Source organism: Pygocentrus nattereri, chromosome 19, assembly GCF_015220715.1.
Source record: "Pygocentrus nattereri isolate fPygNat1 chromosome 19, fPygNat1.pri, whole genome shotgun sequence".
Taxonomy (NCBI): domain Eukaryota; kingdom Metazoa; phylum Chordata; class Actinopteri; order Characiformes; family Serrasalmidae; genus Pygocentrus; species Pygocentrus nattereri.
The window spans coordinates 31,906,047-31,966,994 of NC_051229.1; the positions used below are offsets into that span (position 1 = coordinate 31,906,047).

The following is a 60,948-nucleotide window of genomic DNA, read 5'->3' on the forward strand; positions in this document are numbered from 1 at the left end:
TCCTCATTCTATAAAGCATATGAAGAATTTAATAAAAATGCAATAAGTTCCAGTTAGAGAAAATTTCCTTAAGACAAGGTATTTGTATGTCTAATTTGCATTATGATTCATTGCCATAATGCAAACTGAAGTAGCCTAGTAGGAACATCAACATCTTATACAGTCAACAACTGAATGTCAAATAAAATAAAGTACAGTTCAGTAACATTTTAACAATATTTACTGTCAGTTTTTAGAGAACTGTTTTTAGAGAACGCCATGTGAAATAACTTCCCTCTGACGCACTTTCTTCTCTGACTGCTGTGTCTCGCCTCGTCCCCTGTGAGTGCGTCACTCATTCGAGTAGCAGTGCTTGTCATAACACACAGATCTGATTGGCTGAGTAGCATCAGGTGTGATGTTTACAATGAATGTGATTGGTCTGTGAGTCTCCCGGGCTGCTAAAGCCACCGTAAATGCTAGAAAAATTATGATGATTAAAATAGGACCACCCTGTCGAAATTAAATAATTCTCCATAGGTTATCAGTTATAGGCCCAGGTCCACATAGGACAGTGTCTGGGTCCAGACTCAGAAAGTGGTCCGCCTATTAGTCACCTCTGCTCTGAAGGTACTGTTTGAAAGGTCATATGGCCTTCTTATGACAATGATGATTTATCCACATACTTACACAGAGTATAATGCCCTTAGTTATAAACACCACATAGGGCTAGGATTATAGCCACAAGCAGGCCTTAGCTAGTGAAATTAGGGTAAGGACTAAACATGAATAACCAGGTCTCATGAATGGCTAATTTTCAGTAAATGACCATTCTAATCAGTTTAAGACTCAAACACTCGCTTTTAAAGCCACTTCAGATTTGACTACCATAAACAAATAAGGGCTGCAACGGTAACTTTTTCATTTTTGACAAAACATATAGATTCTTACTGTTGATGTTGTTTTACTATTCTTCTTCTTCTTCTTATTAATAATAATTTTAATAATAATAATAATAATAATAATAATAATGCATGTATTCTATTTACTTTTTAAGGTCTATAAGGTCATGAACAATCATCACTGATAATTTTTTTCATATTAAGTTGCATTAAAATGTTAAATCAGGAATCCTCCTCAATCTGGCAACCCTGGACAGGTTAACTACAGTTTAAATAAATGACAAATTTTTTTTGCGTCAACGTTTTTTCGTCAAATATTGGGTGCGACAGGACTTATTTTAATTTGGCGTTCAGGTAGAATGTCTATCAAAAAAATGATTTCCTTCCTACAAAACTGTGCAGGATGCTGTCTGTTTTGGAAAACTGAAAGGAGATTGCAGAGTTTTACCATCTCATTCAAAAGCTATCACTTCAGGCTACTGTTTTCAGACAAAGCTGGGATTTCTGCAACTCAGTTTGAGCTGATTTATGAGATGCAGCACAAAACAAATGGGCAGTCAGATCTCCTTCACTCTTCACTCACGAGCAAACTGTGACATGAAGCAGGCTACTTTCCATTCTATAAAAGTAATGCAGAGAGCTTTATCCCTTTTTCTAAGCCTACTACATCCGTGATGTTAGTCATGATAACACACAACCTTGAGTGTTCTATTGCTTTTATATAACAGTTAAATAAATAAAGTAAAAAGAGACAACGCAGCATTTAATATGATTTAATGTTCGCAGCTCCTTCTGCCAAAGTACAGTTTCTGAACAAGCAGCTTGTTGCTACGTCCAGCTCCTTACACTAAATTCCCAAACTGTCATCACCACTGAGCAGCTTTTCAGTTGGAAGCTGTGACAGAAGAACAGCTAAACAACCTGGAATCAGCCAGAAATGAACCCAGTACCATTCGCCAGACATGTAGTCTGATCTTCAGAGTCTGACTGAGCCATAAAACTGCCACAATATCAGGTTTAGCTCAGTTTTGTCAGTTTTTGCCAGATCAATTTTAATGTTGTTTTGTACCAGTCAGTCTGTAAAGCATCTTACAGCCCATTTTGTTGGGTGAATGGTATTAGGTTAATGGCTGATTCCAAGTTGTTCAGCTGTTCTTCTGTCACAGCTGCCGACTGAAAAGCTGCTCAGTGGTGACGACAGTTTGGGAATTTAGCGTCGTCTCGTCTTCAGAGTCGGACCAAATCAGCTGTCGGTCAAACGTGACCTTAAAAGTGTCCGTTTTCTGTTTGTGGCAAAGTCAGAAGTTAAATCACTGAAACGGCTTGAGCGTCTCCTACAGCTGTCAGAGTCGTTGCTTAGCACAGAGTGATACAGTATTTGTGAAAAACAATCAGAACGCTTCTCAACCAATCAGCTTGCGTGGCTGAAACTAACAGACATTCTTAAATGATGTAAAGCACTGCTGAGTCACAAGGTCTGCCATTAGTTCACAAAGCCAAGATGCTAGAGTACAGCGATGAACCGCAGCTCTCTGATGTCTTGACATCCATGGCCACACAGGAGTATTGAGAAGAAAGGGTGGCAGGCTTTTATCCTAGCCTGTTAATGCTAATCTGTGTGTATGTTAGATCAATCAAAGTCAGAGGGCAAACAGCACTGAAGCGCAGTAAGGTGCTCTGCTTTCTGTGCAAATAGCACTTCGAGGCAATTTGGTGACAGGATTCAAGTTAAGGTAAAAGACAACTGGAAGCCTTGGACCACTCAGAGTGGTGGTATACATGCAGAAAACACCTACGAGAGTGCTAATTAGCTAGTCCTAACAAAGCTGCCTGAAAAAAAAAAAAACTTTCTTTTCACAAAGTCAGGGTGGTCAACTCTGATGACATGAACTAAAAGTATTGCACCATACTTTGCTTTAGCCTGAGCTCAATTTAACCAAGTATTTCCGCTGGCACCAGCGCTGGCTGATGACCAAGAGGGTCTATGCACTCTGCCTGTTTGCAGAATGTCTTCCTTATTTACTGCCAATTCCAATGAATCCACTGGCTCTGTAAACTGCCTTTGCACCAGCGCCACTTTTATCAGCCCAGGTCCACATTGCACACGGTGCATTTATGAACTTTAGCCATTTGTGAAACAGGGCGATCACTAGAGTTTACTGGAGCTCAGCTCTTCATACTAGTCAGCTAGATGCTATTTGTGGTAGAGACCATCAATGTCCCTGCTTTTCTTTCATTGACACCAAGTCTTTAGTGTTTACGGCGTTTGGTATTTATGTAGCTCGCGAGTCCAGTGACATTACAATGACAACTAAAATGAAAAGTACTTCTTTATGGAGACTGCTTGAGAAAATGACCCGATACACGTAGTCAAGGAGAATGCTACATCTGTATAACCTGTAAATGCAGAGAAATATGATCAAACGATTTGAGATGAACTGTAATCATTTCTTTAAAGAGGACACAAAGGATCATGATTCCCATCTGGCTTTCATTCCACTTAATCACCAAACAAAAATGATTACTACCAAGTGGGGGGTTTTTGTACATATTTGCCTTCCTCCATAACATCTGTGTTTAGAAGACATCTGAAGCCCATTGCTTTAAGATATTTACTTTCTCACAGAAACACTTCCGTGTAAAGTTCCAACATGTTTTTTTCTCACTTTATACAGAGGTGCCTGAATCTAAAGTAACATATTCACCACATTCAGCCTAGGTCCACCTTGCACATGGTGCAACACTGAACTTTAGCATTTGTGAAACTAGATGAGCACAAGAATTTATAGCCCTGGATTGGATGTGCATGGTTCCAGAAAAGTAAACGGAGTAGGAATATGCATGCTTTTTCAAACTGCACGTTAGCCACGTTGTTAACTTACCGAAGTCTAGAATTATTGATCTTTTGTTATACGTTGCATAATTATTTGAATGTAATTACACAATTAATTAATAAGTTAGTTACTTCATAAATTACATTTGCACTCAGGTAAATCTGCGGCATTTTTCATCCCATATAACAAGTCCCAAGTCTCCATCAAATTCAAATCAAACACTAATATGACATGGAATACAGATGAAAATACCAACATATGTGAGCATCACTCTGCTTGTTTCTATGAGCTCAAAGTGAGAAAAAATTCATATAAAAGTACAAAAATTTGGCAGTAACTGCAAATTTTAGGGGGTATAAACAAATTTGCATTTATATAAGAGGCTCAAAATGACTACAGCACTCTGTATGCATATGATGAACGCTTTCTTTTTTGGCAAAACAAGGTTTTGCTCAAAGTAATGATACGCCATTTTATATTGATAGACACAAGGATCCTTGGACAGTTGTAAGGTGAAGCCATTCTGTGATTTCTGATCCAACTGCACTGCCATTTTTGTCACTATATTAATGGTGAGTTGCCATAGTGATCTTGTCATAGCGTGTAGCATCCTCCTTTAATAATAATATAATAATAAATGAAGCACTACTCAAAAAGCACTTTAATCAAAATATAAATGCTTTTTAAGATCCATTTATGCTTGTTGTTCAGTTCCGTTTAACATTCACACTGATGCATTTAACATCAAGCCAAAAGATGTAAACGAAAGTGTTACGAGGCCACAACTAATTGGGAGATTTTATGATGTAGAGTGACTGTGTTAATGCCCACCAAACTTTCTCAATCATGCTGTTCTCTGTTCTATCTGGGTTTATTGGTTTTATGTATGTCTTGGTTTAGCATTCACACTGACGCATTTAACATCAAGCCAAAAGATGTAAAGGAAAGTATTACGAGGCCACAACTAATTGGGAGATTTTATGATGTAGAGTGACTGTGTTAATGCCCACCAAACTTTCTCAATCATGCTGTTCTCTGTTCTATCTGGGCTTATTGGTTTTATGTGTGTCTTACTATAACTGGCTCATGATATTACAGCAATACACAGGACTCCCTCTGCCACCGCACAACGCAACAGTCTCTGGTGGCTTACTACATTTACAAAACAGAGAAACCCTGGCACCTCAAAAGATATTTTAATTTACGTGTGCAGTCAAATGTGTATATCGAGTATTTTATAATGACTTAAAATGTGCCTCAGCCTTGTTTCAAAACCCAGTCTATCCATTCCATAAGTACGATACAGAGCTCAGGAAGACATGATGAACCTCCTACCAAAGAAGTTCTGCTTACAGGAGACAATTCATTTTGAACCACGCTGGGGTTTGTTTTAAAGCGGATTAAGACTGACTTGCTCAGGGGGTCTCGACTTATTCGGTGCGCACCGTAGCTCAGAAGGCAGCATATCACTTGTCACTTGTTCTAACCAACTTCTCTATCAGAGCAATCAAACCAAGGTTTGTTTTAATCAAACCAAACCTGCCCAGTCTGAACATACTTTTGTACTCACACGAAACAGCCAAACAAGCGCAAGTTTAAGGTGAGCATCCATTTTTTCTCCAACCTGAAACAGCTGAAGTCACGCAAACCCTTTAGTTGGGAAGGAGATTCTGAGCTTCCAGTCCTCACGAATGCAGCAATACGCTAGCACCTACAAAGGCCACCAGGATTTGCTGGCGGCCTTATGTCCGCTTGTATAAATATGACACTCTAAGTGGTATAGTGCTAATTGAAATGAACACGATGCCTTGAAAACTCCTTTGTCCCCGTGCTAATCACACAGCAGATGCATTGATGAGATCTGGGGTCAGCGCACAAACGGCCCGAGTCATGTAGGCCTTGCTTTTCCGATGCCAGCCTGTGTCTTATCTGGGCCCTTTCTCTTGTCCTGAATGCACTTTCTGTGCCCCCAGGCAGGTATTACTTTCCCTCTGGCCATGTGCAAGTTCCACATACTGCGCGCCATAAAGGAGTTCATGTCTCAGCAGAGAGAGACGGGAGGGAAAGAGAAGAGAAGGGTTCGCCGTGATAACACAGGAGCCGCGCAGTCTGTAGGCTGTCGCTCTAATTTTTCCCTACAAACAAAAGGGCGAGTGTTAGATTTCCCAGCCACTCTCACTCCCATTGTCAAAGTGAGAAAGCCAACCAGACCGGCAGACATGATACGTTGTTCTCAGCCTTGAAAACAACAGACCACCTTGTGTGGAGTCCTACCACAGGTCAGCGCGGCATGGCCAGCTTCTGAACCAGTTTTCCTTCTTTACAACTTTTTTTTTTGTTGTTTTGTTTTTTTCATCACCTGAAAACAGTGTGAAGATTTGCGCAGCCCTTTTGGAAGGCCGGCCTGAGATTAAGCTCTTGACAGCCTTTAGATAACTCTCTCATCTCAGGCATTCTCAGCAGGCTGAGTCACTACCGTGGCCAAGAGGAGTGCAGAACTGCTCAGTCTCAAATGGTAAAAAGATGCATATTGGGTTTTTGATCGATACAGCTGGAGATCAACAGGAGGATTTATGGTGACATTACAAAACTTGTTTGTAACGTGGTCCAATTTCTCTACAGGCTATTTTATTGACCTTTTTTCAAAGACACGGTAAAATCTTCAAACTCTTAGGAACCCCTATTCCAACTGTTTTGCAGCAGTTGCTCAACATTTCATATTAGCTACTGAACAAGCAGGTGTTAAGATCAATAACTGAATAATCCGCCCGCAGTTTGAGGCAGTGGTTCTCAAACCTTTTGAGCCTGTTTACACCCAGTCATTTCAAGTATCAGGATTATATCCAGATAGGGATTACATACATAAATGTGCAGGTGCACCCAAGACTCATTCGGAACCAATTTAAATCTGATCACTGAAACCAATTTAAGATGTGGTCGTGGTCTGAGATGCAACTTAGCCAGATGTTATACAAGTGTAAACGCATCCACCCATCTCAGCCACGCTTGACTACCCAAACCCTTCCCAATATTGCGATGGTGCTTCCTACTGCTGTGGGGAAATGTCTACAGGACTTTCACCACTAAGCAGAGGCATTGCTGCTCCTTCGGTTCAGCTCTTGACAATACATGAGGTTTTAATGCACATGGTCCATGACATAATACAGGACCTTATTCTAAACTGCCATCTTCTTGCAAACATATTTGTAAAGCTGGTGTAAGAAAATGAATAACACCATGTGAAATTGTGATTTTTGAGGCATCAGCTGTCGAACAGAACATAAAAAGAGAGGAAGACAAAGGCAATGAATTATTGTATATGAGCTGATTTGCATATTATTCACCATCTAGCAATTGGGTTTCGATCTGACTAACCAGAGATGCATTTGATTACCAAGTGTACATGCATGTAGTCAAAATCTTACCCGGTTCCAGTCCAGATACACATCACATGAAGCAACCTGATGTAAACAGGGTTTTTTTAGTCTAAGGCGACCTTTGTTGATAGCAAATTCATTCTTTTACTGAATGGACCAGGACCTTGTCCCACCAGAAGTGTGTCCATTTTACAAGAGCCCGCATTGTTCTACATTACAGATAACTGTCAGTTAATTGGATGTGGGATGACATTTTAATAATGTCTAACATTGTCAAACAAGTCACATTTTCTTTAGATAAGGCCAAACAGAATTAATAAAATGACAAAAATACAAATGACCAAGCTAGAGATACAACCCCTGAAATTTGTCTGAGGCCCCTTTAGTGCCCCCATGCAGCCCCCAGTTTGAGAACCACTGGTTTAAAAGGGTTTTACATGGACTAAAATAAAAAAATAGGGCATTACTTCATTGCTTGATCCATAGTACAGTGACTACTTTTAAGTATGATAGTAATTTGATCCTCTAGTTTAATATATTACTGTTACTAATCTTGTATTACCAAGAAACACTCTCTGCATTATTTGACACAAGCAACAGATGAAGCATCACTCAATGAAAAACAAAGATTTGTCACACTTTCTATGAATGTCACATTTGTAAGCATCTATAAACACATTCATGACGTTATAATGCATTCATAAGGCATCATAACCATGGCTATAAATAATTAGAAAAATGCATTACATGTTATAGCCATGCTTATGATGCAAGCGCTGTTCATAACAAAGTATAAGAGCTCATAAGTTGTATTTGTCTGATCTAAGTAAAGTGAGGCATACTGTACTAAAGCCTCCTCCAGTGTTAAGAGTGAGGCTTCAGGTTGAAGTATTTACTGAAGGATTTACTGAAACACTAAAACATCCACAATAAAGCTCATTACAGGCTTCAAATATCAGAGTTTAAACTAATGCTGCCAGCAGTGTTTTTGTACTTGGTTTGCTGTGATGTAACGTAACAGTTAATGTGAGATGCTGGATAAGTAAAGCACATTGTAGCCATAATCCTAGGCAGGACAGCCTGTTTGGAGCATCTGAATATTCAGGACTGAAGCCTTGAAGAGCCCTAACAGCAACAACGGCAAGTTTTATAATACTGGAAATCTCAGGGTGTAAATAAACTTTGTATTTGTCTTTACACTCTCCAAGCTGGGACTGACTTCTTTGGCACAGACAGTAAAACATGTTATTAACACTACTTCTAATGCATTATATGAACAATTCATAATGTATAATAAAGATGGCTAAAAATCTAATGCAGTGTAAGTCATTTCTATAAAGATTTATAACCATGTTTATAATGCCTTATGAATGCATTATAACATGTTATAAATGTGTTTGTAGATGCTTACAAACATGACATTCATAGAAAGTGTAACCAACTTTTTTTTTTCTTTAAAGCAGTGGTATTTTTCCTCACAGTTCATTAATGTGAACTTACTGAAAGGGGAACTATTGATTTTCTTTCGTCTGTGACCATTCACAGTGTCTCTCTGTAAATATGAATGGGAGGACCCTGGCCAGCTGTGGGCCGTGCCAAGCATTTGCCCTTGAGGCAAAGGGATGTTTGCGTTGATGTTTTTTGCCCCACAAGGTCTACCAACATGATTTGCTGTCTCAGAAAGGCTTGGCTCTCAGCGTGGCTTTACATAATCCTTCATCAGTAAATAGAGACATATTTTTTTTCAGTACTACAGAGTCTGATGCTGATCTCTCTAATGTCTCTAAAGTGAGATTTTCTGGTTTGATTACTCGTAAAAACCTTGTCTGATTATATTTCTTGTAAAGGGTAAAGAGACTTTCAGCTCTTTAAAAAAGTACAAGAAGTGCTTTGGGTCAGGCTGCTTGATTTTTTTTGTCAAGCTGGCTCACAAACTATGCTATTGGATTAAAGCCAAGCCGAGCGGCAGGATTAACTGGCCAATGGGCAAAAAATTGACCATGACCACTATCTATACCCAATGAAGTTATCATTACACAATGCCTTTCTTCTCTTTTAATGCCTCTGAAAAGCAGCAGGGAGTTAAGTTGCCTGGCTATCATTGCTGTCAAATATTAAACATTAATTGTTGTCAGCTATAAATTCTAGAAAGCATGTGAAACTTTAAAATATATACTGTTGACCTAATGACCTAACACGTGAATTATGCAAAAGCATGTCTAAGCGACCATTTGAAAGCCAGCCTGTTAGGAGCCAGTATGAAAGCTTTTGATATCTTTTTCAATGCATCCACAAAACATCCTTACCGTGCTTTAGGTGTCAGCATAGGCTGTTCCAAAGATTTAATAATAATTAGATATAGATATATATAAATAAAATAGAATAAATCTCTTTCATAAGATGTTTCCCTAAAGTTTACAGTGTTTATAAAGTTTTAATGCTGCTTTTCTATGACCTTGTTTACTTTGTTAGTCCTTGTCCCCAGTCATAATAAGCACAATTCATATTACTTCATTTAAAAGAGAAAATGGTTGTTTTTTCTTTTTTGATCTGATTCTTGGCTATGTCACATCAACTACATCAGCAATAAAACAAATACGACAGATGGCTCGAAAAATTCAGTCCTTTTCAACTCCTTGAGACCACCGGAGGTTCCAAAACACACTTCGTCATGTTCTTCATAAGTTTCATATTTCATAAGCTTCATTCAGAAGCCAGGTGTCATATGAGGCTGTAACTGTCTTCTTTCCAGGCAAATAGATGGTGATGTCATTTTAAACCCTTATAATAAAAGAAGCTGAACGCGCAATTTTTCTTCTACTGAAAGTCGACCTGTTTTTCCCCAAATCTGGGCTATAAACTATAAACAGACAGCGTCTCTTCAGCGATCTGCTCTGTAAAAATCACTTTTATTAAATAATACAAAGAGCATCTAAGATTTTTGGCTTTCAGCAGTAAATTGTAAGCATATAGCGATATGTTTGATCATAAAACACATGTACTGTAAATTTTTTTATATATATTAAAAAAAAAAAAAAATATATATATATATATATATATATATATATATATCAATAAATTAATTACATAAATGAAAATGTACATTTATTTCATGCAGTTACTGAATAATTTGCCTTACGATTTGGCCATGTGAATTCAGATGGACAAACCAAAACACACCCTGGTCAATAAGAGGTTAGCTGCTACAGACACAAGAAGAAAGTCAGCACCAACTGACAAGACACAAGAGTCTCTGACGTCACATATTTGCTGGACGGCATTTATTTTGTTTGGAATAATTACAGAATCGCCATCTTAACAATTTGCTTTCTTGAATATGCCAGCAATTCCCTTCAAATCTCTCTCATAGTTCTCCAGTTGGTGAAGTGCAGTTTGCACACTCATAAATATGCATAACTTTTATGTGTCTTATTAATCATCCTTTACCTATTAGCAGTGGCGCTCTTCTTAAGGAGAACCGAACCCCAGGCTGTCACTAAGTGGGGCAATGGTGCTATTCACCTTAGTTTTGGAAGTAGCATTCATTTTGCTATAACTGAGCATGCTAAACATTATCTTGTTCCAAAAATGCCTCATGAGATGTTACAGTGATGTCACCTACACAACAGAATTTGTAGTATGTTTTGGAGAAACACTTGTAGAAACTGTTTTTCTGTCTTGTATTGTCTATTAATCATTTGAGACACTGGCACAGGATAAAATATTACTGAATACTGGAGTGACACAGCATGTGGCACAACCTGTAAAGTCCTTCATTTCACTGTTAACCTACATAACCAACACAAACTGAAGGGGCAGTCTGAATCCTGTAGAGCAGGGGTCTTTAATTAAAATTCAATAAGGGCTAGTCAAAGAAAATGTCCTCAAGGTCTGGAACATCATGTCTAACTTGCATCATGATTCAGTGCCATATACTGTAAACTGAAGTAGCCTAGTAGGAATATTAACATCTAATACAGTCAACAACTGGATACCAAATCAAATAAAGTACAATTCAGTCATATTTCAACATTTATTGTCAGTTGTCTTTTAGAGCATGGCGTGTAAAATAATCTGGCTCACTTTCTTCTCTGACTGCTGTTTCTCACCTCATCCCCTGTGTGCATCACTCACTCAAGTCTCAGTGCTCAAGTAGTATGATGTAATGCATGCTGGGTACTGTAGTGCGAAAACAATGATGAATGTAAATGCAGTGATGCCAGATTTTTGTCTAAACGATGAGGCGTAGAGACGCAGTACTGCATTACAGAATATGACATAATATGACAAAAATACTATACCTAATTTTATGCCACAATACCCCTTTACTGTATTTTATGCATCCTGGCACAGGTCCTGTGGAACGAATGGGTGTGATGCGGCCACACTCAGAGGGAGGAGAGGCCAAAAAGAGATAATGCCTCGCTTTGGGAGAGTCTCTTTTCGAGGGGGCCTGTGGAGGACTTGGCAGGTTTTATTTGCTGAGTGATGATAGCTGTAATTACCACTCCACCCCTGGGTCAGCCACTTCTTATCCTTACACAGCAAGCACGAGTGCTGAAGAGATACCTGAAAAAAAAGTGCAGAGATCTACAATCAAAGGCTTATTTAGGCTAAAAAATAATGATTTATCTACCCAAATTATCAAAGAAGTATAAGTTCTATTTCTATCAATTATTTATTTGCTAAGTTCCATGGGTCTGACTTTAAAAATGTATTTCCTCAAACAGTGAGAAACAAAATGCAAAAGGCAGTCATATAGCCTTGAATATACACTTATATAATCACTGTTTATTTATTTAAAACAAAGAAACAAACATTGCACGGAACTGTATGTACTTATGTACCGAGCTGCAGTCCCAGAGTCACAGTCCTCAAAATCTTTTACCCCCTTTGTGGATAGTAGGGTGCCAGCTTTTAAAAAACAAGGGTACTTCAAAATTATGACATGTCAGTTTTCTATTTCATGTTTAACCTCCTGTTATTCTCTTGGGTATATTTCGGTTTTTCCATCTGAATCCACATGAGCAAATTTTAAGAAAAATTATTCAGTAACTGCATGAAATAAATTCAAATTAACGGAAAATGTTTTATGATCACACGTATCGCTATATACTTACAATTTACAGCTGAAAGCCAAAAATCTCCGAATCTCTTTGTGTTATTTTATAAAAGTAATGTTTACAGAGCAGATCACTGAAGAGACACGTCTGTTTATAGTTTATAGCCCAGATTTGGGGAAAAACGGGTCGACTTCAGCTTCTTTCATTATAAGGGTTTAAAATGACACCATCTATTTGACTGGAAAGAAGAGTTACAGCCTCATACAACGCCCACCTTCTGAATGTAGCTCATGAAATATGAACGTTATGAAGAATATGATGAAGTGCGTTTTGGAACCATTGGTGGTTCCTAAGAGTTTAAGAGGTTAAATAGTTGAATAAACACATTCCACTGATTTATATTTTAGAAAAGCTCACTGATTAAACAAAAAGGCATACAAAGGTTCAAAGAAACTAAGCATGATGGTGGCTCAGCTCAGATGGACGGCTAAGAACCACACATACCACAGAAGACCATGCCATTTCGGCCTTTGCTCTAACACCAGTCAGTCGACTTTGCACTCTCTGATGTGCTCTAATCCTCTTATGGCAAAGCTTGGAGCATGGATTATTGATTGGCAATACTGACTATACATCAGTGTTTCCACTTTACATATTTTGCAGCAGCGACTTAAATCATCTTCTGAATCAGACGGGGTTCCAGACCAGTATGTGAAATGTTTCAAACATATCAAACTTGTTTGATTTTTTCAACCCGACCCTGAGCATAACCTCGTACAGTATCGCTTGTGTCGGGAAGAAAAGCTCATATCGCCATTTTTGTCATTTTTCAGTATTTGACATAATTTGATAATGTTGCCCTTTACATTGTGTTAATTTCATGATTAATGGACCAAAAGAAATGGCACAAAATGACTGGGAAAGATGTCTGGTTCCTTCTGTAAAGTTAACTTTTTGGAGATAAGAGGTTTTCTTCAGACAACAGCGGTATAACGGTGTATACTCAGTCTGAACTCTTCTCATAGTCAGTGAAAGAGCACAAGAGAAAGTAATACAGCAGGTAAACAAACAAAATGGCAAAAAGTCGCTCACGTGTGTCACGAAGCTTTCTGGTGAAGCACAATCAAGTTTATGTACATCTGAGACTCTAAAAACTACCAGACTTATCACATCTTTACATCCATGACCCTCACTTGAATATCTTTACCTGCTGCTTCTTTGCTGAGTGAGCACAAACAGCAGAGAAAACAGCAGCAACAGCGAGCTGTTCCACATCTGTTCATCTGCATCTCCTAGAGGAGAAATGCATGAGATTGCACAAGTTTAGTGAGTTTATATAGTGTTTGATCCCAAAGTCACTTAATGTGTGATCCCCAATATTTCAGTCACCCAAAGCCATCTGCAGAAACCAGCTGGACAGTGTGAGACGCCCAGTCTTTTTATAATCTGTTGGGTTTAAAAGTAGTTTAATGTATTTTAGGCTTAAGAAAGACAGAGAGGAGAGATAAAGGGAAAAGTAGATTAAACTGGCTAACGTTAAATTAGATAGGTTTTATGTTTTTTTTAGAACATTCGGAATGTAACGTTGTTCTCTACTGATGGCCATGGGCAACTATGTCTGCGTGGGTTTCCTCCGGGTTCTCCGGTTTCCCCCACAGTCCAAAGACATGCAGTCAGGCCAATTGGACATGTTACATTGCCTCTAGGTGTGAGTGTGTGTGTGAATGTGTCTGTCTGTCTGCCCTGTGATGACTGCTGGGATAGGCTCCAACACCCCCCCGTGACCCAGAAGGAGAAGCGGCTTAGAAGATATGTATGTGTGTGTGTGTGTGTGTGTATGTGTGTGTGTGTATAGATAGATAGATAGATAGATAGATCTCCTATTCTCTCCTATTATTATTATTATTATTATCATCATCATCATCATCATCATCATCATTATTGCTTTTCTGACTGGCGTCTAATGTAACATGAAAAGCTTCTGGTACTTCATATCAGTGACGATGAGACTGACAGCAACACAAACTTATCTGCAACGTTAAAACATCAGTGATTAACAACCCCAGCAGTTCATTATTGATGTCAGGATGATTTAATGCTGTATTGTTTAGCATTATGGTTGAAATGTAGACCTTCCAATTTTCTGGAAAATTTCCTTTGGCTGGCCTAACTGACCTGCTGCAGTGCTTCTGCACACTGTGGGAATTTATCTAGCTGAACAATGCTAGCTTCTGTATGTAGTAGCTACGTAACCCAGCTGGGGAAAAAAACTAAAGCTAGAAAAACGAAATTCCACCCTGCAGGAAAACCGACTTAAAACCGCAGTTTTTAGCTAAAGTTATTCGCCCATCCTCGCCTACTGCTGAAAAAGGCAGGACTGTGGTTAATTACTGTGGGTGGCTGTTAGGTTTTACCGTTGATGTAGAATATGAGGCCAGTTTTGAGAAGGTTTTTAATTGTGGTTATCTGCATTGTTATGGAGCAGTTTTATTCACTTCAGAGGTGGAATAAAATCTTGGTTTGGCAATACAGTTTCATTGTTTGTGGGATTGAAAGTCGATTGAATGTCTTCTGTCTAAAGCGGTTCCATTTCAAAAAGAATATCACTAGTTAACAAAATACTGCTTCTGACTCCTGTCATTCCCTATACCGACCCTCTGTCATTCCCTATACCGACCCTCTGTCATTCCCTATACCAACCCTCTGTCATTCCCTATACTGACCCTCTGTCATTCCCTATACCGACCCTCTGTCATTCCCTATACTAACCCTCTGTCGTTCCCTATACCAACTCTCTGTCATTCCCTATACTAACCCTCTGTCGTTCCCTATACCGACCCTCTGTCATTCCCTATCCCTATACCAACCCTCTGTCATTCCCTATACCGACCCTCTGTCATTCCCTATACCGACCCTCTGTCATTCCCTATACTGACCCTCTGCCATTCCCTATACCGACCTTCTGTCATTACCTATACTAACCCTCTGTCGTTCCCTATATCGACCCTCTGTCGTTCCCTATACCGACCCTCTGTTGTTCCCTATACCAGCCCTCTGTCGTTCCCTATACCGACCCTCTGTCATTCCCTATACCGACCCTCTGTTGTTCCCTATACCGACCCTCTGTTGTTCCCTATACCGACCCTCTGTTGTTCCCTATACCGACCCTCTGTTGTTCCCTATACCGACCCTCTGTTGTTCCCTATATCGACCTTCTGTCATTCCCTATACCGGCCCTCTGTCATTCCCTATACCGACCCTCTGTCGTTCCCTGTACCGACCCTCTGTCGTTCCCTATATCGACCCTCTGTCGTTCCCTATACCGACCCTCTGTTGTTCCCTATACCAGCCCTCTGTCGTTCCCTATACCGACCCTCTGTCATTCCCTATACCGACCCTCTGTTGTTCCCTATACCGACCCTCTGTTGTTCCCTATACCGACCCTCTGTTGTTCCCTATACCGACCCTCTGTTGTTCCCTATACCGACCCTCTGTTGTTCCCTATATCGACCTTCTGTCATTCCCTATACCGGCCCTCTGTCATTCCCTATACCGACCCTCTGTCGTTCCCTGTACCGACCCTCTGTCGTTCCCTATACCGACCCTCTGTTGTTCCCTATACCGGCCCTCTGTCGTTCCCTATACCGACCCTCTGTCGTTCCCTATACCGACCCTCTGTCGTTCCCTATACCGACCCTCTGTTGTTCCCTATACCGGCCCTCTGTCGTTCCCTATACCGACCCTCTGTCGTTCCCTATACCGACCCTCTGTTGTTCCCTATACCGGCCCTCTGTCGTTCCCTATACCGGCCCTCTGTTGCATATTAACCCGTACTTGCCTGGCATTTCCTTAGCCTTTCTGCATAAATTCTAACAGTGTATTGTTCTAGGTTTATATCAGCATGTCACAGGATGTCAATCCTAGGAATAATATAATAAATAAACTACTTTCCTCGCCGAAAGTGGTGACCCTTGGACTGGGGCGCCTGCTGATTCGCTGAGTTTCCGTTGAATTTTGAATGTGGAATAGCGGGCTGCTACGGAGTGGGTGGGATTAAGCGCCGATCCAACGCAGCATGACAGCAGCCACTAACCCTTAATCCGTCGTGGATAATCCGTCTCTGCAGAACCAAAAGTCCAGGGGGTTTGGTTGGATCTGATCCAACTCCTCCCACATTGTGTTTTAATTGGTCTGTCAATGAGTGTAGAAACAAGGTAGAATCAGCCAGTAAAGCGGCTTATCAGCTGCAATATGATTTTTTTTAAGTACATTGGGTCATTTTTATTAGACTTATAGAAATGTGTGGCAGTGATACCGAATCATTTTAAATGTAAAAAAAGTCCTTATAAAGATGTTTTATACTATTACTGTCACATGTACATTCTAGTGTTCAAGAACATTTAACGTTTTCAACTAGAACTCGTCTATCATAAGTGCACTAGAGATGCAGGCCTACAGAACAGACTTTTTACTGGAATGTGGAAAAAGCTTTTCAGGTTTTGACAAATGAGTGTGAACGTCGTGAATCGTGAGCGATTATAAGGGTTCTGTTGTGGAATTGAGGACGGAGCAACATCGAGAAAAAAAACAAAAAACACCAGCAACACCTGCGGGTTTCCCACAGATAACGCGACAGGGTGGACCAATGAAATAAGTCATAGGCAGAAAACGTAAGCGACACATAGCAGTTTAGAGACCAATAGAAATTATTTCAGACCAATGAAAGGAAGGCGTGGGCGGAGTTGGATCAGGTCCGGCTCCACCCCTTTGGACTTGTGGTTCTGCAGGGAGTGATAGTTGTTTTGAATGCTCAGAGTAGTCAGCCAGTGTTAGAGCTAACGTGCTAACCACGAGCTCATGTTAGCTAACTACTCTGAACATTTAAAAGAAACAGCCTGTGCTTTAGTGGTATAGTACCAGAGCCGGTTTATGAGGAGTGTGGCCACTTCTTATTCCTCCCATTATATCAAAAACAGGCCTGCTAAACAGCAGAGGGCACCCTTGAGTGAGTCCTCAATAAATGGGAGTCAATGGAGCTCAACAGCTAAAAAACTAAAAGTTAAAATAATTTCTAATCGCTCGCCCCAGAGCGTTTCTTTCATTTTAGAAAGTTGAAGGATGGATTTCACTAAATAAAAACAAAGAAAACTCACCTGTATGTATCCATTTTTCTACAGCGAATGGGTTTTGAGGAGCAGGAGGCGGGCTTTACTGCTAGAGTGGGATGATCGGCGGGCGGAGCAGCTCATTGGCGTAATGGACCGACATGAGGTGCCGTTTTAAAGTCCTATAGCTCAAGTTTAAAAGCTCTTAAGATTATAACAGCGGTGTTAAAATGTTTTATAATATTCATTGTTCAGGAAATGAATGTATTCTTTTACATAAAAAAAGCATTTATAAACTACGTCTTTGCTCAAATGCTCCATATGAACCCATTGGTTTGAACCGTAACTGGCTTAAATCTGATTATGGGTTCTTAATGTTTGTTACAACGAAACGATGTTGTTCGCAGATATTGCAGTTGTGGAGCTCTTGCTTCGTTGTTCAGTTTCTAAAGTGAAACCTGTCTATTTCAGACAAGCTGTTATTGGAGTTCTGTTCCAATAGTGGCAAAGCTCATTCAGTCTGCAGAGGCATCTGTTGGAAAAGCTGATCGGGGTGGTACTCAAGATTGTCAGGTAAACGGGTTTGTTGTGCAGTTTGACAAACAAACTCTGTGACATCAGGAAGTGCACAGAATTTTAGGAAGGTTTGTATGTGCTACATTTTTACTTTAGAAGTATTTTGAAAGCGTTATTATTATTATTATTATTATTATTATTATTATTATGATTATTTAGATCACAGAATAACTGGCCCTATCTAGTATTTTAAACAAATCTTAAATATATTAAACAATATATATATATATATATATATATATATATATATACAGTGCTGTGCAAAAGTCTTAGGCACCCAAGACACACTTTCAAAATCTTTCTTTTATGAATCCCATTCTGAATCCATAGGTGTTAATATGAAGTTGGTCCCCTTTGCAGCTATAACAGCTTCCACTCTTCTGGGAAGCTTTTAACAAGATATTGTCAGTGGGAATTTTCGCCCATTCATCCAGAAGAGCATTTGTGAGGTCACGGACGGATGTTGGACGATAGGGTCTGGCTTGCAATCTCCATTCTAGTTTGCTCCAAATGTGTTCGATGGGGTTGAGGTCCCCACAGATGTCACAGACTGCTTAAGTATACATTTTCAGACATTTTTATCATCTGTGGTTTAAGTGGTTTAAAAGTCACATTCCAAACCCACAGTGCTTCAAGGAAGATGTCATGTTGACATGAAACCTTCCCTTTCACTCTTGCTGCTATCCTTCTGTCACACATCAGCCCTGACATCCATCTCCACCCACTCCATCCTGCCTGCACCCTCTTCTTCACCTCTTTTCTACACTGTCCATTGCTCTGGATGGTTGACCCAAGATATTTGAAGACATCCACCTTTACAACCTCTACTCCTTGCATCTTCACCTTTCCACCTGCCTGCCTCTCATTCACACACATGTATTCCGTCTTGTCTCTACTGACCTTCATTCCTCTCCTCTCCAGTGCAAACCTCCACTTCTCCAGATTCTCTTCCACCTGCAAAGAATCACATACAACACAATGTCCATACATTTAGAGTAATGTTTCATCATGCAAAGAATTTGTTAAGCATGTGAGTGAGTCATTGAGTGTTTATTAGCAGAAATGTTTTAAGTTCTAAGAGGGGAAATTGAACCTAATAAGAGTTTGGGAAATGCCTATAGGTAAGTTAGACCAATCAGAGGCAACCAAACCCCCATGTGTTGTGAAATCACAACCAGAACTTCGGTTTGGCTCACTGTGTTCAGGTGTCGTGCCTCAAGCCAAAAAAAGTGGATATTCTGGTCTTCTTGGCCAAATGAAATCAGGCCCGAATCTTAATTTATATAAAAGCTGCAATTTAAATTGTGTTGCAATATTAGTAGGAAAAATTGCAATTAGATATTTTCCTCAAATCGTTCTTGTTAGTCCTTTTTGTTTGACAGTTTATGGGGCAGAGCTGGGCCACATCTTTTGTTTTGATTTGTTTTTGTTTTTTGTGGGCCAGATACATTTTGCTAACTGGGAAATAGACACGTGAAGAACATCTCGAGTTTGAGTCCTACAGCTCTACAAGAAAGCAAAAATAAAGCATCATTAGCTGGCCGCTGGGTAGGTAGAAAGGCCACTTAAATGACCATTGAAACAGGATGTGCAGTATTAACTGCCATTCATTAAAAGCTCACTGAAGTAGCAAATAAGGGGCTACTCTCCCAGTTTACTTGCTCTGTCGCTTGCTTAACTCTTTGTGTGCTGTTTGATAAATAATTAAAAAAGAAATTGTTTTCTCGTCTATGTTCAAATAGTTTACATTTAAAGACTTGAACGTTAGAATAACAAATGCCCATCCTTAGTGACAAACCACGGTGCACTTAAGTTGCCTATGCTATGTTTTTTTTTCTTTTGTTTCCTGCAGTTTGCATTAAAAAAAATGATTTTGTTCTCACTTCACCTGATCCCAAAGTCTAAAGCAGGGGTGCCCAAAATGTTTGACTTGGGGGGCCAAAGTGCAACATTTGTGGTGGTTCAAGGGCCAAAATGACAAAACATTATACAAATAAAGAAGGTAGGTAAGTCAGTGATTTTTAAAAGTTTTTAAAATATACTTTCTGACATACTATATTTTGTTAATAATAATAATAAGTAATATAACTTTTTTCCTCACTTCACTCTTAAAAACGATGGTCCTTCAAGGGTTTTTTAATAAAGAAAATGGTTTTATTTGGAAATATGAACAATCAAAGACTCCTTTACATGATTAAAAGGTTCTTTGCATCAGAGAACGTATTGTAGATGGTTCTAAAGGGATCCACTATTGTTCTAAGACAAAGAACCCTGTTTTGTTACTATGTGGAACCCTTTTGGCTAAGAGTGTGGGTGAGCAGGTGGGGTTCGGGTAACTTTCTGGTGGGACACACTTTGAGCACCTCTGCTCTAAATTCTCATACACAAATTACTGACTCTTAAATTTATATAACTATGTAATAAATGATCTTCAGCAGCAACACCTGAAACTACTTCACCTCACCCTGCTTTGTTGTGACTCCCAAAAATCACTTTTTCTCACTCTAAGGCTACGTTCACATTACAAGCCTCGTTGCTCGAATCTGGTCTCTCTGACAGGAGGGTTCACGCTCGTTAAGGTAAGTGACTCGAATCTGTCAATGTGAACGAACCGGCGTCCTGAAATCACCCTCATGTGCACATCCTGCTCAGTAACGTCACGTGAATGAATCCCTGCATCATCAGCACAAACTAACGAGCAGAACGAGCTTCGCTGAGAAGGTAATTAACTCTGATCAGCTCTCAGGTTCATTATTAGAGAAAAGGGTGAGGTGTGTTGCTTTTCCTCCATTCATAGGCTTTAACTGTTCAGCGCTGCTGCCATGGTAATGCTGAACGAAAACACAGTGGGAAAAAAGCACATGAATTCCAATCTGAGCATCACATTAAGGTCGCATGTCTATGATTCGGATCTGATCTAGGACCACATATGAAAGTGGCTCAGGTCAGATTTGAAAAGATCAGATTTGTGTCCACACAGCCCTGAAAACATCAGATCTGAGTCACATTAGGGGAAAAAATTCGGATTAGTGCCACTTCAACCCGGTAATGTCAAATCCAGTTTATTGTCAATCTCATTTGCTGAAGGAATAGAGGGGGTGGAGTTGTAGAAACAACCCTAAAAGACCAGTGAACAGTAAGTTCCTTTACAAAACATAGTGTTTTGGGTTTGTTGTGTGAGTACAGAGCAGAATAAAATCCATGTCGACAGAGTAGCATTATTTTTAGAACTTAGCTTTAATAGTGAAGCAAAGAGTATGCTGCAAAATAAATTAGATATAAAACATAACAAGCACATTTTCCATTTGTACAACAATGCATCTTATCACCTCATGTTGGATATCTGTACATACAAAGTTAACATTTTAATGTCCCAAAGCTTTCTTCAATGTCGAGTCGTTTGTGTCACAACAAACGCAGTCACTTTTCACACAAGTTTGTATTTCGTCTCGCTGCAGGACGAATATCTCCATCTCTTCCGTTTCACCCGACTGGCAGTGAACGCATGGACAACAGGCAGATTCAGAAAAAACATTGTACATTGAGTGAGTTGAGGCAATGTTAAAGGAAAAATGAAAACTGGAATTTTGTGACAGTGATACATTTTGTTGGCCATGTATTGTTGCTAATTTTGACTACTACCACAGTCGCGCTGGGCATTCTGAAGAGTTCTGAAAGCTAGTAATATGTAGGTTCTTTGGTATGCTCTATATATGATCCAAATGTACATCTTATTCTTTTGTGGCTGATATGATAAGAATGTTGGTTTAGTGCAAATTCTCATCACTGTTCATCAACATTCAAAATTTATAGTAAGTTAATAATAATAATAACATTAATAACAAAATAATAATATTAAAAATAATAGTTTGGCTCCAGTAGCTGGTCAAACTTTTTTTTTTTTCAAGTATCTTTCAAAAAAAGAAATAAAACTCTTTTCTTGTTGGGAATGGGTTTATAAAAAGAAAATCATAAAAATAAAATGAACGGGAAAAAAAAAACATCCAATGACAACACTTGACAAGTTGCATAGTTCGTTTTTCTCGGGTTCATACTTCCGAGACGCTTCTCTTTATTGCAGCGCAGAGAACATGGAATGACATTTTTATCTTGACCATGCACCCATTCCCTCAGCCCCCGCCCCCGACTTCAGATAACAAAAATATATTACGTTTTTAAGTCTTCTTTTTTACATTTATATGAAAGTGCCACAGAGAGATCACTCAAACCAAGAGTCCCAAATAGATGGGTCCATAAACATAACCACAAGATAAATAGTCTGAGTCAAAAGACAAACGAGTTTCGAGAAACGTTCGTGGGCCGACACAGACTGCTAGTCCACCAAGAAGAAGGTTTGTTAGAGGTTTCTCTCGACTTTTATGAGCAGCCGCACTCTTCTACGATCATGTTCTGAATGTCCTTTTTGATGATCTTCTGCTCTTCGTTGTAGTAGAGCATGGACATGGCACGAAGGCGTGTTGGCACGCAGCACGACTTGATGTTGGTGAAAGGGCTGTAGCCGCGCATGCGGTAGTGGTTGATGACAGTGGAGTGGAAAGAGAGGGCGGAGCCCGTGATGCTGGACACATGGCTGGGGCACTCGCCCTCGCAGTAGTTGGCGTGATAACCAGAAGGCGCAATGATCCAGTCGCTCCAGCCGATGTCCTTGAAGTTGACGTAGAACTGGCGCTTGCAGCAAGTGCGGATCTTGCCATCGCACTCCAGGCCGCGCTTGTTGCGCCGGTGGAGCGGGTGGTCCTCTGCTGGCCGGAGCGCCACCATCAAGAAGGGTCGGTGCGACTGTTCTTTCTCTTTCCCGTCCCCTGAGGAGATGATGGGCATGGCTCCAGCACCGGCACACAGAGGGCAGGACACCCTTAGCCGGAGCTCAGTGTTGCCCCCCCTGTCCAGTAGCTCCTGGACACTGCGTCCCACGGGCAGAGTGTGCCAGCCGCTGCGACGGGCGTCCACCGTCTTCTCAGACACCACCTCTTCTTGCTCCTGGTGATCCGGATTCAAGTCAGAACCGGGGCGTCTGGCCTGCAGAAGTTGCAAAGACACCTTGCCCTTGCCGCGAATGCCCTTGGCCAGCTTCAGGAACAGCCATACGTTGGCCTGCTCCACCACGGACAGCGCACCACTTTCCTTGGAAATGTCAAATTTCATAACGTCAGGGGCATCTCCTGCAAAAGACACAAGAGAGAGATTCATAATTAATTAGCCACCTAGAGGCTTGCAGTTTAACCGCTTCTTTAACTGTTCGTACACACAGCACACCAGCACCACCAGAACCACAATGTGTTCAGGTGGACCTTTGTCAACTCATAAAGTTGAAAAATAGTCACGTCATCAAACAACCGTCTGCCTTCACTCGTCATCGGCTACTGGTAAATATACCATGTAAACAATCTGTGTATCGACTGGGATGGACTTCTGACATTGCTCACTATGAGACAACAGAAGCCAAGCAATTAAGTCGCCTTTTGGTATATTGATATATTTAATATAGTCACCATTAACTTGGTACATGAGGTAGACGGGTGAAATGAGGTCATGAGATGCTACCAACCTGGGGTCTGCATTTAACGGTTAACCAGCACCAGCGTGTACCGTTGCAAGAGAGACTGTCTGTGTCAACACGCAATGAAAATCTCTGGACACTTTACCAAAGACACCTTTTAAAACAATTATCTGTTCCCAAACTAGAGGTTCAGTCAATTGATTTATGGTGAAAAAGTACTGATAAAGTGGTATTTGTTGTGTGTGTTGGAGGGCGACCAAACGGATGAGAAACAGCTGAATGGAATCAGGACCCCAGGGGGCTTAGTAAACCAGCATAAACCAAACGCTCGTTCTCTCCCTCTCTCTCTGTGAGAGTCAGAGTTAGGAACTTTCACAGTCGTTCTCCACCATCTGCAGTCCTTCGTCAACACCTAGCCCTTCTCCATAAAAACATTTCCTGCTGCTAAAATCCTGGCACTCCATTTGTGTACATAAAGCCTGTCATGTTATGACAAGGGCCTTCCCAATAACTTGCACATGACTGTGTGCGCTAAGCCCGCTCAGATTCAGTTACCACTGATGATTTATTGATCTGTGATACTGGCTTTCGCGCCGCTCTCAGCCAGCCAGACCCCACCTCCCAAAGAATAGCTGCTAATTCAATTATTTAGTCAACATGTCTGGATAAAATGCATGATCTGTTATCTGATATCGGTGAGCACGGCCCACTCACAAAACCTCCCTTTTTTTAGACCCCTTTCCTTACATGTCGGTCCGACAGTGAAATGCCTCATAATGGGAACACAGGTGAGATTTTTACCAGCAATCCATGACACTTCCTTTCACCTTGTCATCCGATACAGTGCTGAAGAAAAGAGCTCTATGAAACTGAAGGAGGATTTCCTAAGCCTCATTCATTCATTATTCAATTGCAACAGGTTGTCCAGGCACTTAGAACAATGTCCAAGCGGATTTCTCTACTCCCTGCAGAAAATCTGGCCTGATAAGCTGTTGACTTCATTCAAGACTTTGTGCTCGCTCACTGACCTAGACTGGCCATCAAACATTTGGGGACATCTTGCTTTCTATTGAAATTTTGTGCACTTTTGGAGGTACGAAGAGCAGGTTTTGCCCGAGTAATTGTCACTTTTCTTTTCTCAACTGCAAAGAATAACAATATAAACAGATTTATATTTAATACATTACGTTACTGCAGACCTTTTCGAAATTTTCAAGCACTAGGAGTCCCAGACGTTTGAAGGGCAGTGGCCATTGTGCCTTCCACAACAGCACTTCAAACGAGACATCAAGGATTGTTTTTGAAGTTTAAACAAAGACCGAGTGGCCCACTTTTCCCATCCATGGTGGATAATGCTGTCAAACACAGCTTAGTGAAAGATCGAGTGTCACAACACTGATGGTGGACTGACTTCACTCAGCTTTAAATTTCCATGGCACTCTCTGTGACTGATGGAGCCGCAGACTTCTACCTCCTTTTGAGTCTACTTTAGGAAGTGCTAGCAGCAGCGTCTGAAGGGTCAGTGCAGTGGCAACTACCAGACAGTCTGCACCAGAAATGCAGACATGCAACTCAGTGGCTAACTGTCTACTTTAGAGAGTAGGGGTGTAACGATTAGATATCACCGCTGTGAGAACAAAACAATATCGTAACTTTACAGGAGACGGAAAAAACTTTCTTTACTTTCAATGTAAGTCAATGGAACCAGACTTTTCTACAAGTCATTTTTGGCCATTTCGTTTGGTCCATTCATCATGAAATTTATACATCATGTAAAGGGCCACAGGCATTTTCAAATTATGTCAAAACATGATTCTGGATAGTGGGTTCACAGTTTGATACCGTCGTGATATATTGAACAAAATTCTAATGTGGAAAAATTATGATTATAATGATGATTATAATCATGTTGTATTTACTAAAGTCACCCCAACAGGAAATGAAAATCTGAAAAAAAAATCCCAAAAAGAGACCCATCATGTCTCCTCTTAAGTGTTTTTTTAGTGATCTCAATAAAGTCACACACTGTGCTTAGATTTGCCAGCATAACAACCATGTTTATCTCCAGCTGAACTAATCTCAACCTGTACTAAGAGTCATTTTGTCGCTGTGACTATTATAACTATTATCATGTCTGTCTGAGCTCATGCCTCTTTTTCATCTTATGCTAAATCTGGAATTTCAGGAGAAACATCTGTTACAAACTTAATACACAAATAAAGGCAGAGGTGGGCAATATGATGATGTTTTGCCATTATGCATATTTTTTTGTATCGCAAACAATATGCTTTCCTGAGCAGCTGCACGTTTCATTAAAAAGAGAGCATCATTAGGCCTGTTTAACTGGATGTAGTGCAGTACAATATGTGAAATAAATTAATAGAAAACACTACTCAGAGTTATTGATGGCAGTTTTAAAAATAGCTACTACTAGAGTCTTGTTATGTATCGTAAATCTGATCAGGGGGCTAGTTAACTCTGAATTGACAAATACATCAGTGATCGCCCCGCTTTCGGTTAAAAAAGTTAATTTCTGCTAAAACATCTGATTTGCTGTTTGAATTATCGAGTTCTTCATTAAACTTTTTGAATTGTAAAACTAAATGTACTTTCTGGCACTTTTGTAATTAGGATATCATTGTTCTCAGAAGAAAACCTTGTATCTCCATTTTTGACTGTTTTCAGTTTTTGGCATAATTTGAAAATACCTGCCACTCTTTACATTGTGCGTAAATTTTAAGATCAACAGACTAAAATAAACTACCCAAAATGACACGGAAAAATGTCTGGTTCCATTAACTGACATTATAGGTAAAATAGGTTTTTTCCTTCTCCTGTAAAGTTGCTGTTCTGGAGATTTTTTTGGAAGTTTTCTTCCGACAGTAGCGATATGTAGCCACAAGGTAAATTACAGCTGACTCTTTTTTAAATGCCGCGTTGCTTAAGTGTGGCCTTAAGCTATAGCCTGCAAATGTGCTTGTTAGCTAACAGTTAGTGTATGTAATTAGTTCATGACAAAAAAAGGTTGAGAAGCCAACTGTGTGAATTATACACATGAACTTCAAGCTAGCCTTGATCAGGCCATACATGCCCCGTAACATGGGCTAAGTTAGACTAAGTTAAATTAGGCAGGATTTTTTTCATTCAATAAAGCCTAAAGAGTTGTTCACATAAAAATCAGTTCTATTCATGATTTTAGGTTGGTTGCTTAACAATTAATCACAGACTAAAAAACCTATCTATCAAAAGAGTGAGCACCTCCACTCCTGATCCATCAAGAATTAGTGTTTAAACATTGCAACTGTCCTGTGGGACTAGAGCTGGCAGGCGGGAGCAGTGCTAAAGTGGGTGCTGATGATTTGCAAACTTCAGTTTTTAAACAGTACAGTTACATTTGATGGCATAATAAATAAAACGCATATTCTTCATGACGCACATCGTCAAAGTCTGGCACTGTTGTATCACAATGGCATTTTCAGAGAACAGTATTTTGCTATTCTTGCAAGTCATTCATGAGCAGAGATAAAGTCATTGCCTAATATTTTATCAATGGGTACAAACACACACAAACACACACACACACACACACACACACACACACACACACACACACACACACCACATGCTAAAATCATGGCAGAGGGACTGTTATCTATTTGCAGACGAAATGCCAGCTCTGTGTTTTATCGACATTGGTTCCTATTTGAACAAGATATGACATTCAAGACCGCAAGTTGGACTTTATTTCTTAATCTAACCGGACCTGTTCTGTTTGTTCTCACAAGCATTAAGTTTGCCATTTGTCTGTCTATGTGTGTGTGTGTATCACCCATTAACCTGTGCCCTATGCATCCGCTTTGAGGACAAATCTTTAGTAACCCTTCAGTGGCAGGGGCAGCAGCAGACAGAGGTCATCTGTGCCTGTCGTCACGTAAACTCAGGGACATGCCCCTGCAACTCCCACCGAACAGACAGCCAGCACCTGCTTATCACTACAAACTGCCTTTCTGTGCCCAGTTTATTTGTAGAGAATGACCGCACCATCCGGCCACAAGGCTGCACCGCTCAGCGTATGTCAAAGCAAGATTTTTCGGAATGTTTTCTTAACCAAAAGATAACTTCTCAGTCTTTATCAAACAGCTAGTTACCTGTTTATCCACCAGATTACAAGATTAGAGCCATCGTTTTCATGAGAAATAGTCTGTTCTGAGCATATTGTGGATGTCGCCAGTACTTAAAGAACACTGACCAACTGAGTTTCCCTACAAAAAAATGTAATTAGTTATTTAGTTATTGCACAGATATGTATAGTTTTGATGGGATTGTTTAAATGTAGCACTACTGGTTCTTTTTCTGTTCCAGCTTGTCATCATTTTTTAATCTGTGACAACTAACATACTTTTAAATATTTTGAGGAGTCTAGCCCATTTCTGGCTTGAGAATAATGCCTCGGAGATCAACTAGTGGTCCTGCAAAATGACCACTTATGGTCCTCTAAGTAAACTCATGGGACACATGAGAACAACTGCAATTCCTGATCATCCAGACTCACTTCTGTCTTGCACAGGATCAGGCAGTTCTCCATAATAGACAGTCCCATCTCACCAAAACCCTAGTTCAAAGGTGCGGGGCGAATGCGCAGGCTGGAGCATCGCGAAGCGGGCTATTATTACTGGTCACTCAGAAACACTCTCACCCTTCTTCATGAATGAGCAGGCAGCTTGAATAGACTGGTTTGAGACCAGAGGCCGCACAGGGTGCTGGAGAACATCTCAAACAGCTGTACATTAAGGTGCTCCACTGTCTCTCACCACAAAGACAACAGCCCTGACTCAGGGAATGTCAGAATCTCATTAATGATGCCTAAGGATGCATGTCTCTCTCTCTCTCTCTCTCTCTCTCTCTCTCTCTCTCTTTGTCTTCATCTCTCTCCATTTTTTTTCTCTCTTTCTACCCACTCACTCCTTTTTGTTTCAGTAAGCTCAGACACTTTGAAAGAACCCCCCACCCCCCCACCCCCACCACACCACTTCCCCAGGCCCGGCAGAGTACGGAGTAATTATTGGGGCCCATATTTTGATGAATGGAGTAATTATGTCCAGCTAACAACCCTGTGTGTTTGTATGGATTCAAACCAGTCACCCTCTCTGCCCCCCTGCCGGGTGCGTTGTTAATGCCCTCCGATCTCCTCAAGACATGGAGGGGTCCTTTTTTTAATCGCAGGTCCTTTGAAAAGGACCTATTTATAGCCTTGGGCCATTATGAACGTTTATGTAAGCGAATGGGAGTGGGGGAATGTGTGCTCACATTCTTTCATGCACACAAAGATGCAATTAAACGAGGTACTGCAGCAGCACCCACAGTGGTCGTCCTGCAGATAGAAAACATACATGACTGCCTATCAGCAGTGTCACCAATGGCCACCAGGCACTAAAGATAGACCCGGCTTGTTATCTTTAGAAACGCTTCTCTGCCACTGAAAGGGCTGTTTGCCCCACAAATGGGTTTCCATCAGTTTTGTGCCGCAAGCTCATTCATTTGCGCCTTCTATAGGGCCAGGTCTGATAGGATAAATGGCGTTGGCCTTTTTGTAGGAGTGTCATATTGATTTGTGGCTCCATGACATTGTTATAAATAAGTCATGAGGAACCAATTAAAAATGGAATGCCTTCGCAGAACCTTCCCATCCCACACTATCTCTGGCGAACCCACTGGGATAGAGTAGGGCTATTAATGGCTGCTGCACTGCATTCTGCAAGCCTGCATGCTTTTCTTTAATGACCGGTCCCCCCTATTCTGAGGGCAGGGAAGGCATCCTCATGTTTGTACGCTGCACTGTGATTAGAGGAGGATCGCTCAGCGTGTCACACACGGGAGAGCACCTTGAACTGGCAACCCAACAACTCCATAGCAGGTAGAGTGCAGGTAGAACTCCCTGTATATCTTTATTGGAATGGTCTGCTGATGATATGTATATGTTTAACTTGCATACACTTTTCCTTCACTCTGAACCAATCATGCTACCTTTAGCTTCACCTCAACCCAAAACTGAAAGCTAACAAGTCCAATCAGTTGAGATTCTACAGGTGGGCACAGGTTAAGCCGACTCCTAGAGTTCAATTTTCAGCCCTCATCCCCGCCGGCTGTGTTCTTTAATCCAGCAACGGGACTAATCTCTGTCTGGAAATCTGACCCCACATCTCAAAACCTCCAGCCCTCAAATTTACACCTAAGCAGCACAGATAGGGATCATATTCATGTGTGCCCCTTAAAAGGAACTGGGTTTAAGAGCTGTTGAGAGGAGCACCGTTCTCTTGCCACATATCGGTAGCAGAGCACAGACTCAGACAGACTTTCCTGGCTGAATGTTCCACAGCTGGAGAGCATGTGTTCACTTCTGTAGCATTCTGACCCTTAGCAAGCTCGCTCCCTTTGTTTCTCACAGTCTCATCCATGGCCTTTTAATATACAGACAATTCACAGAGCACTTTAGGAGCTTGGCAGAAACAGTGGTCTCAGTTCAGTCGTTTCTATCGAACAGCATACATACACTCCTTTTTGTAGCCCTACTTATCTTAGTGAATGAACACTAAATTGGAAATTCAGGACAAATCTAAGTATTATGAGGTTAGAAAAGAGCTTTCTCTGTATTCTGTATTCAATGTAGATATTTACTTTTGTAAATTTTATGTAATTTCAAATCAGTGCTTCCCAGATTGGGTCCTGGAGAACCCTGTTCTGCATATTTCATGTTTCTCCTGCTCCAATACACCTGATCCAACCAATTGGCTAATTAACAGGATCTTCCTGAGTTGAAATGTGTATGTTCAAACAAGGAAAACACTAAAATGTGCAGGGGGTTCTTTACAGAGAACCACTGTTTTGAGTAAACTTTAGATGGAAAAGATAAATAGCTTGCAGGCTATGATATAAATTATTCTAATCTAAACAACCTCTTTTCTCTTATAAGCATCTTCCATCATCAACATCAACTCAATATGTTGCCAAAAATACCAAAACCCAAAATTCACTCTGGGACTCACCTGGCTCTGCAAAGGTGATGATTTCGGAAGGCTGCTCATCTTCATGCTCTCCGGTCTCCTCTCCCTCCTCTTCAATCTCCACTGTGCCATCCCGGGCCACGCGACCCATGTGCAGCTTGCGCAGGGCGTTGAGCAGGGCAGCACGGGGCACCGGGTGGCTAATGTTGGGGCGTGCGTTCAGGTGCAGCATGTTGAGAATGTGCCTCTTCACCGCCTCCACCATCCCGGGCTCCGAAGCCACTTGCTCTTGCTGTAACTGGGCAAGAGCACAGGATGGGCATGGGGTAGCTGGGCTGTCCCCCTGTTCCGTGTCCTGGGACCCAGCCTGAGTCTCCTGCTGCTGCTGCTGCTGGGTCTGGCTCTCCGGTCCTGCAGGCGTTGGGGAGCAGCGGCTGGTTAAGCAGCCGGACAGCAGGAGCAGCAGGGTCAGTGTCAGGGTGAGGGAGGAGGAGGAGGACATCCTGGGCACGGGACAAAAGGAGGAGAACAATCTCACGACTGACACGTCCCGGAGCTTGCTCGGCCGGCTCGGCTGCCAGCACCAGCAGTGGACAATCGGCCGTCCAGCCTGTTCGAGAACTGAGCAGGTGGGAAATAATAGGCGTGAAGGCTAAAATAATCCTTATCTGAGAGAAGCAGCCATGGTGACAAGAAGAAGAGGTCAGTCGACAGGCGGTCCTGGACAGGAGCGTCCTGGACAGTGGCTAGATTCTGCTCCGGAGGTTCGGGTTCAGCTGTGTAGGAGCTGGTTCTGCTCTGGCTTTAGTCCTGGTTCCTGGTCCTGGGTCCTGCCTGTGGCGCTGGCCGTGGTCCTGACGGTCCTGGTTCCGGTTGTGGTCCTGCCGAGCTTCAGACAGCAGAGGCGCGGAGCTGTGGAGAAAGCTGACAGAGTGCAGCTCACTGTGCCGGAGTTGAATGGTTTTGTGGAAAGTGGGCAGGGTTAGACAGTTCTCTGACTCTTTCTCTCTCCCTCTCTCTCTCTCTCTCTCTCTCTCCCTCTGTCTTCACTGTGTGTACCCTCTCGCTTTCTCTCTCTCTGTAATTATACCTTCCTCCCCCTGCTTTCCTCCCTCTCAGTTTATTACTATCTTCCTCACTACTTCTGAGTCACTAACTTCTACTTTCCTTTTTTTCTTCTCTCTCTCTCTCTCTTTCTCTCCTCAGCAACTCCCCCAGTAATATGTGTAACAGTTTTTTTTTTTGCCTTCCCTGGCAAAGAGTTCCTAACACTCACGCGTGCGTTCTCTCTGTCTCACTTTCCTCCCATTGGTACATCTCTCTCTCTCTCTCTCTCTCTCTCTCTCTCCAGGCATCGATCCATCTGCTGCTGTTCCGCATGGTGTTTTAACTATGTGTCGGGATGCAGCGATAGGAGGAGGTGAAGGACTGACATGGCTGTGTGCACAACATACACATGTGCAAACACATACAGACTCATTCATGCTCTGTCTGTGTCTCCTTTTCCTTATCTTTCTCTCTCTCTCTCCCTCTCTCCCTCTCTCTCTTTCTCTCACGCACTTCCTAGAAAGAAGCACAGCTTGGGCATTTCCTCTACCAATGGGGGTGTTCTCTGCACCGAATTAACTACTCAGCATGATGTTATCATAGGCCACATGGCTCAAACCACCAGTTTGCTACATATTTAACATTTAATCATTAAACTGAGAGTCTGACTGCTCCGAGGAGTGACGCAAACATATGTTATGTCACCTGTTGGACTTTGCTAAAAATAGCCGACTTCCAGGCCATTAGTTATGATGACCGAAGAGAGACGCAAAGCAGCAGAGCTGATTAACTCGCTACATTGATAAAGCCAGATGGTTAGCCATCATTTATCACAGATACTTCTATTAGACATGATGCCTCCATAGTAGAACATGAACAGGATACCTGAGACCTCATGTCGACCACAGCTCCACGCTCAGTCGCAGGCACTGCATTACTCCCTCTTGTGGTAACAGTGTACATCCTCTGAGAAATGCTGCATTCATTCTTTCCTGTCCATCAGAGAAAACGGCATACAGGACAAATGAAGCAAGTAAAGCAACCACTGTTCACACTTTACCTGAGCCCACTACATAAAATTGACACAATCGTGCCATATTCATGTCACATGCTGGCGTAACAGATGTTGTTTGGTAATATAATATGTTGCATTACCATTGTCGTTAATTGTCATTAGGTTTCATGATGTTTGATGTCATGACGGCTAACTAGAGTACACAGTTAAGATGACGGCAAGCATCATGACGTCTGTCACGACGATCACAAGTAACACTAACATGACACTGTTTTAGTACTGGACAACTCATGAAAACGTGTGTTTATGGCACTGTTATGTCAGTGCTATGTAGCAGGGTTCAAGGACAGTGTTAGCCACTTTTCTTCAGGAGAGAGAACGAACAAACCAGATTGTGATGCTTTTCCAGATGTGCAAAGACTCCAGACGTTTTGGATTCCAGGCGCTATGAGGACATCAGCTAGGTCACGACCTGCACGTGTGTGAATGCAAATGTGACAAATTTCACAACTGGGGAGATACGTTACCAAATTTTATAAGGTTTTAGAAGGTTTCAGCTCCTGAAACCTGCAGTGAATGGAGCTTGGTCAGCATCTACCAGCATTCTGCAGTGTCATGTAGATTAATGCTATGCTGCAGAATGTCGTTACGTTGATGCTACTGCATAAATAAAATACATTAATAGATTAAAGAGCATTCAAGACGCGTTTCTTCTGTTAAATGAGCTTGAGGCTTCTCGGTATGGGGATGGTATAGACCCAAGTTGCCTCAGTTTTGCCAACAGTTCCAGGGAAAAATGTATACCATTAAAAAAATGTTTGCATCATAAGGTTATATTCAAAGTTGTACAGAAATATAATTATAGAAGATAGAAATATAATACATCATGGCTTAAAAATAGTGGTCAGATCTATCTGGGCCTGGCCTAATATCCTAATGAGTATGTGAGACTGGCACCTTCCAGTCCAAGACTCCCAGTCTGCTATGTCACTGAAAAAAGGTAAAAACAACAGTGCAAGTGGTAAAATAAGAGTAAAGCAGGCACTATGTAAGTAAAGGCAAGTATATAGTGAGTGTTGTAGACTCTGCTGTGTTCGTGGCTCAGTAAAAGATTAAATATCTTTTATGTGGCAACATAAGAAGAATCCTACATCCTAAATAATATAGTAAAGTTCTTATTCACTTTACTGTTGGATGTGCATCCACAGAAAGAAGTGTTGAAGAAACATGTTTTTTAAGAGATAAAAATTCTAGATTGTCAAGTATTCTCAAATTTTAAGAAAGGTAAATGACCCAAAGCTCAGATTTTTGAGTGAGTGTTACGAGCCTGGAGTATTCTGGGGGCAGTCATGGGCTGGAGGTTAGGGAACCAGCCTTGTGACTGGAAGGTCGCTGGTTCGATCCCCTCAGCCGACAGTACGTTACTGAGGTGACCCTGAGCAAGGCGCCTAACCCCAAACTGCTCTCCAGGTGCCGTGGATAGTGCTGGCCACCACTCCGCGCAAGTGTGCTCACTGCCCCCTAGGGTGTCTTCACTAGTGTATATGTGGTGTTTCAGTGCACACATGGGTTAAATGTGGAGGTGAAATTTCCCCATCGTGGGACTAATAAGGGTCTAAGTTTAATCTTAAAAGATCCATAGAAGACTTCATAGACTGTCGGATGTGAAAACTGCCTTATCATAGCTTAAAAGTGTTATCTCGAGTTGAATGTCATCTCCGGCTTGAGGTGAATATGGAACTATTGCTGGGGATCATTTTAAACAATATGTGATGTAACAATGAAGGCAAATGAAATCAAAATTAAGCACGATTCATCGAATCCATCCATCTTCTAGGCCACTTATTCTTTAGGGTTGTGGAGTGTGCCAGGGCTTATCCCAACATCCATTGGGTGGAAGACATTCATCAAATCAAAAATCATTTAAAATACAAAATTCTTGGTTTTCTGTAATCTTCCCTCAAAATGTAATGAATTCTGTCCATCTCTGAGTTTTGATAACATCTTCGTGCACCCCCCTCCCTACCCTCACCATTACTGAGCACTCAAGCTTGCTGCACGCAAGAAAAATGCTTTATGGTTTAAAATTAACTTTAAATATTAACGTCACCAAATAGAAAAAAAAATTCTGAATGTCTTTAATTCTCTTGTTAACTTTTCTCTGCTGCTAAACAACCTAAAAAAAGGCCTCTTGGTCCAAAGGTCTCTCTGAGTGTCTTGCTGTTGTGGGCAGAGCACATGGGTAACCCCTCAACCCTGCTTCAGCATCTATTCTGGGACGTGTTGTTCGGAAGTAGATAAGGACACGATGCTGCACTAGATCATACATACATATAACTCTTTAAAATCTTATTCTTAGCACAGCCACATGTTTGCCTGGGCAGTGTGTATGACTGAGTGTGTCTGCGTGCGCATGTGTGGTGGTGAGTATGCTATTTCTGAAAGCTGCCCATAAGGTGCCATCACACATCCCACTGACTGCAGTAGCTCCTCTCTAAAGCTGACACACTCTCTCTACAGTGCGTGTGAGTAAGAGTGTCCTTATCAGTCCTATGGCTCACGTGTTTCACTGTTATGTATTTCAGAGAACCTTTTCTTCTCTTTTTGTGCATCATGTTATCACTGCTGTTTGACTTGTATCTCAAGAGCTTTTTGGCCTGCCACGTCCACTACATTCGGTTTTACTTATGATTTAAGGGGCTTGGGGATAATCCATACAATATGATGTACTGTTATCTATCAAAATGAACAAAAAGCATGAAAAAAAAAAATCAAGCTGTGGGTCTGAAAACATGTGTTGCTGTCAAAAAGAAGAGGAAATTGACATAAAAGAAGAAAATCTGCAACTCAAACAAAAAAGCTGCTGGTGTTCTCAGAACAATGGACTGACCACCCCAGAGTCCAGACCTTAACATGACTGAATGTGTTTGAGATTACTTGGAGCTTGAGAAGCAGAAAATGCAGCAACTTCTAGGACTGAAATTTGAAGGTATGCTAGCAGGTTTCTTTGTCAAACTGAAAGCAAGTTTCTTGAAGTTGTAATAAAGGTAAAGGTTGGACACAATAAACATTCAGTAGAATTTTCGGCAACACTTTCTATGAATGTCACGCTTGTAAGCATCTATAAATACATTCATAACATGTTGTAATGCATTCATAAGGCATCATAATCATGGCTATAATTATTTATAAAAATGCATTACATGTTATAGCCATGCTTATTATGCATTATGAATTGTTAACACAATGCATTATAAGTATTGTTTGTAACAAATTATAAGAGCTCATAAGTTGTATTTGTCTGATCTAAGTAAAGTGAGGCATACTGTACTAAAGCCTCCTCTAGTGTTAAGAGTGAGGCTTCAAGTTGAAGTATTTACAGAAGGATTTATTGAAACACTAAAACATCCACAATAAAGCTCATTACAGGCCTCAAATGTTAGATTTTAAACCTGTGCTGCCATCAGTGTTTTACCCAATGTGGGAAAGTCAATGTACACCACTGGTAATGTGCACCACTGTTAGCTTGGCACTACCTTAACACTGCATATCCAATGTTATACTGTTTGGAGCATCTAAATATTCAGGACTGAAGCCCCAAAGATGCAGCTCTAACAGCACCAACAGTGACAAATGAAATATTGGAAATCTGTCTTTATGCTCTCCAAGCTGGGATTGACTTCTTTGGCACTGACAGTATAACATGTTAATAACACAACGTATAATGCATCATAGTAACATTACATAATGTATATTAAACATGGCTATACAGTGTATTTCAGTAATTCATTTTTATAAATATTTATAACCATGTTTATAATGCCTTATGAATGCATTATAACATGTTATAAATGTGTTTATAGATGCTTACAAACGTAACATTCAAAGAAAGCGTACTGGATTTTCCTGTTTTTTGACTGTCGAGATTGTACAAAGCTAATCTGTTGGCTTTAAGCTTGCATACCTAGTTATCTGCATTAACTATGTAGTTCCAGTGCAAAAGTAAAGAAGGAGATTCAATTTCTGGCTGATAAACTACATTTTGAGAACATTTTTGTCTAAACCATTGTTGAAACATCCTGTATCTCCTTATTCACAGAAAAGTAGCTGCATTCCCCCTGGACTAACAACATGCATTAACAGCAGAGCACAGGTTAAGCAGTACCTGTGTTACGGTAATCAAATTTGTTTTATAAGCAGTTAATGCATCACTTTGCCACTCAAGAACAACCTAGACACTAAAAGCACTGCATCTGTGACATTATATTTTTGCTATACTCAAATACAGGTAAATCACTGGGAATCACATTTGGTGGAGGTGCTCTATAAAGAGATATTGCAACTGCTTGCTCAGTTACCAAGAAATTTCATAAACATATTGCTGTTCACAGATAAACCAGGCTACCATTCCACATGGCATCTCTATTAGGTCAAAGCTGAAATTAACATCAGTATGTCTTGTGCCTAACAAGTTTTAAATTCTTAACAGGCTGTCTTGGAATGTTTTGCTGATAATTAGGCGGAGGCAGATGTTGCAAAGGCTAGAAAAGTCCCCACTATTTCGGGATGGTTTAAATTTTATAGGAATTTGTTTGCATGCTTTGAGCAAGGCTACATTTTAAGTGATACAGTCATTCAAATTCTTCAGTGTGTTCAAAGCCACATATTGTTACAAGGTGCTTGGCCCCCGAGAATTGCTGCTTAGAGCTATATTTAGACCTCTGGAGGGGAAAAAGCACACCTGCAGTCAAGCAAGGCACTTACAGGCCTAGTGTGAACCTTATGCAGTGAGGGAAAACAGGTATTCAGGCACTCTTATTTCTTTTTGTTATTTGATATACTATTTATTGTATCCACTTAAACTTTTCACAGTGCATTTCAACTATGCACTTATAAATATTAACAAAAGATATGTATTTAGGTCTGTATGTAAGCATAAACAATGATATGTTACAAAAAAAAAAGCAGAAAAAATATTCAGACACCACAAATGAATAAGACCAGTATTTTGTTATAAAGCCATTGTTGGCGATTATAGATAAGTAATTAGCTTTTTTCAGCACAGTGATTCAGTTTTTTCCCCATTCCTCTTGGCAAGCAATCTTCAGTTCCCCAAGGTTCCCAAGAGTCCCTCTGATGGACTATCAATTTAAAATCTTCCAAAAAAATTTCAATAGGATTCAAATCAAGAGATTGGCTAGGCCTTTACCTTCAGCTTCTTTTATAGAAACCAGTCTTGAGATATTTCGCCTGTAAATTTGGGGTCATCTTGTTGAAGATGGGATGTGCTTTCTGACTAATTCTGATACTCAAATATCCATACAACTTCATAAATGGATATCTTGTTAACTGCAGAGATGGAGAAATGAGCTATGGCAAACAAAAAAATTGTTTTTGGCCATTATTACAAATTGTACAAATGCAGAGCTGTGACTTTTTAGGTGACAGCACTGGTGTTACACTAAAATTTAACATCTTACAAAAGAACGCATTTTTATTATTATAAAATATAGCAGAGGGAAGTCGGTAGCTTTTTGTGTTGGAGGAGTGACATGCCTTCTCAGTCACATCTTTACCAACATTTCTTTGCATTTCAACATATTGCAACATAACATACATGAGATACAGTCGAAAGAGGAAGAATATTCTGTTGTAACTCCCGTTAGAATGAAGCAATCTGAACCAAAAAATATGATGCATACCTTGATGTACGTGTACTTGATTACATTTTCAGACAGCCGCCACCATTAGAATGCATCAACGACCCCGTCGTTTCCAGTTTCCGGAACTTCTTCTGAATAACACTATTTGAGGGTACATCACAAATGCCACGTCTTCCTAAAATCACTCTGACATCGCTTAAACAAATTGGCGACCCAATAGATTCACAGCATGAAGACGTGCCATCCTGTTGAGAAGTCCAGTGACTGAGTGAAGGGGTACGAGGTATGCAAATGGAGGTTAAACGTCTGCCGCCTATCAGGAGCATCCCTGTTTGCTCAAAGCTCCGTATACTGAGGAGCACATTTCACATTGTTTTGTTTGAATATCCGGGGCCTCTTTTGAGTGAATCTGTGTACTTGCAGATATGAGCGAACCTCTTATAGTCTTCCTGTGATGAAACACAACGAATACCTGAATAGTGATTGTGGCTTCACAAACTTTCTACTTCCAGACATTTATGTGTTGTAAATGGTTACATTTACATCTCTAGAGGAACTTTCAATTTTGATCTTTTTTTTTTCCACACAGGTTGGCAAAGGTAGCGTTAGGAGTCTTGCCCAAGGACTCTTATTGGTATAGTGTAGGGTGCTCACCCAGGTGGGGGATCCAACCCTTGTCTACAACATAGAAGGCAGAGCCGTTACCCACTACACTATACCAACCACCATTATTGCAGCATTATTATCTAGAACTGTATTTAATAAGTGTCTGAATACTTGTTTCCTCTTACTGCATGTGATTAAACCACATCTTTATTGAAGATTCTCCTTTGAAAACACTTTTTCAATCTGGACTTATTTTGTATCCCAAAATAAGCCTTTAATAAGACTCTCAAAGTTGTTCAAAGAACCAGGCACACGGCTGCATTACCAGCTTTTGGACAATTGCATCCATAAGCCAGATCCTGCGTTTTACTCACGTTATGGTGAGGTGTAACTGGTGTGTGATGATGATGTAAGAAGCAGTAAGGAGGTGGCGTGTGAGTTTTGGCAGGATAGTCCTCACCCACTGCTGCTTTCCTCTGAGTCAGAGCCTACGTACTGCTAGAAAAGGCGAGTAGGCGGGATCCCTCGATCTCTCTCTCTCTCTCTGTCTCTCTCTCTCTCTCTCCTTCTCTCTCTCCTTCTCTCACTCCAACGCTCTCTTCTTCTACCTTCGCTTCTCACGCTCTCCCTCTCTCTACCTGTTCCTTCACACGCAGTGCTCAGAAGCTCCTTGATCACCGTGGATGACTCACTCCAAGTCATGTTGGTTCTCTTTCACCTCAGACTGCCTCTGCATCTCCTGTGGGAATGACATCCTCATCTGTGCTCATGCTGGCTCTGCCATCAACAGGAAAAAAAAAAAGAAGTAAAATATGAGTAACCGCAAACTTTATTAGTCCTCATCAACTTACTTCAGCATGCAAAGCATCTCAAAGGCTCTTATGTAAGCCACACAAACACATGCGCTCGTGATCCAACACAGCAACGCCCTCTGCACTAGACAAGTGGAGCTGCCCTCACCTCAAATGAGTCACTGAGGTGCACGACACAAAACGCATAAATAAAAAAGAAGAAATAAATAAAAAAACAGCTCTTGTATTGATGTTAATCTCAGCAGGAGCACAGCTTTGTGACTAATCTAACTTCAGCTTCACTTTCCTTCTATAAAGAAATAAATAAAAAGGACCTAAAACAACCCAGACAGTGACTAAGACCCACACAGAAAGTCCACAGAGTGAACTTGTTAAAAATAAATAAATAACAAATAAACAAATATTCTCACTCAATCATTCGATTAATTCAGAATCCACTCCCTGAGCTGTATGATCTGCGTGCAGGTGATGTCATTGGCTGGGGGGGGGGGGGGGATGTTGTGGGGGGGGGGGGCACACATCCTCTCAGCGCTGAGTCACAGAAGGCAGTGAGGGAACCCTCTTCGTGTCTGTCGTGTCTAAATGTGGACATCCTCCTCAGTTGCTGAATCACGCCTGCTTTCTAATCTGTGCTGCCACTGTAGGGTGGGGTGGGGTGGAGGGGGGCTATTTCTGATCACTGCGTGTTTTGATGACACAGCTCAACACGTGGTCTCAAACAGTAAGTACAAGTTGATCTGGCTGTTAGTTTTGACGAGGTTTTTCCACAGGGGCCACGGCTTAAGGCCAGCATACAGAGAGATTGGCAAGTGCTACAGCGCTCCCTGGTGGCTAGTGCTTCACCTTCTTATGCAAAAATGTTGTTTATATGAAACTTAACAGAATGAGATCTTAACTGACATACCAGAAGAAAATAAAGAATACCAAGAAATAATAAATAAACACCCTTAAATTGTTAAGGATTCTTAAATCACTTCCAACTAGCATCCAACTTTGTGGCTTTCTAAATAATAATATATTTATATATAATAAAAAATAATATATTTATATTTAATAAATAATTCATTAAACACACACATACACACACACACACACACACACACACACACACACAGAGTGAAACAGTCCAAAAAAAAGGACATTCACTGACCGCTCCAGAGTACAGACCCCAACATTGTGTTCAGGGTCAGTTGGATTGTGAGATTGTGAAAGGTAAGAAGAAAAAAAAAAAAAGCAACCAACTGAACATTGGAGGTGTGAAAAAAAAAATCCCTGCAGATTTCTTAGAAAAACTGAAGTAAAGCCTACTGAAAAGAATGGAAACTGTAAAAAATGCAAAGGCTGGACACACTAAACACCGAAAAAAATTAGAACTAGTTTGCAAAATGCTTTTGTGTATTTTTCTATTAAATACGTTTTCTGCTTTTTTCCCCTGACATTCGGTCCTCTCTGCCTTTTGCACAGTGCGTATAAAGAAATAAACAAATAAAAAGGTAAAAACTTACCAATTTTAAATGTATACACATTTATTCAAACATTCAAAACCATTTTCACAAAATACAAATTTACACAAAATATTACAGAATCCAAATTGCAAGAATGCCCCCCCCCCAGTTGCTTGAAAAATGAGCTACTCGTGAGATGCTGACCTACAAGGCCTGCATTCACCACATTAACCTCTGCACTGTTGAATAAATAATGATTTTGGAGATATTTGTTGGTAATCTAGACTAAAACAGACAATACACTGCTTATCTGTGTGCATTCGCTTGACTTATTTTGCAAGCCATGTAACATATTTTGTAAACTGGTCATGATCCAAGGTACCAAGGTAAGGTAAATTAAGTCAAAATAAATCAAGAATTAACACATCCATGAAGGCTGATCTAGGCCAGGAGTTAGGAGGCAGTTGGTCAAATCAATAAGTGTAGTACATTATTTGATTGAGCCACCCATGATGCAAAGCAGATGAACATTCAAATTTGATGGTGTAGAAGAGCATCATGCCAAGTTATGACAGACAAAAAAAAGCAGTAACTCCAACATGGAGTACTCAAGTAAACGGCCTTGGCCTAATAATTAAATATTTAGGCTGATTTTTTAGCTGTAAATGTTTAGTACAATGAACAGAGAATAAATGCTTTCCATTTGTACAGTTAAATAAAAGGAAAGGAAAAAAAAAAACTTTTTCCAGTGTCACAAAATAGTTACCATGTGCTCCAAAAACAAGAGAATTAATGCAGATGACTTCAAGCCCAGCAGATAGGCTATAAATTGCTTCTTCCTTCTCATCTAGTGAACAAACAGCATTACAAACAGTGCATTTTCACCTTTCCAAAGCATTTCACAAACCATGACAGTTCTTTAAATCATCAACCTAATTTACAGAGCCAAGACAAGCTATGTCTTATTTATATGACATCTTCAGAGAAGAAATATTTACTGCAAAATAACCAGAAATTATACTTATTTTAATTTAAAGATACATATTCTTATGTTCTGTATATATCTTTTCTGAAATAGAATTGATCGACTCTACTGCTTTTTGTCAGTGACGTAAAATTCAGACATTGCATTCTCTTCGGTGAGACGTGAGCATTTCAAATGTGGATTTCTAGCAAAGCAGTGATGTATCCCATAAACCAAACCACACTTTCTGCCTGGGGTTTACTGACCAAGAGCTGGCGCAATGAATGCCTTTCCACTCAGCATCCTCTTTCCGTGAACCTCTGTGTTCAGCTGTGCCACAGAAACAAAACCTGCAATATCCCGAGGGTGGCAGTATGGATCGGCAAGGTCATATCACAAGCCCTTCCTGCGGAGAGGGGATTTACCTTGGTTACCTCCCCTTCCCTGAGCAGGACTCAAGTGTCATAAACTTGTCCTTCTTCTTTTAAGAAGTGCTTAGAATCATGTCGTCCTCTATGGCCTCTAGAAAGGCATGCCACCTTTGATTTGGCGGGCCACCTGCTCGTCTGTACTCTCCTCCTTCTCGCTCCCACGCTCCTTATTCCAGTCTTTCAGGCCCTCAGGAAGCGTGGTGTCCTCATCCATTCCGCCCGTGCCCTCCACAAACTCCTCGTACGTTGATTTCTCTGCAAATGGCCGCTGGCCCAGAAGCTCCACCATGTCATTCTTATCCAGTACCTCCTTCTCAAGCAGACGCAAGGCCACCTAGTATGGACAAACATCCCAATCAAACACAAACCCCAGCTTAATATAAAAGCTGATTCAGGTGAAGGTATACACAGAGAAGGGGTTCTTAATTAATAGGTAAGGTTCACTTGTACTTTGCACTTGTGCTCCTTGTACTTCACACTTTGTTAGCCCCTTTTCACTGGTCAGGACCCCCACAGAGCAGGTATTATTTGATGTGGTGGTGTCGCGTTATTGTGTGTTGTGCTGGTATGGCTGTGCTGAGGGACTTTTTAAACACTGACCACTCTATTAGACATTCCTACTTTGCAGGTCCACCTTGTGGATTTAAAGTCAGAGACAATAGCTCATCTGTTGCTTCACATAAACTGTTGGTCATCGTCTAGATGCTGTTGACTGGATATTTACACTGGGTGGACTATTCTCAGTCCAGCAGTAACATGGTGGTGTGTTAGTGTGTTTTGTGTTGGTACGAGTGGATCAGGCACAGCAGTGCTGCTGGAGTTTGCTAACACCATGTCAGCATTACTGCAGTGCTGACAATGACCCATCGCCCAAATAATATCTGTTCTGTGGGGGTTCATGGGGGTCCTGACCATTGAAAAACAGGGTAAAAGGGGGCTATCAAAGTATGCAAAGAAACAGATGGACTACAGTCTGTAACTGTAGAACTACAAAGTGGTCATATATGGTCTGTAGAGCTGATAAAATGGACAATGAATATAGAAACAAGGAGGTGATTTTAATGTTGGCACTTGTTTGAACTGGGAAAAATAATAATAATATATAAAATGTGCCACAATTTTTGTACAGACCACATTTTAAAGATTACTTTTATTTGCCCCCAATATTGAACATAGTTATTGTGCACTGAAATTTTGCAGAAATGTTCTCTGTGGAGAATGTGTGCTTGTTTATCATGTAGAAAATCAACAAAACATGTCTGACCAGGGGCACCCACATGTCTGCATACGACAGTAGATATGCAGTAGACTTCACACCACTGTAATAAACACAGTCATGTCTTATGTTGGCATTCCAGTTGAAACACTAAATAACAGTCTGTTGTGCCTTGTAAAAGCGATCCACATACATGGTCTTCCAAATCCTTCACACCCCAGTCTACTGAGTATGCTGAAACAATCAAGTTATGAAGCTTTGCCTCTGAACACAGACTACATCTTATATCCCCCCCACTTACTCATACCTTCTCCACCTCGGGCTTCTTCTCCATCAGCAGTTGCTGTGTGCGCTGATATGCGGTGCTAATAAGGTTTCGAACTTCTGTATCAATCAGCCGAGCTGTGGCCTCACTGTAGGGCTTCTCTAGGACCATCTCTCCCTGCCGTGGGAGGTCGAAGGACACCTGGCCCACCTTCTCATTCATCCCAAACTGCACTATCTGTGGAGGCAACAAAGTACAAATATTTTACATGAGTCACTTCCATCAAACTACTAACTACTATCATTAACTGTACCTATTCCACTCCACTGCATCTTCAGTGTTAACCTGTTAACGTGTAGTAAGTGCACTAAACCTCACTATCCTGTTATTACATGAAAATTCATGAGCTGTGAAAAAGGTGACAAGTTCAGAGACCAAGCTGCAGTAGCAGGGTCCAGCTGCACCATGCCTAGGAGAAAATTTGTATGACGTGGAGCGAGGTAAGCGACTTTTATTGAGGGCAAATCCAATATCAGGGCAATCACGGTCCAGGGTCATAGAGCCAATACGGATAGAACGGGGCGCAGACATGACAGACAAACCAGAATACAACAGAACAAAACAAAACACAGCATACATCAAACAGAGACCGATACATCAAACAGAGACCGGCAAACACAGGGCTTAAATATACAGGGAAAACGAGGGACAGGTGAAAACAATCAGGGGCGGAGTTACAAAACCAAAACGCACATGGACAGGACTGGGAGGGGCCAATCGTGACAATTTGTGATTTAAACATCAACTCTAGAAGAACAATACTGGGGTAATTACTATGGATTTATTTAGTACATTAAATTCAACCACCATGCAAACACAAGTCATGTCCAAAAACTGCATTGTTTTGATTTTGTTTTACATAATAAGCAATACATTTCCAGTTCACAAATAGGTCAAAAGGTAATATAGAACAATATAGACATCTTCTTTTGAAGATAACTCCATATCATGCACATAGCCCAGTTTGTGTGACTTGTGTAGGCTTCAAAATGGCATGTTGTGTTTGGACCCTGATGATCAGGGTCTGTAGACGGTCACTTAGCTCTCATAGCAGTCATAGCAGTCTATATAACCCAACAAAATCAATTTCAGACCAAAGCAAAGCAGTAGCTGATTGTCTTGGTTGCACACAGTGATAATTTGCACACATTACCCTTTTCTTACCCATATTAGCCCATTATTTAAATGCTATTCAGGAAAGAAATCAGAAGATATGAAAATGAAACTTCACCTCTCATGAAATGTGGATCACTTTTCACTTTTTACGTAATGTTATCTTAGTTCTGATTCACCAATAAAAAATAAATACTATATCTGGGGGTTGGCCAAATAATGACTCTGTTCGGAGGAGAGGATGAACTGAACAGAAAAATGCCGATTCCACCAAAAGCTGACGTATTTGCATGTATGAATAGCATCTAGTACATCATCCCAGCTAAAATAATTCTCAAGTCTAGGTTCCACAGTGATGCAGCTGGCTATGAGGGCTGCAGTCAAACATTAGGCCCAATGCTAAAAATCCTGACCATGCCACAGCCATATCTTATGGTGGTCTAGGCCGATTACTGGAAAAATATCACAACGTTCAATGATACTGAACACTGACCACTGTCATTTAGTTTGACAAAAGTGGTCAAATCTTGCCCTACCTGTGCGTATGCACTCTGAGTCACTTTCTTCAGGTCATCCTGTGCCCCGGTGGTAATGCGGCCAAAGAAGATCTCCTCAGCGACACGTCCACCCAGGGTCATACACATCCTGTCCAGCAGTTGCTCCTTGGTATACAGATATTGTTCTTTGGGGAGATACTGAGCATAACCTAGGCCTTTTCCACGAGGGATGATAGACACCTGATAAACAATGCCATTTAAGTGTTAGAGCATGCAGAAAAGCAAACAGCAATGAGCAAACTTATTCAAAGTGCTGATTAAAGACTGGTCTCCACCTGCATATCCTAATAAATACAGCTATACTATCGTCATTATGAGTCAGTTTCAGCATACTAAGCAAAACCTAGTCAGTGTTTTTTGCTCTTTAAAATACAGAATCTTTCAGTTATAAGAATTTCAGTGTTGCAGAAAAATGCATTAAACACATTTAAATTCACACCTTTAGTAGAGGGTCTGCATGTTCCAGGTACCACCCAGCTACTGCATGTCCTGCCTCATGGTATGCTACAGTTTTCTTCTCCTCAGGCTGCAACACTTGTGTCTTCTTCTCCAGGCCTGCACACCCACAGAGCATCCAAAAAAACCCAGTACTTTCATTACAGCTCAAGAGGTTAAACAGTGTTCTTACTCGGCAGTGTTTTACTACATGAAAGGCTGAACACAGGTTTTCTGAAGCTGTATTTTTCTCCACAATAGCCTGAGCTTACATAATGCATGTATTCTCAATCTCACCTCCGATAACACGCTCGATGGCCTGCTCAAAGTGTTTCTGGGTGATGGCATCAGAAAGGTGGCGAGCTGCTATAAGAGCTGCCTCATTACACACATTAGCAATGTCAGCACCTGACAGGAGCAAAAGAACATGAGAGGTAGCAGATACTTCATTAACAAGGCACAAAAGAAGCAATGATACCAGTAATTGTTACAACTACTCTTTGACCTGTTCTTTGTACCTTTATGTGCAAATGTGACCCTGGTCCCCTCCAGACAATCCACATTCTGGGCCCAAAACAATAACCAATAACTAACATCTTATTGTGGCCGATACAGAGATCATAAACCAATAAAGTGAATGATCATTTAATAAATTATTTTAATATTCTACATTATTTTATGTAGATATTTTGCATTACTTTGTAGAGACTCTTGTCTAAAGCCATTCACAACAGAATACATGGCTTTGCATTTAATTTAAGCAGCTTAAAGATGAAAACTCACAGATTATTACAGTTTTTAAATTATTCACATATTGTACCTCTCCATATCATTACTGCGATCTAGGTTCATAGAAATACTGTTAATCAATTGTCTGTGTAATAATGGACTTCACCTGTTAGATTTGAGCATTCACTGTAAAAAGGGATTTATAAATGTGCAACACTATTTGATGTTAATCAAAAACAGAAATATGTTAATTTAACAAATTTAACCAACTAAAATTTAGTTTGTGACAAAAGATGTTTGTCAGAATTCACATCAGGATGTTACATTATGTGCTTTCGGCAGCCAGCAGAAGTCTAGAAGAAAAGAAATTCCCCCGATGAATGACCACACATGCTTCAGCATGAGACTGAGCTAAAAAGAGGACGTCAGGTAACTGGTTGTAATCACTGGCCGAAATGCAGACTGGTATTGGAATTTAGTGGCAAATAATATATCGGCTGCTAAACTGTCCAGTATTTTTTAAAGCTGACGATCTATGCTGTAATGTAAAGTATGTCCCATTGATGTATTAAAGCCTCTCACCTGAAAAGCCAGGTGTCAGAGCAGCCATTTTTCTGGCTAGAGTCTCCTTGTCCAAATCTGCATCCAGCTTTAGGGGTCTCAGATGCACTTTGAATATGGAGGCTCTACCTTTAATATCTGGAGGACCTGCACAGTGGAGGAGAAAGAAAAAGAAATGCTTAGTTAGCAATGAATGAAGCCTTTTGCTAAAAGCTGTTTATCTGTTTTCAGCATATTTATATAAAGTATTCCCTTTAAAAACACTGGCTAAAGAAAGCTTTTAAAAATAATTAATTCTGATGAGGAGTGGATGATATGGCAAAAATATAGCATTGCAGTACATGAAGGCATTTTCAGGATACACAATATGCATCATGACATTTTCAGAGGTTACCTGGAACAGACAATAGTGTATCAATAGTGTAGCAAAAACCATGAAGACAATGATTTTTGTTTAACTTTGCACACACTGCACTGAACTAAATTCAAATAACAGCCTTAATTATGCTAATAATGTTTCATAATATAAATTATGAAACATGTAGTTTGTGTTTTTTTCTTAACTGACAATATCTACAATATGCACAGAAAAGTATGTCAATTGATCACGATAACAATAACTATAGCCACACTGTCCACCCCTACCTTTCAGGGCAAAAGATTAAGGGTTTAAGGTCTAGACCACAAACCGATGTATATCTGCCTATCAAAGCGTCCAGGTCTCATCAGTGCTGGGTCCAGGATGTCTGGTCTGTTCGTGCCAGCCAGGACCACCACATTGGTGGCAGTGTTAAACCCTATATGGAAAGAACATGGGGAAACATTAGTAGTCTAAACACTGGGCTCATCTTCAGGAATGAAGGCTAAAACTGTAGCCTCGGCATAACTAACTATCAGTTTAACTAACAGCATCTGATACGTACCGTCCATCTCCACTAGTAACTGGTTGAGTGTGTTCTCCTGCTCACTCTGCCCACCAAAATTGCCCCTGCCTCTTTTTCTCCCTACGGCATCAATTTCGTCTATGAAGAGGATGCAGGGTGCATTCTTACGAGCCAAAACAAAAAGGTCTCGAACCTGTGGAATTCAGATTATGCACATATAGTATAAGACATAATCACTGGTTTAAAGTAGGTCAAATAAAAAGAGTGTTACGGTTAATAGTTACTTTCTATTAGAACTGTCACTATTAATTTGTAATTGAGTAATCTATCTGAGTAATACCTATCATTCTGATGATTGAGTGATAATTTAAGTTTTTTTGTAAACCTTTCTGAACCCAACAGAATTCAAAAACACTCTTCGGGCTTCTTTACCCTTATTAGAGTTTAGAGGCTTATAGAACAAATCAAAGTTTGTCAACAAAAATGTTGGCTGTACTTTGGGTTGGATAAAGCATGCAGTTAGTGGTTAAAGCAGCTTGTTTTGTTTTAAGTAGCACTAAATACAAACAGAACAGACTGAACCAAAATATGGTCAATAATGGTCAAATATTGTTGTGTTTTAAACTGTAATATCAAATGTTTTGGGGGAAGTAGGGCCAATATGCCTTTAACAAGTGAAATTTTTCCAACTACTCCTAAGAAAGGACAGAGTGACATACACACACACACACACACACACACACATATATATACAGTGAGTCCAAGAAGTATTTGATCCCTTGCTGATTTTCTTTGTTTGCCCACTAATAAAGACACTATCCTTCTGCACTTTTAATGGTAGATATATTCTAACATGGAGAGACAGAATATCAAGACAAAAATCCAGAATATAATTTTAAAGAATATATTTTAATTAATTTGTATTTCAATGAGGAAAATAAGTATTTGATCCCTCTTGCCAAACACACTCAATACTTAGTGGCAAAGCCTTTGTTTGCAAGCACAGCGGTGAGACGTTTGTTGTAGTTAACCACAAGTTTAGCACACACACCAGGGGGAATTTTGGCCCACTCTTCTTTGCAGATCCTCTCTAAATCACGAAGGTTGGTGGGCTGTCGCTTGGCAACTCTGACCTTCAGCTCCCTCCATAGATTTTCGATCGGATTGAGGTCTGGCGACTGGCTGGGCCACTCCATGACCTTAATGTGATTTTTCTTGAGCCAATCCTTTGTTGCCTTTGCTGTATGTTTAGGGTCGTTATCATGTTGGAAGACCCAACCACGGCCCATTTTCAGATCCCTGGCAGAGGGGAGGAGGTTGTCCCTCAGGATTGTGCGGTACATGGCTCCATCCATCTTCCCAGTGATGCGGTGAAGTAGCCCTGTACCCTTGGCAGAGAAACACCCCCAAAACATTATGCTTCCACCTCCATGCTTGACGGTGGGCACAGTGTTCTTGGGGTCATAGGCAGCATTTTTCTTCCTCCACACATGGCGGGTGGAGTTGAGGCCAAAAAGTTCAATTTTGGTCTCGTCTGACCACAAAACCTTCTCCCAATAACTTGGTTCATCTTTCAAATGATCATTGGCATACTTGAGGCGCGCCTCCACATGTGCTCCCTTCAGCAGGGGTACCTTTCGGGCACTGCAGGATGTGAATCCATTGTTGCGCAAAGTGTTGCCAATTGTTTCCTTGCAAACTGTGGTCCCAGCTGCCTTCAGGTCATTTGCTAACTCCTGCCGAGTGGTTGCAGGACGATTTCTGACCGTTCTCAGCATCATTGCCACCCCACGAGGCGAAATCTTCTTTGGAGCACCGGGCCGAGGTCTGTTGATTGTCATGTTATACTCTTTAAACTTTCTGATAATTGCACCAATAGTTGTTACTTTCACATCCAACACCTTACTAATCTTTTTGTAGCCCATTCCAGCTTTGTGAAGGTCAACAATTCTGACTCTGAGGTCCTGTGACAGCTCTTTGGTTTTACCCATGTTGGAGACTTGAAATCTGTGTGATCTGTCTGATTCTGTGGACAGGTGTTTTTCACACAAGTGATTAGTGAGAACAGGTGGCTTCAGGTCAGGTAACAAGTTGATTGGGAGTGTCTAACTGGTCTGTAAAAGCCAGAACTGCTAATGAATACTAAGGGATCAAATACTTATTTCACTCCATGAAATACAAATCAATTAATATATATTCCTTAGATTTATTTTCTGGATTTTCTTTATAATATTCTGTCTCTCCATGTAAGAATACATCTACCATTAAAAGTATAGAATGATCATGTCTTTATTAGTGGGCCAACGAAGAAAATCAGCAAGGGATCAAATACTTCTTGGACTCACTGTATATATATATATATATATATATATATATATATATAAGAAACTTTTCTCAGGACAACACTATAGAAATGAAACTTGAATATAACTTAAAGTAGTCAGTGTGCAGCTCGTATAAATAGCTCAACACACAGCTGGCAACATAAGTGAATCCACCTCACAGTGAACATGTCCAAATTGTGCTCAAAGTGTCAATATTTTGTGTGATCACCATTATTATCTAGCACTGCCTGAACCCTCTTGGGCATGGAATTCACCAGAGCTGCACAGGTTGCTGATGGAAACCTCTTCTACCACTCCATGATGACATCCTGGAGCTGGTGGATGTTCGACACCTTGAGCTCCTCCTCTTCCCGCTTGAGGAAGCCCCACAGGTGCTCAACTGAGTTTAGGTCTGGAGACATACTTGGCCAGTCCATCACTTATACCTTCAGCAAGGCAGTTGTCAGCTTGGAGGTGTGTTTGGTGTCGTTATTGTGTTGGAAAACATCCGAAGGGAGTGGATCATGCTCTGCTTCAGAATGTCACATTACATGTTGGAATTCATGTTTCCCTCAATCCCTAGTGCTGGCAGCACTCATGCAGCTCCAGACCATGATGCTACCACCACCATGCTTGACTGTAGGCAAGAGACAGTTATCTTGGTATTCCTCACCAGGGTGCCACTACACATGCTGGACACCATCTGAGCCAAACAAGTTTATCTTGGTCTCGTCAGACCAAAGGACATGGTTCCAGTAATCCATGTTCTTGGACTGCTTGTTTTCAGCAAACTGTTTGCGGGCTTTCTTGTGCATCAGCTTCAGAAGAGGCTTCCTTCTGGGATGACGGCCATGCAGACCGAGTTGATGCATTTGGCGTATGGTGTGAGGCGTATGGTCTGAGTAGTGACAGGCTGACCTCCCTCTTCTTCAACTTCTGCAGCAATGCTGGCAGCACTCATGTGTCTATTTTTTAAGCCAACCTCTGGATATGACACTGAACATGTAGACTCAACTTCTTTGGTCAATCCTGTCGAGGCCTGTTCCGAGTGGAACCTGTCCTGGAAAACCGCTGTATGACCTTTGTGGAGAGCAACAATTCTATTTCTCACATCCTCAGAGAGTTCTTTGCAATGAGGTGCCATGTTGAGTATCCAGTGGCCCGCATGAACAAATTGTATCCAAACCACCAAATTTAACAGCCCTGCTCCCCATTCACACCTGGAACCTTGTAACTTTAACGAATCACATGACACCAGGGAAGGACAACAACACAATTGGGCATAATGTGGACATGTTCGCTGTGAGCTGTACTCACTTGTGTTGCCAGCTGTTTAGACATTAATGGCTCTGTATTGAGTTATTTTCAGAGGACAGTAAATCTGCACTGCTATACAAGCTGTACACTGAATACTTTAAGTTATATCCAAGTTTCATTTCTATAGTGTTGTCCCATGAAAAGATATAATCAAATATTTGCAGAAATGTGAGGGGTGTCTATCTATCTATCTATCTATCTATCTATCTATCTATCTATCTATCTATCTATCTATCTTTTGAGAGAGAGAGAGACAGAGAAAGAATGAGTCTGTTGGGAAAACTACCTTTTACTCTCTGCTTCATCCACCACACGTTTAATTTGTAGCTGCTAATAAATTCCTGTTTTTTTGGAGCGCCACCGTGCTTCAGTGTGATTCTGCTGCAGCGAAAAGCAAGCTAAAGTGGCTGGGTTTCACCTCAGACTAGCTAAATTACATGAAAATGCACGCCTAAACAAAGATTTAAAAAGGTCTACATCTAAGCAGAACACTTGTCAGACTCCTCTGTCTCCATGCATGCCTGATATACAGCAAATCTGAACAGCGACTTGAGTGCTAATGTGCTCCCCTTGTGGTGAATATTCAGTCTGCTGAACTTGGCGTTAAATGACAAATCCATGTTTATCGTTCAAGATGAGAACTCATCAATAAGCCACTTCATTGAGAACATAAATTTTAGTCTTTTTTTTTTTTCTTCAAGTAATTGTGACCACTGTAATTCAGATTCATTTCATTCACTGGGTAATGTATTTCTAATTAAACACTTCATTTTAAAACAACTGACTTAAAACAAGTCATTCCTTAATCACCAAACAGGAATGAGACTGATCACAGAGGCTACAAGCAGATCAACGTTTAGTCTGAAGGAGTGGGCTTTTATGGCTGGGAATGGTCACATGAAGCACTTGACACAACAACATAAGTAATCCACAAATCTGGCCCATCTGTTTGGCTGGCACAAAAGAAGACATTACTCATGAAAGACCACCATGGGTCATGTTTTAAGTATGCATAATTACTCTCAGGGGATGCTATAGGCATGTAGCAAATATGTTATGTGTTTTGCTAGAAGTTAATTGACCTAAATGTGAGGAAGTACATTTGGCAAAAAACACATCAGAGCACATCACTCAATGAACACTGCCTGCCACACAAGAGACAATTACTAGGGCCACTGGCAACAAACATATGGCCAAACTGAGAACTTGCTCTTGGTATGAGTTCACCTACCCTAGCAGGGCCAACTCCCACAAACATCTCCAGGAACTCGGAGCCGTTAACAGTAATGAAGGGGACGTTGGCTTCGCCTGCTGTGGCCTTCGCTAGCAGAGTCTTCCCTGTACCAGGAGGTCCAGTCAGAATGGCCCCCTAAGACAGTCAAAGAAGAAGAGCATTTTTCACATATAATTTCTTTAAAGGACACATGACTTTGCATTTTGTAATATTATAAATCAGTTTGAACGTGCAAATGTTTTGGCCAAATTAAAATTTGTGGGTTATTTTTCAATAATTGTCAATGTTCTGCCTCATCCAAGAGGAAAAAAAATTGCTATTGCTATTTTTATCAAATTTCACTACTGTGTAAATAGTTCCTCCAGGCATATTTGTGTTTTCAGTTTATTTTTAAAGATTATTCTGAACTATATAACTGCATTGTGGTTCCTTTTGAGGTTTACAACAAATGAAAACTACCATGCACTTATTATAATAATCTCACTTGCATAATGGTAAAGTTTTTCTTGAATTATTAACTTCAGCATTTCTGTAGTAATTTATCTATGACAGCATATACAGATTATGCATCTGAAGGCTTTAGTCTGTTTGTTACCTTGGGGATCTTGGCACCCAGGTCTTGGTACTGCTTTGGGTTCTTGAGGAAGTTCACAAACTCCATGATCTCCAGCTTGGCCTCCTCACAGCCAGCCACATCCTTGAATTTAACATCAATCTCATCTCGCAGCACTTTGGCAGTGGTCTCACCGACACTGAACAGGCCACCCATACCCCTGCCAGGTCGCCCGGCCCCTGCCGGCCCCCTTCGCAGCATGAAGAGCAGGAAGCCAATGATCAGCACAGTGGGCAGCATGCTCAGGAGGAAAGACCTGGGGTAGAAAAAAGTGGTTTCCAATCATCATACTTCAAGTCTTCAAATGTAGTAACAATTTCAATAACTTACTTTCAGTTATAAAAGTGTCAAGATGTTCAGAGTACACTGGCGCTTACCCATCACTCTCAGTGGAGTAAACCACTGGCAGTCTGTTCTCTCCTTCAATACCGAGTTCCAACTGAGCTGTCTCTAGATTCCGCTCAAACGTGTCCACACTGCCAATGTTGAACCACACGTATTGCTGTTAAAAAACAAGCCCTGCTGGTCAACCAAAAAGCACTTTAAGGTCTTGCATCACATTTCAATATTAAGAAGAGAAAAATGCATCACCAGAAAAATGCTAATATTGCTGATGATAAATAAAATCTACAAAAGGTCAGTAAAGATGGATGAAGAGTTACTTAAGCAGTCATTTTAACCTTAACGTTACTATACATTCTTGGATAAATGTTACTTTGGCTTTACGACTTGGAGGACAACATCAACAGAATGGTTTAAGTTGTTTACAACACTTCTCTGATTTCATTTAACTCACACTGTCAATATCCTTTACAAAGCATGAAAACTCACCCCATCAACTGGTGTCTTCCCTGGAGAGAAAATTACTTTCACATAGCGTTTGTTCACAACCTCTAACCGGTCAACCTACAAGAACACAAATCATAACCCCAGTTTTAGTCTAATGCTTGCAGTTAGACTAAAGCTAATGCTGTAGTATAACGTAAGATAAAATGTGAAATCTGCTACTACAAACGCACAACTCCTTTTGCCAGGTAGCCATTCACAAAGTCTTTCCAGGTGACTTCTCTCCCTCCATCCCGTAAGAAGAAATAGTACGTGACGGCTGTCCAGAAAGCTGCGCCACTTAGAAAATACATACGAAACTCCTTGTCGTCCCATGGAATCTCACCCTGCAAGATAAGATGTTTTAAAAATATTTTTTTATATGCCGGATTCTTCTGAAAGCAGCATGCACTACAGCTAGTTAATGGTAAGTGTATGACAATAAATAAATGGAAACATCGAACCCACAGAAATTCCTTATAGCATGCTTAAGGGTGAACACTACTGTTGTCTTTCCACCAGGGGCAGGGTAAAAAGACAGAACATTGATCAAATCATCTTCGGGGTCATCTCCAAAGATGCTAAAGAATGAGACTGGTAACTAGTTGAAATATAAATGGGAAAGCTCATAACCCTCAACATGGTGTCCGTTTACAGAGAAAGTCTCCTTCGATAAAACAAGACCCAACCAGCTTATTATTTAAGACGGAAGCGGGAGAGGTCACCTTTAGTTGTGGAGATCTATGCAAGCGCAGCTGCCAGAACAACCGAAAAAATATTATTTGGGCTTATTTGAGCCAAACACTACAAACTACTCATGACATTTTGGTTAGATTTAATCAGTATTAATATGTAATATGTATTTGAAACGGTAATTTGGCCTTCAATGTTAAGTTGAACCTGCTCATTCAAAGAGATAGAAGCCTGGTCTTGCATGACTGGAGGACTCATGTCAGATTACAGCCATTTCTAAAAACAAACACTAGCTAGCCAGAATCGCTGTCTGTGACTGACATAAAACCAAATGCAGGCGAAAAAGTAAAGCAAACTTGAAGCTACTCCATTTCTGCTAATATTGTTTGTGCTTACTGTTAGCAGTAGTACAGCAGGACAACTCATGTGACAAGCACACAACTTCCAGAGATGCCCACTTACACTGTTCTATTACTCACAACCGTACGGACAGGTCAGTGTTTGCATTAGAAACTATATCATGGATTTTATGGTAGAAAAACACCTCATGATAATCACTTAGCAGGAGCTGTACCAGACTTTCTGGAAAAAAAAGGCACCCAAACCTTTTGGAGACGACTATACCAGGTAGAATCATCCTTCCTTCCACCCCTTTTGCCTCCACTCCCACCACTGCCTCCTCCTCCTCCTCCACCTCCATCAGATTTCCCAGTGGTCTTCGGGGCATTGCTTGTCTTGGCCTCTGGATTCAAATAAGGAAAAAAATTCAACTCATCTGCACACTGTTTTATGCCTACACCAATGGCTCATGGTGAGTGGATTCCTCAGTATAGCTTAATATTGTCGACTTAAAAGGGGCAGAAATTACACATCACCTTTAGCCTCTGCACTGGGTGTCTTGGGCTCGCCGCTCTTTGGGCCGCCATTCTTGCTATTTGGAAAGTATTTTTCAAATCCTTAGAGAAAAACAAATATAAGACAAACATGACAGCATAAACCCATAAAAAGAAGAGTAACATGCACCTATATTTATGTTGACGGCGTACCTTTTGGAGGCTTAGAGCTTAACCTTCTGTATGCTCCCAAGAACTGGGAAAGCAACGCTCCTCTGTCAAGAGTTTGCAGCACCTCCCTCTGAGTAGATATCTGAAAAACATAAACAGATAAAGTAACAGGGGGTTGGAACACTGTTGATTACCTTTTACACCTGAAATGAGATCCAAATCCAGAGCTACGGTCAGCAGGGAATCACCTCTTAATGCATTTATAACTCTACAAAAGGTGACACCACAACATTGGGGCTTTACAGCCTTAACCAAACAGTTAACAGTGCAGTAAGTTCTAACTAATCAATTATTTATAAAGACTACACTTGGTTAGAACTTTAGTATAGTAAAGCCTAAGGTTTACAGACGTACTGCTGTAAACCAAATAACAGTTAGCTATCAGAAAGCTTAGTAGCATAGCTACGCTGCCCAAGGTTGTCACTTAGTCCAGCTAAATATAAGGCTACTTACGATTCTTTCAAAATGTTCAGAAAAACACAGAAAACATGTACAGGAGGTGTATGTGCTGGCACTGACACCACAAAAGAGATTATTAAAGAGCTCATATAAGGAAAAAAGGAACTCATTGGCTTCGTAGTCTCGAATTTACAAAAATTCAGCCGCGTCAATACGGCTGAATGATTAATCTTTTGAAAACATAATGGTGATTTATGCCTACAGCCCCCAACGTGGCTGTCATGAGAGCACATCCACCATGCTGGAGCACCTGAAGAGGAAACTTGTCAGTTCACTGGAAGAAGAAGATTAATTAATTAATTAATTAATTAGGTAAGACGAGCCGCGTCCCAAACTGCTTATTAGTGTGTGTAAAACTAGTGCATATGCCATTAGAAGTGCCCTCAGTAGTGTAGTGTGTGGTTTGGGATGAGACGATACTTGAGCTAGTGAGCTAATGTCTTACTTCATGTTGTGAGCTGAGCTGTAACAAGAGCTGGGCAATATGGCAAAAAATGTTTTCATGTTAAACAGAATTCATATCGGTCAATATCAATACATGTCGAGATAAATGTCAAATCAGTTTGAAGGCTGATTTTTGCTTCTGGGTGATTAGTTGCCGTTTTAAACTATCTTTTATAGTTGGAACATAACAAACACTGCCTAAACAGTGGAGCATTTCACACATCTGTCATGGTGTCACAGTGGGACAAAGTGTCTGGTGAGCTGTTTTTATCAGCTGGTAAAGCACAGCTGCAGTTTTTGTAATAGTCCTAATTTAAGAAAGAAAACAGATTTTTTTTAGCTGTCTGGTGACGAGTGCTCGGCTGTCCCTTTACAAAGGCTAAACAAGTGGCCAATAAGTGCTAAACTGTTTAGTTTCTCAACAACATCAATTTGGTACGAACAGCAAACATTAGCTGGCTCAGCACGTCAGTAATGGATCACAACGTCTTAGTGCCAGCAGTCCCAACACAGCCATGTCAGAGCACATCACCGTATTCAAACACCAGCTAGAAGACGGCTGGATTTCTCTCTTCTATCGCAGCAGTTTGGGGCTGAACCGCAATATATCAACACCAGACAAACAGAGTCTTCCTTTTAGGTTCGTTTAAACTGAAAGCGGTGCTTTTGTGTCTTGTCTGATCTACAGTATCATCAATTCACCGTGTTGTGCGAGTGATGGACTGCTTCAAGTTATCCAGCTGCTAAAAACAGCTAGCCTGGAAAGATAGCGCTCTCCCACTTTCCAACGCCTCACAGCTTCCTCAGTTTCGTATCAGGGCTGTAACTCACAAGAACCCACTTCTTTCTTTCACTTTTGTTGCTTGGGAATGCACCAATACTAAAATATGACTTTTTGAGTGCTGTACCAGTGCTGTAGTGCTTGTGATTGTGACTTAATGCTGCTAAAGATTGTTAGGATGTACAGAAAGAGGCAAGTTCACTCTAATCTAGTAAAGTAACACCACTGATCTCATCATTCACACTTGGTCACAGGAGAACAGATCACTGGTCGCTCCACTCAAACAGGGAATGTATAAGTCCGCGTTTCAGCCGATGCTAAAGACTCATCTTACCCTAATCGTCGAAAAACTCAGGCCCTCTCCTGGCGACAGCAGAACGTGGAAGTGTGAGAATGGTGTATTATATGGTGTATTATATCAAAAATGTATCTAACATATATATATATCGTGATAATAATTCACCCAGCCTTAGCTGTAACATTTCTATTTTGAAATACATGTTCTCTGGAATCGTTAATGGAGCTGGAACAGAGAAGCAAGTAACTATTATTCACAGCGACCCTGTTCACTTTCCAGATAACAATTCCACGTTTAAACACTGCATCACATTAGATCCGCAACGAAGCAGTGCGCTTCTCTGCAGCAGGAAGTATCTGCTCTCAGAGGAGAGTGAGACTCTCACAGGAGCAGAGAGAGATACTGACTTTCCTTTGTTTCAATAAAATTTAGACAGACAGTAGAGTCTAGACAGACAGCCGAGGGCACAGTGCACAGACTGCACTGTTTAAATTTGACATTTACATTTAATTTTTTTTTTTAATTTACTTGATTTAAGGAAAAAAATGTTCAGTTTTGTCATACTTTATTGCTGCTACTTTGCACATCCTTGGTTATACATTGTGACAGGAAAAATATATTTTATTTTTGAATCTTTTGTATTAGCAGGAAAATCTACATTGTCTGTATTGTTAGTTAGCAAATGCATAAATGCATTGGTAATGTAGCGATCCATAATCCGAACAATCGATTATTCGTTTCAGTAATCGATCGATTATTCCACTATGAAAATCAGTCATTTGTTGCAGCCCTGTACAATACAAGACAATGGATCTGCGCCCTGTAAGCTTCAAAAACTTTCATTATTGCTTGCAATAAATAACGTTTCCCTCTTAAACAGCTAGGCTGCCTATAGTGGAACCACTGACAGTTACACATTCTTAGCCAGTTAATTCAGAAACGTTTCTCCTCTACACTCAAATGGTTAAAATATTCATTGCAATTCATGTCAGCCCTACTGAATGAGGACGGCACTCAATGAAAATATCTAACTGAAGACTTTTTTCTACACAGTAGCAAACTAAATATGTATTACAGTGACTAACCTCACAGAAAACGACAGGCTAAATTTAAATTTATTTAACGTTACAAGCAGCTTCCACCTTATTCACAGTTATAGACCCTATAAATACTGAAACACTAGGCTGGGTAAACTGTTTCTGTAGATTATGTTAGTGAAGGTTAAAGCTCAGCTGTCAATGGCTAAAGCTGGTTAGCACAACAAGCTAAAGCAATGAAGCTGCACCTTACCACTCGCCCACAGTTTGCGGCTCTGTAATTAGACAGGAGAGCGCCGAAAATGCTCCTGCAGCCTCTGGAGAGGCGAAGATATCTGTGTGCCATGGGGGCACAACACGGAGAAGCTTGAATGGACCCTAAAACTGGATATAAGGCAGAGCGCACGGAGCATAAACAGCTTCGACAGCCATACTAAAAAAGTAAGGCGAGTGAGCTGCTTCCGGCGCATGCGCGCTCTCCAACGCTACGGTTCAGCAGATCTCCAAGTCATAAATGTCGTGCGCTGTGAACGCGCGTGGTATGTAGATCGCAGGATTTGTATAAGGCTCATGTGCGTCCTTATGATGCCTCAGCGACCATGATTGTGCAAAAGAAGCAAAGAAGCGCGTTTTCAAACGTTTTCATGCGTCATTTCAAAAATTAACTTCAATAAATTTAACTTCAAATATGTGTATAAAGCTGTGTATGAAGCTGGTTATATCGCTGTTGTCGGAGCAAAAACCTCGTATCTCCATTTTCAAATTATGGCATAAACTGAAAAATGTCTATATATATATATATACATACATACATACATATATATATATATATATATATATATATATATATATATATATATATATATATATATGTATATATATAAATCCATCCATCCATCCATACATCCATCCATTTTCTCCAAGAAATTCTTGTTACTTTTTATTGTTTTTATGTTTATTTGAATTACGAATATGACTTTATTCTAACGTATATTGTGATAAACTCACTGCTGAGGTAAATTGTTTAAAAATTTGCTTAGATGCCTAAAACTTTCGCACAGTGCTACACACACACACACACACACACACACACACACACACACACAATTGTTGTGATAAATGCATTCAAAACTGCACTTTTCTTTATTTCTTAGGAGAGGCTTGCCTTCATTTTGGCTTAATAAGGCTACCATAAAGGCACCATAAAGACATGTGAGGACATGTGGATAAAAGCTGTTCCAAAAGCTTGATTTTCTCAAATTAACAGTCAAATCTCAAGATTAAATTTCACATATTTTAATAGGATTATTGTTTGTAAGGACTGTAACTTTAAACCATAAACAATAAAATAGTAAGTGCATAATATTTATGCACAATCACATGTCAGAAAATTATACACCAAACATTTAACAAAGCAGATGATTATAGGTCACCTGCAGCCTTTCCATAAGAAAGCCCAATAAACGCCACCTACAGCAGACGGGACTGACCATACAGGGCTATTAAAGGTGAGCTGCTTAAAGGTGCATGCTTATATTTTGCGTGTGAGTCATACATCACTGACTCACTGCTGGACACATGACTGATCGCACAGCTTGCCAAAACAGCAGACCACAACGTCAGCTATGCTGTCCATGCAAAAGAAAGGCTAACTCATAATTATTAGGTTAATTTTGTATGTTATAAATGATTAATTAC

General features: G+C 40.6%; 2 protein-coding genes and 1 long non-coding RNA gene across 3 annotated transcripts; all 3 read right to left on the minus strand.

Annotated features, from left to right (window-relative positions):
- Positions 1–21,054: 21,054 nt before the first annotated feature.
- Positions 21,055–31,773, minus strand: inhbab (inhibin subunit beta Ab). The gene is made up of 2 exons (XM_017711376.2): positions 30,401–31,773; positions 21,055–23,019 (listed from the first exon to the last, which is right to left on the minus strand). The coding sequence occupies exons 1-2, from the start codon at positions 30,858–30,860 to the stop codon at positions 22,214–22,216; spliced, it is 1,266 nt and encodes a 421-aa protein (XP_017566865.1). The 5' UTR covers positions 30,861–31,773; the 3' UTR covers positions 21,055–22,213.
- Positions 31,774–32,342: 569 nt separating this feature from the next.
- On the minus strand, positions 32,343–39,414 carry LOC119266096. The gene is made up of 3 exons (XR_005131853.1): positions 39,382–39,414; positions 32,809–32,892; positions 32,343–32,397 (listed from the first exon to the last, which is right to left on the minus strand). It is a non-coding gene; the product is annotated as an uncharacterized LOC119266096 (long non-coding RNA).
- Positions 39,415–41,006: 1,592 nt separating this feature from the next.
- afg3l2 (AFG3-like AAA ATPase 2) lies at positions 41,007–59,686 on the minus strand. Its single transcript, XM_017711375.2, has 17 exons — positions 59,504–59,686; positions 56,214–56,313; positions 56,043–56,123; positions 55,773–55,909; positions 54,669–54,821; positions 54,481–54,555; positions 54,027–54,151; positions 53,632–53,905; positions 53,034–53,171; positions 48,201–48,354; positions 47,967–48,074; positions 47,299–47,424; positions 46,285–46,395; positions 45,992–46,107; positions 45,532–45,732; positions 43,865–44,059; positions 41,007–42,675 (listed from the first exon to the last, which is right to left on the minus strand). Exons 1-17 carry the CDS (start codon positions 59,594–59,596, stop codon positions 42,433–42,435), a joined length of 2,430 nt encoding a protein of 809 aa, XP_017566864.1. The 5' UTR covers positions 59,597–59,686; the 3' UTR covers positions 41,007–42,432.
- Between the last annotated feature and the right edge of the window lie 1,262 nt (positions 59,687–60,948).

Excerpts from the sequence above, each read along its gene's own strand:
- inhbab (XM_017711376.2), bottom strand. The coding sequence starts at position 30,860 with ATGTCCTCCTCCTCCTCCCTCACCCTGACACTGACCCTGCTGCTCCTG. Across the intron at positions 23,020-30,400 it reads CATCACCTTTGCAGAGCCAG|GAGATGCCCCTGACGTTATG; the intron begins GTGAGTCCCAGA and ends TGTCTTTTGCAG.
- afg3l2 (XM_017711375.2), bottom strand. The coding sequence starts at position 59,596 with ATGGCACACAGATATCTTCGCCTCTCCAGAGGCTGCAGGAGCATTTTC. Across the intron at positions 53,172-53,631 it reads TGGGTGCCAAGATCCCCAAG|GGGGCCATTCTGACTGGACC; the intron begins GTAACAAACAGA and ends TGACTGTCTTAG. Across the intron at positions 46,396-47,298 it reads TCTGACACCTGGCTTTTCAG|GTGCTGACATTGCTAATGTG; the intron begins GTGAGAGGCTTT and ends TGCTCCTGTCAG.